Source organism: Ochlerotatus camptorhynchus, unplaced genomic scaffold, assembly GCF_037179485.1.
Source record: "Ochlerotatus camptorhynchus isolate MF236.1 unplaced genomic scaffold, CSIRO-AGI_Acam_v1.1 ptg000429l, whole genome shotgun sequence".
Lineage (NCBI taxonomy): Eukaryota > Metazoa > Arthropoda > Insecta > Diptera > Culicidae > Ochlerotatus > Ochlerotatus camptorhynchus.
This window is the reverse complement of record NW_027040915.1, coordinates 182,000-246,460: the sequence shown is the minus strand read 5'-3', so window position 1 is coordinate 246,460 and position 64,461 is coordinate 182,000. Positions and strand designations below refer to the sequence as shown.

General features: G+C 40.1%; 1 protein-coding gene across 1 annotated transcript; it reads left to right on the top strand.

Annotated features, from left to right (window-relative positions):
- The first annotated feature begins 34,943 nt into the window (after positions 1 to 34,943).
- Positions 34,944 to 63,997, top strand: PXo (P[[i]]-sensitive XPR1 orthologue). Its single transcript, XM_065234076.1, has 6 exons — positions 34,944 to 35,093; positions 35,622 to 35,775; positions 49,006 to 50,414; positions 62,637 to 62,879; positions 63,136 to 63,269; positions 63,599 to 63,997. Exons 1-6 carry the CDS (start codon positions 35,025 to 35,027, stop codon positions 63,636 to 63,638), a joined length of 2,049 nt encoding a protein of 682 aa, XP_065090148.1. The 5' UTR covers positions 34,944 to 35,024; the 3' UTR covers positions 63,639 to 63,997.
- The last annotated feature ends 464 nt before the right edge of the window (positions 63,998 to 64,461 follow it).

Genomic DNA, 64,461 nt, shown 5'->3' with positions numbered 1-64,461 from the left:
GGCCTTATGGCAATTCTTCGTTCCATGCCCGAACAGCAGGCAGTTCGAACATTGGGTGACTCCACGGCTAACTGGCTTGTACCGCTCCCACTTCACCATGATGTTGAACAGGACGCGGATGCCCTGTAGGTCCTTCAGACTTGTTGAGTTCTTTTCAAGATGGACCAGGTATAGCTGGTCACCGTACTTGACGGCCTTGTTGTGGTGGGCCATCTTGTGAATTTGGACCATCTTCAGTCAATTAGCCACCAGCTCTTCCAAGAGGACGCTTGTGCCCATGTTGTATACTGCCGCTCTTTGCATAGTCGTTTTTGTCAAAACTGAGCTTTCATTGCAAATGGTAGCTAATTACACATATTTTCATAATACTGGATGAACTCAACAACTTTGTTTTGGAATAGTTTGGAAAGACAGTCAAATTGGTTGTCCCGTCACATAAGAAGCAATGGTACGAAGTTAACTTAAAACGCGATTTTCTTGGCTTGCTGATTTCCGCTATGGGACGGCCATGCAAAGAGCGGCCTCGATGTAGTGAGAGAAGTACTCCACCTGTGCTTGGTCCAGCATGGTCTGAACCGCGTTGTGCACCGGACGCCCTTCGTGATGTAGAAGTTTATTTTTTCCCGCAGTCCGGGAGGGAAGCCTTTCACGTAGAAGGACGGCATTGTGTCCTTTTCGGGTGTTCCTGTTGTTACCGTCACCGGATCTGCACCGTCTTTCAGAACGGAGAACCGAGGGTTGTCAAGCAGCTTCTTCGATATTGTCTTCAGGTCTAGACCGGTTCGCGGTCAGCAAGAGCATCACGACTTAACGCGAGACTAAACGGAATAACGCGATCGAACGAACGAAGCGAGTAAGAGAAAATCGTCGACATTACTGCTCAACAGTCTTGCAGCGAATTAGACGAAGAAAACTTTTTTGACTTTAAATGATCTTTATTTCTTGTTCTTGTGTGGTTTACATGTATGAATTTTCAAGTGACACAGATGCGTCTTTTCAACTTTAGTACATTTGAGATTTTACTTATTATTTACAGTTCCTAGTTCCTGTTTTAAAGTATGACCACCTTGTTGGGATTGGTTTGTTTTAAATCTGAAAAAGGAGACTACTTATAACTAGTATTTACAACTACTACTAACCTACAACTACTATATACACCTAACCTACTATACACAAATTGCTTATCAAAGCATTTTCTGATGTATTGCATTTCTGCACAAACCTTGTCTTAATGTCATCAATTTTGAAATCTAATTTAGAAATGTTCGCTTCTAGGTGGAGGTCTGAAATTTTTTTGTCCAAGGGACGATCAAGGATCATCCTAAGCACTCTGTTCTGAGCGACGTGGATTTTGTTCTTGTGAGTCTGTGCACATGATTCCCACACTGAAGCTGCGTAGAGGATCGCTGGTGCTATAATTTGTTTGTAGACAGCCAGTTTGTTCACCTTTGAAAGGCGGGATCTGCGGTAAATCAGCGGATACAGACACCTAACCAAGGCGGAACACTTGACTACGGTCAAAGCTTTTCGTCAAACAACATCCCGAGATAGGTTACTTCGGCGGACCACTCAACCCTTGTGCTATCCATGATTACAGTACAAGAGGGAGCCGGTTATAGTTTGAAAGAATGCCGATGGAGGAAGACGAAGAAAACGATTTGCCAAGCGTTTTTATTACCGCTGCTTTTCTACTCCCTTCCTTTGATTGGTGAAATGGTGAGCGGTCAACCGAGCATTGAGCTCGCTCATGTGAACATGCGCAATGTGTCGTGTGTTCGATTTGCGCTCTACCACTACGTCCGTGTTTGGGATGTTTCGTTACATGTCTGAATTTTGATTTTTTTTAATGTGACCCCCAGTATAGAAATTAAAGACGTAGTCCTACGCCAAAATAATCACCAGGATCTTTAAAGATTTTAGTTGAAAGTAGCAACAAGTTGTTATCTGTCAGTGATAAATTATCCAAGAATGAAAAGAATAATAAATTTTATTGTTATACTCTAGATGCTAAAAAAATCACACACTAGCGAATCAATCTTCGAAAAATCTTCAATCATTTCTTGCATCTACTTCGCGTATCATATTTTCACAGGAAATCTTCAGAATCGTCATCAATCTACTATCTACTCAGCATGCGCGCAGCTAGAGTATAGATAGATAGAGGCCAACATTAGCTGAACAAACCCATTTTCCTCCATTCAAGCCGTTCTGCTACTAAAATTATTAATTAGGTGAACCATGACACTATATGCAGTACAAATTGTAACCTCAGCTCGTTATAATATTCCGCTGTGTAATTAGTTGATGATACGATATTCCAAATTTTATTGATGAAGTGAAGCAAATATTCTAAACTTAAGAGATAATTTCAATTATGGGCCCTATTATGTAAGTCGAATCGATCGTCACTTATGGTCACTAGTCTACTCAAGAAACATTGCAAGTTTTATATAAGTTTTATAGCATTCTACAAGTCTGAATCGTGGTCTACAGAACCCTCATAGAACCAAAATTGTTATTTGGGTATTTGGTATTATTTCTGTGATACCAAAATAGACCAGTGCCCAGAAGTGAAGCTCTACTCGACTAACATAATAGGATCCTATGTTAATATATGGTGTTATTATTTTTTTTTAGTGGCAAATTCGTTTCAATCAAATATGGGAATAGGGATGATGGAATGAATCACATGGGTTCACCAAATTTAAAAAAAACATAAAGAGTTTCACGCTCAATTGGAGTCTTCAGTATTAACAAGACGATCTATTAGCGCCTAATAGATTTTTGTGTAATAGATTAACCACATAAACCAATCCACCAATGCCTTTATGTTAATGTTAATATTAAAGTTATCACAAGTAAGATTTATAAGATCAAAGTTCTGAACTGGATGACCATTCCATGAAATAAATGAATAAGCAAGCTTAAGTGTCTGGTTTTAACTTCTTCTACCGCCGATATACATACTTTGAAACTAATGGATGAAGTTTTGAGCATCCTCGATAGTCAATCAAAAATCATTACCAGTCTTCATTTTGAGTGACGTTCATTGTGCTATCTGGGATTGAATGTATCAGCAATCAAGATCTTCATATTGAAATTTTGACTTATTTCCGACTTTTTGTTCTTCACTCTTGATTGATAATTGGATTTCAAGGCACCCATCAACTGTTCCTTTTGATGCACAGATTTTTGGTTCTTTAAAATTTTTGGCTTAAGCGTAGTATACAGTTCAAAGCGAAGTGAAATTTGAAGCAAGTGATAAACCATGAAATTTCGATAGCGAAAAAGGTTGTGAAAAAATGGTTGTGGATCATATTCCAATTTCCTCTTTTCGTAGTTCACAGTTCACGTGAAACGAAATCAATCAGTTTACACCTCTGGTGAAGTGAAAATCTGACAGATACGATCTTTCTTGAAACGTCATCTTTTCGCTTAGCTGTTTTTTCACGAGCAGCTGCATGCGTTAAAAAAGTAAACATAAGAGAAAAAGATGCGATCCACAAAATTCGATTTCACTGCATCGCATATGTTTGCAGTTCCAAGCGAAGTGAAATTTTTGTCAAATACCTTTTTCACGCTGGTGAAAAATCGAGTATTTTAGATGGGAATTTCACTTAGCTTCGATCTCTAAAAGAGTTGCCTCATTTAAGAGCAGATGTATTTTGATTATTCATTCGTAGTATCAGTTTGTTATTCGTTTGCAAGATACTTTAAGCATGACAACACAGATCAGGTTGCTGAGTTCCTGCACATATTGAACATTGAGCAGCACGAGTAACTCTGAGTTACTCGATATTTACTCAAAAATCAAAAGCTGTCTTACTCTTAGATTTGAACATTTCAAGCATAACTTTTCAAAAGGACGTATGTAACATTTTATAGCAAATTAGAAACATTGGATAGCAATATCCATATGAGATTATTAAATCCTATTAAAAAGTTAATGCTTTTTTTTCTAACTGTTTCTGCTATTAGTTTGATAAAGGCATGACGTTTAAGAGTATTATCAGTTTTCGCAAACACGGACAAGACTTTTGAGAAAAAAAGAATAAGAAACCCTCGGAAAAGTTCTAATTGGAATGTTCGATTGGCTCAGATTTTGACAGTTCATTTGGCTCAAAACTTTCTCTCCGCCCATCTCTCCCTCTGAGTATTTCTAATACACAGGACAGGATTTTGTTTTGCATTTAAGGTACGTCGGCGGTACATGCGTGTTGAATGGGTGCGATATCCTACGCAGGTGTGGAAGCTGCCTTCCTGCACATTCGATTGGCGTCAATGGATGGCAATCGATGTCCGTCGGTGATTGACACTAGATTGCGGAACAGAGACCAACGTTAAATAAAAGAAAGAAAAATAAGATGATCAAGAAGAAGAAAAAGATACGTCAGTAACTCGGAAAGTATTGAGCATACTGCGTGTTGCGCTGGGGACATGTGCAGAAACAAACTGTTATGACGCTGGGAGGCTGCATCTAAAACAAATCTTTATGATTTTTATGTTTAGCAGTAGCTGAATCCCGCTTAAATCCATTATGTGTCTACTTAGAAACAACTTGACGCATCTGCTGATTGAAAATGATTCTATTTTTTACATACATGACGTGAGCGTAGCTGCCGTTTTTGTGTTATCATCAAACTTTGACAGTTAAGTCATGTTGACAATAAAAGAAGACCACATAGGGCGTTCATTAAATATATTTTCCATAATTCATTAAAATTTCAAACGTTTTCAGCAACTCGTAGAATAAGCATGTATTTTACACACTTAGAATTTTATACAGAAATCTGTAAAGATGTATAGATAGATTTTAGGGACCCAATTGTCCCCGGTTTACCACCGCACGGTTGATAACATTATAGTTACTCAAATTCCCACTGCGGGATGTCAAATGACATCTTCATCTTGATTTTGTTCCGTTTGATTGAGGTTTTGCTTTGTTTTGTTTTGATGATAGAGCTTTTGTTATTGCTGTTCATCGGCGATCGCATTTTTGTGGAACCACCAGCAGCGCTGTCTCAGGAAAGAAAGTTTTCCAATTTCCTGCCAGGTGAAGAACTCATCGGTCATCCGAAGTAGGTGCACCGCTCGCTCGACTTGCTTGGAGTCAAATCGAGCTTCCGCTCGGAGCATTTCCAGCTCAAATCGTTAAAAAAAATGTCAATTTTATCTCGACCCCTTCTGATTTGAATGAAACATTGCTCACGTGTTCGCTGCTACTAATGGTTGTATTTTTCATTTAAATATGATTTTTTCCTCCAGAGTAACTTTTGAAAAGGGTGTATAAAAAAATTGAAAACTATTGATCTGAACAAAATGGAATATGAAAAGAAGTTTTAGGTAGTTAAATTATCTTTGCGGAAAAAATACACTGAAAGAAAAACTTAGTAAATTAGTATTTAAAAAACGTAAAACGATGATTATCTCAAAACACCCCCCATTCGATCTTTATAAATTTTTTTTCCAGAAAACTGAAAAATTGCCCTAATATTTGGTGAAGAGTGTATGCTGGTAACTTTCTTAAAAAAAATCTATAATTTTTTTTTTCGTTGGTTTTTACAAGTTGGTGAAATTGCAGATTTTTTAGTAAAATAATAATTTATTTGATTTCTACGCATAATTTTCAAAAACTTTGAATATATAAACTTTTTTCCTAAGTCCAGCCGTTCTCAAGTTAATGCGAATTAAAAAAATATAATTATAACAATTTTCAACATTTTAGGCCATTTTCAAATGTTCGTCGAGATGTCCAGCAACGAGATTTTTTTTCATGATTGTATATTAAAAAACAAACAATTCATTCTCAGATAAAGTAGCTGTCAGACTTACCCGTTTCTATCTAGAGGCAGCGGAAGAGAAGCACGTTGATGTGGTCAAATGAAATATTTGTTGAGATAAGAAACAGTATATATTTATTATTTTATTTTACAACTCATATTATTTGAATACATTGAATAATTTGGGTGCATCGTTTGAATAAGAGAACATTTTTACTGCAATTTGGTTGTTTGAAACTGGAATATAGCAATGATATTTTCGAGTTCCAGGAATTGGTTTCACTTTCTTAAAAATTGGATCAAATTCCGTGTCAGCCTTTTTGTATTCTTCCGTAGAAACATAACAAAATGACATTTTTGTTTGAAAATCTTCTTTACGACTATTTGCCCAGTCGTACAGTTGTTTAGGGTTTGTTATAGGGTGCTCGTGTTGCTTAGCTAAACTTGCTCTGGTTGCCATTCTCTTAAGGGTACCGCCAATCGCATCACAAGGACCTTTGCCGTGTGAAGTTGCAAAAAAATGCCATTCAATTTCTACATTATGCTTATCTTAATAAATCCACAAAGGCTAGCAAATTTTTTTATGTTTTTGTATTGTGATGCTGCTCCATCTGACATAAAAATACACTTTTGGACTGTTATTTGCGACTTTAAAAATTCTAATAATTTTGAGATAAACAACTGAACTGCTACTGTGTGAAATGTCCGAAATAACCACAAAACTTAAATGGTTTAGTGTACCATTATCATTAAAATAAACGACAAATGGATGAATTGTACATTGAGAATTATTCCAATGATAGCTTTGAACCTCATCTTGCAGAACAAATGTGTAGTTTTCAGAAAAGTCGCAAATAACAACGACTTCGCCATCTTCTAGTGTTTGTTTTTTTGTTTTTAAGAATTCTGCCTGCTTATTTTTTATAAAATCGTGATATATTAATTTGTCTAACTTTTCCGTAAAGAAAAATGAAAAATCTTCGGAAGGCAAAGTTTTCAACTCAATATTACACCTATCTGTCGTAGTCCACTGTTCAAATGACACTTCTAATATTTGTTTCTCTTCCAATATTTCTAATAATTTTGTTTCGGATAATGACGTATCGTAACAATTCATGCACGTTCGAAGATGGCAAAAGTCTGTTTTAGATTGTAAATCGCAAAGAAGTTGTTCCATATAGATAGTGCGATCACACAATATGCGATCTTTTTTCAGGCTGTTCAACATTAGATTAACATTTTCGTGAATCGTACATACACAAACATTATGAGATCCTGATTTACTAAGAAGTTTACAATTTTTTGGCAGTAAGGCTGCAAATGAGCTAAAGCTAATATTGATATCTTTATGGGTTTCCGTAAAATGCAAGTATGTTTCTTTGAGCGACATTGTTAGTAGACGTTTTTGTATTACCTGGCGTACACCACCCGTCACTACAGAGACATAATCTATTTGGCCCGGCATAACTCTGCTTATATCGTCATCTTCGTAGAATTTCACAACTGTATCTACTAGCTCTGCTCTCAGTCCATGTCCTGCTTTGGAACGAGGGGAACATAATATTCCATCTTCGGCGACCAAATTTTTTACCTGGGAAGAAAGAAAATGAAAATTATTTTTAATTTTTCCTTTATGGTGTTTAAAAAATATATAAATCTTACCTGTGCTGCAGTATATCTGTTGACACCGAATTCATCCATGATTCTTTGTACAGGCCAAGATTTCGGTAATACGGATAATACTTGTGTCTTTTCTTCTCGAGTGCATTCCGGATCTGCGTATTTTTCCTTTAGTTGGCTCATCATTTCATCGTAATCCTTAGCCTTGGCGTTGAGGATTCCTTGGTCATCATCTTCCGAAAGATCGAATATGTGTCGCTTAACCCCATCCATGATTTCTTTGGTTTTCTGTTGAGGATAACACGCGCTTCTCAGCCTCTTTGTCGTAATCGGTGATACATGGATACTAGAGTGATGCAAAATTTGAAATTTTCGCTCCACAATACTTAAACGATTCCAAATCTAATCCTGACTAACCTCATAAAATTTGAACCCATTTGGTGAGAAACTGAGATGGCACAAACCATTTGAAGTTTGTATGGGAATTACTATGGTAAAACCAAGATTTTTGTTCATGTCTATCTAATAATTCACCATATCGGTCTGCTTCAAAAACTTTCAACGGTACTTGTAGGAAGTTTTCCCAGCAACAACTTTGCTCAAGACCACTTTTTGATGAAATGCAAGGATCGAAAGTTATCAATGGTTCAATGCGCTGATGTCTTATGATCATGCTCAATCAACTGTTCAGCAGGCAACATTGGTGTTTCTGGGGCGTTGAATAGGACACAAAAATCATGGCTACTATGTCACACTGCAAAATACAGTGTTGCCTACAGAGCAGCTGCTTGATCATGTCATAAGTTTACCAATCTCTTAAATAATTAATAACTTTTTCCTGTCTCGTTTTACATAGAAATGATCTTGAGCAAAGTTGTAGCTGAGAAAATTTTCTATAAGAATGGCTATCGAACTGTTTCGCAGCTCAATATGGCAAAAGACTAGAAGGCAATGAAAAAAAAATTGAGATTTCCCATAGTAATTTACATGTAAACTTCAAATGGTTTGTGCGAAGTCTGTTTCTAACCGAATGAGTTGTAACTTTTGGAGGCTAATCAGGACCCGATTTGAAACCATTTAAGCACTGTGGAGCGAAAAAGTCAAATTTTGCATCAGTCTAATGGATACCCATGATGCCTTGGTTGAATGTCTCAATATTATGGGACAAACTGATTCTATTAACAACAGAATCTGCTGAAGTCGATGAAGCCAGAGACGTAACCGATGGGATGATATTCACAATGGATTCACTCTCGATATCTATGGGTGCTGTTGAGCGTACACCACTGGTAGAAGGTTGTTCCAGATCTTGCTGCATTCCGTCATTCGAAGGCGTTTTGTTTGATGGCAAACGGTAAATTTGAAGACAACATCTACTACACATTTTCAAAGAACTATCCAGAGGTATTTTACAGCCAAAACATTTTAATTTTTCTATTACTCCATCTGACAAGTTTCTTGTATCTGAACAACACTTTTTTGATTTAGGTAGAGGTTTACAACACTTGAAATTGTTATCCATCGTAAAAAACTACTTGCTTTTTAACTTGAAACGCTAAGAGAGATGAACTGAATGGAACAGGTGAAGAACGTCCCAATGGACATCACGACTAACATTTGAAAATGGCCCAAAATGTAGAAAATTATTATAATTATTTTTTTTAAATTGCATTAACTTGAGAACGGCTGGACTTAGGAAAAAAGTTTATATATTCAAAGTTTTTGAAAATTATGCGTAGAAATCAAATAAATTATTATTTTACTAAAAAATCTGCAATTTCACCAACTTGTAAAAACCAACGAAAAAAAAAATTATAGATTTTTTTTAAGAAAGTTACCAGCATACACTCTTCACCAAATATTAGGGCAATTTTTCAGTTTTCTGGAAAAAAAATTTATAAAGATCGAATGGGGGGTGTTTTGAGATAATCATCGTTTTACGTTTTTTAAATACTAATTTACTAAGTTTTTCTTTCAGTGTATTTTTTCCGCAAAGATAATTTAACTACCTAAAACTTCTTTTCATATTCCATTTTGTTCAGATCAATAGTTTTCAATTTTTTTATACACCCTTTTCAAAAGTTACTCTGGAGGAAAAAATCATATTTAAATGAAAAATGCAACCATTAGTAGCAGCGAACACTTGAGAAATGTTTCATTCAAATCGGAAACACTCATGTCCAACCGGTTTGCGTTTTGGGCTGGAAATGCTCCTCGGCAATCGGGAAAGGACACTTCTCTAAATCCGATTGGTTTATATGGAACAATGAACTGTGGAGTAGTTAGGATCGAAACGATTTACGACTTTCATGTTAGTCGGACGGTTTTATAGTAGAAGACTGATTCTGAAAGAGAATCTATTGACTGATCCCGAAAGGGAATCCAATGATGGATCTCGGTATGGAATTCAGTTACGGATCCCGATGAAAAATTCGGAGACAGGTCCCAATGGAAATCCGAAGACGAATACCGATAGGGAATCCGAATACGGATCCCGATGGGGAATCCGATCACGGATCCCGATGGGGAATCCGATGACAGGTGTGTCTTTAAAATAAGCTGTATTCATTGTAACAAACCAAGAGAACTTCAGCAACTACACACTACCAAAAAGTCATGTCGGTTCCCTGAGACCGACACATTTAAGCGGCCCTTTTGACATAAGAATCAGTTGAGAGAAACGAGCAAATCAATTCAATAAAACTTTCTCTTCGTCGAGTTGCTTATGTTTCGGTTTGAGAACACTTAATTTTACATGAAATGTTTGTTTACCTTTCATGGTTTACGTCTAATATGAATTTCGTCTCATATAAAAGTAGTTATTTCTAAAGTGCGAATATTTAAAGAAAATATAGCGGAAGTTAATAAGGACACATAGCAAGAGGAAAAAGGCCTAACGTATGATTTCAAATCGAAGGTTGCAGAACATATCTTCACCGAGGACCACCAATTGACGACGGAGGACATCACAATTTTACGAATCGTAACCACACCATGGCAATTGGATGATACAGAGAGCCTCGAGATCAACAAATAACTGGATTCAACTTTACTCAACAGATTCAGATTACCTAGCTTCTAAATGAAAATGTACCTTGGTTATCGGTAAGTTTCAATGGTTTGTTCAGTCAAGTAAGACACTGAAGAAGTCTGAAAATTGTACATGAAATACGCGTATCTGTTAAGGGTAAGCAAATTAGGTAGTGGAATTAAATGGAATTTACTAATCCTTCTCTCTTTCTTTATATCGTTTGTATAGTTCCAGATAGCTCCGGTTAGATGGCGCTAGGACTATCTTTTGATAGAAGCATCGGTGCAAAACAATGTCTTTGGTAAAGTTGTTTGTTTCAAATTTTTTGCCAAATCTTCCCAAGTGGTCAAAATTCCACATGACTCAGAATGAGATATTCAGACATTTTGGTCAATTCCGCGTACCATAAATCAAAAAGCGGCAAAATACAACAGCTCATTTACAGTTTACATGTTTTTCAATGCTTACCAATGACTATGCTGAAAAGAACTACATTGGGCATAACAAGACTTTTTGTTGCACTATGTAGAAAATAGCAGAAAACCACATCATAAAACAAGTTGCGTGCATGCATACAATCCTAAACATATACAAAATAAAGCTGTCCAAAAGTAGCGAGTCATAGTTGTCTTAGGAATGACTTTTAGATTTAAATGTTGGTACTGTAAAAGCACAAAAAATCATGACAAACGTATCCGGGAAGCACTCTTTTTTCCTGATGGAGCAGAAAGTGATATTTCATGACGATTTTCTAGAAATATTCAGATGTAGGTATCCGAGGAAATAGGAAACATGACTGTTCACACTGCATAACAACGGTTGGTTCCATTGCAAACAGCACAAAGCTGCGACAGAAAGATGCAGCAGCTTGGTTTTGACTTTAAAAAGTCATATAAAAAGTGACTGAACTGTGTTGCAAAAAGTGTGCTTCTAGGGATTTTTTCTCGCCTTGATTTGCAATTCCTACGACACTGCATGGTACAAGCAAAACAAATTACAAATTATTTATAACTTACATCCAATGTAAGGTTGGATTTATTACATTCTCTGCATATGTTTCATGCGACATATATGTGCATATTGTTTTTAATAAAATATGCGCGAGATGATTTTATAAAAATGTAAGCTATCATAAAAATTACAACATTATTTTGAAAACTTTCCGGAGATCACATTACAGCAAGGTTACAAATACTCATTTCAGCTAAAACAATGTTTTTTTTTTTAAGTTATGAAATAATTAGATGCTATGATCATATTTTGAATTGGTACGATACAAGAAGAGGTTTCAAAGAATCTGTTTGAAATATTAAACCTGTTTATTTCACTTCATGAGAGTCACAATCAGCGATTTTCCACACACTCACTCACTCACTCAGCGATCAGCAAACCATAGAAAGCAAAATTTACAGGTTTTATGTTTCAAATGCATACTCTGTAACCTCTTCTTGTAGGTTACAAGTAAAGCATGTCATCATACCATCTTTTGGTTTTATTACTCCGAAAAACATTATTTTAGCTGAAATGAGTATTTGCAAGTTGCAACCACGCATTACAGAATCTGTTCATGTCACTAAACATTACAAATTTGACATACTTTTCATGTAAATCTTTAAAATAATCTTACTTTTCCCGGAGAGGTGTACTTCCTCTGCTAGGTGAGATTTAAAGGATTTGAACATGTACCTCACCGTAGGAGGATTAATTTTTGGTTTTAAATGATAAAATAGTGGGTCCTTGAACAGTGACATTATTCGCTTTAAAAAAAAAATGCGTGTGCCAGAGTGGTGCCTCTTTTTTTTTCTTTGATTTCTAGTCAATCTTGTTTTCCGTACTGAGTACTAATGCAACCGACGTCAGGGAGGCAGCAGCTCTCACACCTGGACCCTACCTCTCTCGACCGATTACTTCCCTTCCGAAGAAAGGCGTGATCAGAGATTTTACGCCTGACTGGGATTGAACCCAGGCCCTTTGGAGTGAGAGGCAGTCACGCCAACCACTACGGCACCGGCGCCACTAGAGAGTTTCTCGGAGAAATACCATGCAGGCATATTTTCTAGAAATAGGTAACAGCATGTTTGTTGGTACCATGAAGACTAACGAAAGAGTCACCGAAGCTTAGATTCTCTTGATCTTGAGTTGTACAAACAAAAACGTGCGCTGAATATTTAACCTACACAGATTCTCCCTCTCCCTGTCGGTGGATTACATTTAAAGAGCTTGATGATGACCTTCCAGCAGTTCATGTTGTGTGGAGCGTTTGATAAACCACAGCAAGAGGAGAACATTGCAGTAGGTAGGTGTACGACATACCTACAAACAGTAAATGGAAGCATTGCATTGTGTTGCTCTTATGGCGACTTGATTAATGGATTTCAAGTCAGGTAACTTTTTCACCTTTTTCTAGGTGTATCGAAAAATAAATTGGTTTAGAGAAAAGATGAATACCTTGAACGAAAAGGGTACTACGTGTCGCCGTGAGGGTTTTTTTTTCTATTGATATTTTAATACTCGACATTTTGAGATTTACAGTAATATCATAGACAAACAGTCATAACACTCATCATCACATTCTTCGCAAACAAGGTTTTAGTTGGGAATGTGCTTGCATTTGTCATGGTGGCGCCACTGAAGCGTTAAGCAAGCCACTACATTTCGAACTTATTAGTGATGCCAGTTCTTTTTCAGGTCGATTTAGTATATGTCAGCTCTTGATAATGATAAAGGGACTAAGGCATTCAACTGGAGGTATATACAGTAATGACCCGATTTTGACAGCCCCTTTTTTTGAAAATCTTTTCTAATATTCTACGAAGACCATGCGCGTTTTCAGTGGTCTTATTGGACCAAAGTATACTTCAAATTTTATGAAATTATTTAATGATAAAAGTCTAATGCGTGGAGGGGTTGACAAAATCGGGTCATTACTGTACCTCATACTAATCCGACGAATTCAAAAAAAAAATGTTGAATATTACACCCAAACAGTCGATTGGTCATTCGGCTTGTTGTGTAATATTACGCTGTACGATGTACACAGAATTTGCGAACAAATAATTTTAATGAGTTTAATATTGTATCCACTTTTAGTAACTGGTGTTTAATACATCATTAATAACTAGGGGCATCCCACTCTAAACTTTGTATTTCCCGCATTATACTCAGAAAGTTCTTACTAATATCTAAGATACCTGCAAATACTTAAAAATACTTAAGAAATATTGTCATTTTTTTTCGATTGTTTACCCGGTGTCATCTTGGAATTTGTGTGTGCGTATTTAGAAAAATCAACTATTATTCTTTAATTTATTCCTTTTTTGTAGGAATCGAGGAGGAAACCATTTTGATTTTAGGAATATTACATTGCCAAACCGATTCACCTGTCATTCAAAGGAAGAATAAGGAACTATTTGGAAAGATACTGTGGAAGATACTGCGTGTGGAAGCAAATTCCCTGAGCAAATGTTCGTATTCCAAAACCATGTCTCCATAAAGATGGATTTTTCGTCCATTAGGTTCTTGACTGTTGGACGATAACTTTAGGCCTTTACGCTGATTGAAGCTGAATAAGAAGTTGTGAAAGCTTTCTGCACCATCCGCAAAGCCACATCTCCTAGATTGCCGTCGAATGAGAAGAGAATCACATTTCCTCGGATTTGGAACCTTCGATGCTCTCCTACTTAAGGCTTATTAGGGTAGGAGCTACTTCAGCCTAATCGCCCATTTTGGGCCTATTTAGCAGAAAACATCAAATCAAACCATGATTACGGCGTTAACAAGTCAATTATGCGCTTGGTACGATACTTCTGTTCCAAATCAACCGAACGAAGTCAATAAGAAAATGTGATATGAATGTTTGCACCCATTATTCTCAAAAAACAAAAAAAAAAATGAATTCAATTGCGTTTGAATGGCGTTTCAATGCGTTAGGCCGAGTTTAGAATCCAAAGGCCAAGTTTAGGGTCAAGAATTAGTGTTAGATTTTTAAAAATATCTCAACAATGTGTTACTCTTCATCAAATCTTACGATACGTACGGAAAGTTCAATAAAATTGGAAGGCATCTGTAGTTAGAACATCCCATTTTGAAAAATAATCGTTATAAAAATAGAGGTGGGTTGTGCTTACTAGGCCCAAAATAAGCTCTAAGCCGTATTAAGGCTGGACATAATCAAACCAACATATTTGGAACAGTTCTCTAATTGATTCTATCATTCATCAGAAACGGCTATGTGTTAAAACTTTAATTTGGACTATTTGGGGAATGGTTTGAAATAAATTCATACATTTTAACTTAGGATTATTTTACTTGAAATTGTTACAAATAAGTAACGTTTTGGAACTAAATCGTTTTATTTGGTATATCAATGGTTTGATATAAATTATAATTTCAGAACAGATTAATATTTTTCTTATCCTTACTTACTGGAAAAAGTGAGAAATCCATGTTGATTTCACATAAAGCCTTCGGTTGCAAGCCTTCGGTTATAACATTTAATGATATATATATTGTTAGATTTTTACACATTAAAGTGATGGGCGGTGGTAGAAAGGGCACTCATTAGTGATGCATTACCACGTTTAAAACCTTGTTTCCACCAAAAAAAACCACACTTCACAATCAAACCAAATCCCTAAAAAAGACTAAGCTTCTGTGAATTTCTCCTACGGATCCGTATTTCTGCAAAATTCAATCAATTCTATAGAGCTATACGGAAAATTTTGTAGAACCGACATCACTGACTTCCATCTGTTTTGTTTTATTCAACACAGCTGACGCGTTGACAGCACGAGGGAAAAGCAACTAGTGAAAAGATTGCATGAACGAGGGATGCTTCGGGGTTGCAAAACAATGCTTTGGAATGTGCATAATAGAGGGTGCTAGTGTGCATGCAAAATATACTTTACGATATTTTTTGATGAATTTTCTTCTAACAGTTATGTCTGTTTTTCTGTGGTAGTATGGTTGTATGCTACTTCATCGCAATCGCTTATTTCCGTTCCATTGAGTAGAAAACATCAATAATATAAATTATTTCACCGTGCACAAATCAAGATCAACAATTGAAAAGGCCCCATCTGCTTTGTTAACAAAACTTATGGCGGCCTTTTCTTGTGAATCGGAGCTCATCTACGCATACCAACAGCACTTTTGAATAGTGTACTGAGTTTGCATAGGTGAGCTCCAATTGACGAGAAAACCCCGGCAAAAGGATTTGTTTACAAAGCTGATGAGGCCTTTTCAATTTTTGATCTTGAAATCATTAATACGCTTGTTCCGATAAGTTAGTTGAAAAGCTACAACACAAAACCTATTAGAGCGTAAAGTATGAATAGGCTAAACGTTCGCTAGCTGAAAGGGACTTTTGGGTTTTTGTAAAAGAACAACTGTTTGCAGCCCTGTTTTCGTAAATTTCGAAAATAACTTGCTGGCTGACCAATTTTTGACGGTGGTTAACATTTGGCTGTCATAAGTTGAAACTTTAAATATATTCAAATAGTACCTTCAATTAGCAAACGTTTAGGTATTTACACACATTATTCTCAAAAACAAAAACAGCGAACCCTTTTTTTTGCCTTCATTCGTATGACGAAGAAAACTCAATTCGTTTGGACGGAAATGACAATCTTAGGTTGAACTTGGAGACAAGAAGCAGTGTTATATTTTTAGCAAAATACAAACAAATGGAAATGCTTTATCAAATTTAACGGTATTTATGGAAAGAGTAATACATTTAGAAGTCATCTGTTTTGAAAACATTCAATTTTTGTATTAATATCCATTAGAACGTACTTAGGCTGTGTTCCATTTGGTGAATTTTCACTTAAATTTGACAGATGGAAAATTTTCAAATAAACCTGCTATTGTACCAGACTTATTTCTGACCGACCAGGAATCAATTTAGACAAACACCTTCTCGAAAATCGAACGGTCAACAACCATTGGGTAGATGACAGTCAAATACGAACAATCGTCGCCTACCTTGCCTAACTGGTTCCAACAAAGCCATAAGCAACGATGGTTGGTCGATGTTTGGAACCAAATTCACATATGAAAAAGCAATGAGCGTAAACAGGTGAGTCCTAGTAAATTTGTCGTTTCTTTCGATCCCCGGCTTATTAAATAGATGACGGAGTTTGACGTTACACTCTTCCAACCGTACAGCTGGAGAATGAAAGAGATGACAAATTCACTGAGTTTTACATATTTTCGTCTTATTGATGGATTTTCAGTAGGCCGATTTGACAGCAAATCAACAACAAAGGGATTTTCAATATTGTAGGCAATGAAAACAACAAATGCAAAATCTCGCGCTTGACGTTGGTTTTAAAATCTAGGCTTGAGGTAGTTTTTGAAATCTAGGCCTCAGCACAAGTTTGAAACAGTTAATAACACATAATATATAATAAAGATAATTTAAAAATTACGAGCTAAGGAGATATTGAACAGTTGCCAGGAATTCAATCTAGCGGAACAACATTAATAACTCCAAAACGAGGAATTTTAGCGATTATGTATCTAGTGCTATAAACATATATTGGCACCATCTTTTGGTACACAAATGAATTGTACTAAAATGCTATTCAAAATGTAACTTTTCAATAATTCATTTTGGAGAGTCAGTGTCCAAAGTTGTTTATTGGTCAAAAATATAAAACTCTACCAAGACGTCAAAATCGCAGCAGCCGTGGTTAAAAAGATAATTACTTGGTTAAAAAAGGTTGAGAAATATGTTATTTACACTAAAATATGATTTACACCTTGAGAAGTAGTAGTTTTTATATTTTTTTTTTGAAAATGTAATTAAACAATAATTGAAATTTTGCTGAAGATACCGCAAGCTGTTTTGATGCTTCAGTTTAAAGATAATGAATGAAAACCATTACATTTGAAATCTAAAAAGTTATATCTACGTAATTACTCTCTTTCTGTACGTTAAATATAACATCGGATGTAGTGCGCTGTATAGCGCATCATCGTGTAAATACAGCGCACTTTGTCCTAAGCTATGTTTAACGTACAGAACTATGAGATATACCGAGTTACGGTCCAATGCAAGAAAATTGGAGATCGAAAAATGTAGAGTGTATAAGTGAGGGAAATTAATGATGACGAAAACAAGGTTGTCAACTGGGCTCGAACCACGAACGTTGTGATTATCAGACCTGTATTTCTTGGAGAGAGCCATGCTTCGGAACATGGATAGGCTGAAAGCGAATAAGAAGCGGTAACAGTACGATAATTTGATTTCGCATACTTTTTCTACTGAACGGGAATTGGAAAGCATCGAAGCAAGTGTTTGCGTCGTTCTACAATGTAATACATAAAAAGCTTGATATTATAGTCGAAAGCGATGACAGAACACTAAATAAAACAGATAACAATCATTGCATCATCTGCATGGCCAACTTATATCATTCTCTGTGGAGGATGATAGAAAATCCAACTAAAATTATATGTAATACATTTTTAGTTTGCGTGTAAATGCACTTCCAAAGTTGTTAATTTAGAGCTTCCCGAGTCTGTACCATTTTTGAAGGAGTTTAGTCATAGTATAGGAAGTCAAGACATTTTTCAACCAGAAAAATTCTTAGACCGAACTGGGGATAGAACCCAGCCACCTCCAGCATGGTCTTGATTTATTGCTGCGCCTTTCCCGACTGAACTAAGCGAGGCCCCTAACTAAGCTAAAGCGTTTGGGTTGTCTGGAAATTTTAGAGTCCGGCCATTTGATAAAATGCCGTTTGGCCGAGAGATTTGATGAATTTATGAACACGACTAGATTCTCAAATGGCAGCCCTGTGCACTTTTATTTTAATTTCCAGAATTCTGGTTTTTTGACAATTTGGGATTTTTTGGTAAACTGTATATTGCATAAAACTGAAATTTTATATTGTCGATGTATTCATTATAATTTTAAAGATAAGCTTTTAGTTCTGTAATTGCTATTTTTTAGCCTCTATTTTTAACAAGAACCGTTCTTTGGAGTTTTGATGATCTTATTTTTGTTAGCAAAGTAAACGCAGCTTGTCATAAAGTTACGAAAAATCAAAGTTCTTAAAACATAGGAGATTTTCCTTCTTTCAAACATGAGCAGTTCTATGTTTTAATGTTCTTATTGTTTTTTGCCCCGCAAATGCGGCTTTTTTATTTTAACAATTTCAAGAGATTTTTCCTTCGGCCAAATGACCCGGAACCGAAATTTTATATATTTATATTATGGGTGGTTGGGGTGATTATTTTTTCCCTCCGATAATTTTGTGTGGTTGAACTTCAACAGAAAGGCGTTTGGGGTGTCATTATAAATTTTCTGTTTTTTTTTTGATGAACTCAAATCAACATAAAGGGTGTCCCAAATCAAATTGCATCACGGCAAAAACGCATTCTTTTCATTTCGGTATTTTCTCTTGAAAATTTGGGTAGAAGTAGTGTAGAGTGTATTGTTTACACCTCATTCCGTCTCGCACGCTGAGCCGGTCAAGTCGCATCGGTCTCGTTGTACGACACTAGTATTTGAGTTTTTGAGTTTTTCCCCACGAGAGGGTTTTTTCTCGCCAAGTTAGTTGGCATAGTGTTAATACAACTAGTGCGCGAGTGAGGAAGCCGTTAACCATACGCCGAGCGCTTTGATTACGGTCCAGCTTTAATCATCATCATCGCATCATCACATCATCCCATTGATAGCAACAACGAAAGCACGTTAAATTGCCTACCGAGGCGACCGAGGCATACCAGCTATCAGGTTATCGACCCAACAGCCGTTGGGGCAAACAATAGCCTCGCACCAGTCATCTGCCGCCTCAGTGTAATAGGTATACCGTGTCGCTTTGTTTTCACCAGTATCGCATCTCCCCGCATGGTCCAATATTAGATTAGGTTGGGTCATAATTAGGGTGATCCAAAAATTTTGTAAATAGTATATATCTATAATATTTTTTTTTCTTGGTTTTTTTTTCTCGTACTATTTTTAAATAGAGCATAGTTAAGGTGATCAAAAAAAAATTTTTTTTGCTATATATTTTTTTTTTCTTTTTTTGGTTTTTTTTTTCTTTCTTTCGTATTACTCTTTATTAGAGTAAAACTATATCAATTTTTCTTCTATTTTTTAATTTTCTTATTTTTTTTGTATTTTTTTTATATTTTTGATACTATTTGAAATTACATTAATTATTTGTAAAATATTTATTAAAAACACCATTGCGGCGATATTTAACCGCAATGGATGAAAATGATAAAGGAGGGGGATGGTCGCTTTCCATCTCAGACGACGAAACTCTTAATTCCACCTCACACGAAAGTCTCGAGGAAGTTGTGGAAATGGAAACCCTTGACGTCCCAGTTGACTCGCTCTCCAGCAAAAATACTGGAGCATATCCCAAGAAAAGGTATCCCCCACAACCCTCACCCCCACCATCTCCTCCTCGTCCACCTGCACCCCCCACACCATTGCCCCCGAAAACCTCTGCGCTCCCCCGCCTAAAGGCTTACCCAGAAGCCTCGAAAGGCCCATGGGTTGTTTTTTTTCCGGCCCAAACAAAAACCTTTGAACATTCCGAGGATCTCTAAGGATCTAACAACACATTTTTCGGCCGTAACCGATATTTTCAAGGTAACACCAATAAAACTGCGCGTTACCGTTGATGACCGGAAGCAGGCTAACCAAATTGTTGCGTGCGAGCTTTTTTCATTGGAATACCGAGTCTACATCCCCAGTAGTGAGGTAGAAATTGAAGGAGTGGTCACCGAAGCGAGTTTGACTAGCGATGATTTCTTGGGTCCCGATTCCTTCGGAATCTTTAAAAACCGTGCTCTGCCGAAGGTGAAGATATTGGACTGCCTTCAAATGCAGTCAGTATCCGTAGTAGGCTCCAAAAAAACTTATTCCTTGTCAAACTCGTTTCGTGTGACCTTTACGGGTTCAGCGTTACCGCACTACGTCGCTATTGGCAAGGTTCGGTTGCCTGTACGTCTGTTTGTACCTCGGGTAATGAACTGCTCTAAATGTAAACAACTTGGTCATACATCGGACTACTGCTCGAACAAACCACGCTGCGATCAGTGTGGCGAGCAACATCAAGAGGGCCCTTGCGGTGCTCCTCAAAAATGCGTGTACTGCTAGGAAAGCCTACATACCCTGACTGACTGCCCGAGGTATAAACAGCAGGGAGAAAAACTTAAGCGGTCTCTGCAAGCTCGCTCCAAGAGAACACTAGCAGAACTCTTGAAGAATACTGCTTCATCTTCTCAGACCACACCAAAAAGCAGTAACACGTTCTCCATTTTGCCAGTTGATGATCTAGACTCTGACTCAGAGGTCGGTGAGGGTAGTCCGTTTGTCTTTAAAGGCAATACGAGAAAACGAGCAAAAAAACACACCACCGAAAAGCCTCGTAAGGCCACTCGTACGGACCACCCTCCCACCTTGGAAAAATCAAGAGGTAACGGAAATGCACCGAAACCCATTCCACCGGGTTTTCAACCTTGTAATTATGACAAGAACTTTCCGTCACTTCCAGGATCCTTAATAAAGATATAAAAAAAAAAAAAAAAAAAAAAAAAAAAAAAAAAAAAAAAAAAATCCAGGATCATCTAAAACCCCAGATGTTACAGTTTTTCGGCCAGAAAAGCAGCTGAATAATCAGCAAGAACATGCCCCCATGTTCACTTTTCCTGGTATTGTGGATAGCTTCTTCAGTATATTCAATGTCTCTGACTCAACGAGGAGCATTATTAATTTAGTGCTGCCAATGGTGAAAACTCTTTTGAAGCAACTAGCTTCTAGGTGGTCTTTCCTTGCATCGATCATATCCTTCGATGAATAATTCTCCGAATGAGGTCGGGGATATGATCTCTGTTCTTCAGTGGAACTGTAGAAGTCTTATGCCAAAACTTGACACATTTAAATTTTTAGTTAACAATTTACTTTCAGATGCATTTGCCCTTTGTGAAACATGGCTCTCTTCAGACAACGATCTTGCTTTCCACGATTTCAACATTATTCGCCTTGATCGGGCAGATTCGTATGGAGGGGTGCTTCTGGGGATCAACAAGCTCCATTCCTTCTACAGAATCGATCTGCCTTCGGTGACAGGCATTGAAGTTGTTGCATGTCAGGTTAATATTCGAGGTAAATGCCTCAGTATTGCCTCAGTATATCTTCCACCGCGAACTGCGATTTCTCGTCAAAGTTTCTCGGATATCTGCACGGCTATGCCGGAGCCACGGTTGATCTTGGGAGATTTTAACTCTCACGGTACAGGCTGGAGGGAACTGTACGACAACAACCGCTCAACCTTGATATACGACATGTGCGACTTCTTCAAAATGACAATTCTGAACACCGGGGAAGCAACACGAGTAGCCAAACCTCCAGCAAAAATAAGCAGATTAGACCTCTCACTTTGCTCGAGTTCACTATCGTTGGATTGCTCGTGGAAAGTAATCCAAGATCCCTACGGTAGTGACCATTTGCCAATCAAAATTTCTATTACCAATGGTTCATCTTCTACTCGCTCGGTCGACATCGCGTACGATCTTACGAAAAACATTGACTGGCGAAAATTCGCGACCGCGGTTCTTGATGCCAGTCAATCGGTTGACGTACTTCCTCCGCTGGACGAGTACTCCTTTCTCGCGCGTGTCATCATCGATTCTGCGCTGCAAGCACAGACGAAACGTGTTCCGGGTGTTTCCGTCCGCAAGCGACCTCCCACCCCGTGGTGGGATAAGGATTGCACCGACGCGAACAGCGAGAAGTCCGCCGCGTTTAAACGCTTCCGCAAACACGGCAAGGTCGGGGATTTCGAGCGGTACACCGACCTCGAGAAAACTTTTAAGGACTTAATTAAAGCAAAAAAACGCGGTTACTGGCGTCGGTTCGTCGATGGTTTGTCGCGAGAGACTTCCATGAGAACACTCTGGAATGTCGGCAGGAGAATGCGAAACGCGTCTACACCGATTAACGAAGACAAGGAGTACTCGGACAAATGGATTTTCAGCTTCGCGCGGAAAGTTTGCCCGGATTCGGTGTCGGTTCAAACCAACGTTCGTGATCGTCCGTCGGGTAATAACGAAATAGATTCCCCGTTTTCGATGGTGGAATTCTCACTTGCTCTCCTTTCATGTAACAATTCAGCTCCAGGAATGGATAGAATCAAGTTCAACTTGCTCAAAAATCTCCCAGACGTCGCGAAGAGACGCTTGTTGAACTTATTCAATCAATTTCTGGAGCACAACATTGTTCCGGATGATTGGAGGCAAGTAAGAGTTATCGCCATTCGAAAACCCGGTAAACCCGCGTCGGATTATAACTCGTACCGTCCCATCGCGATGCTGTCCTGTATACGGAAATTGTTGGAGAAAATGATTCTTTTTCGTCTAGACAAATGGGTCGAGTCGAATGGTTTACTTTCAGATACGCAATTTGGATTTCGGAGAGGCAAAGGAACGAGCGACTGTCTTGCATTGCTTTCAACTGAAATTCAACTGGCCTATGCGCAAAAACAGCAAATGGGTTCAGTTTTCTTGGATATTAAGGAGGCTTTTGACTCTGTTTGTATCGATGTCCTTTCGGATAAACTCCACGATAGTGGGCTTTCACCAATTATGAACAACTATTTGAACAACTTGTTGTCTGAGAAATATATGAGCTTTTCTCATGGAAACTCGACAACTTCACGAATTAGTTACATGGGTCTCCCCCAGGGCTCATGTTTAAGCCCCCTTCTTTATAATTTTTATGTAAAAGACATTGATGGTTGTCTTGATGAAAATTGCTCGCTAAGGCAGCTTGCAGATGACGGGGTTGTGTCCGTTATAGGGCCAAGTGCACCGGACCTGCAAGGACCATTGCAAGATACCTTAGACAATTTGTCTACTTGGGCTATGAAGCTGGGTATCGAATTCTCTCCGGAGAAAACTGAGTTGGTTGTTTTTTCTAGGAAGCATCATCCTGCACAGTTACAGCTTCAACTAAAGGGTAGAACAATCACTCAAAGTATATCTTTCAAGTATTTAGGTGTCTTGTTCGATTCCAAAAGCACGTGGGGAAAACATATTGCGTATGTGAAACAAAAATGCCAACAAAGAATCAATTTTCTTCGTACAATTACTGGAACTTGGTGGGGAGCACACCAGGAAGATCTGATCAGGTTGTATCGAACAACCATCTTGTCGGTTCTAGAGTACGGTAGCTTCTGTTTTCAATCCGCGGCGAAAACACATATCCTGAAGCTGCAACGGGTTCAATACCGTTGCCTCCGAATCGCGCTTGGCTGTATGCACTCGACGCATACGATGAGCCTCGAAGTACTCGCGGGTGTTCTCCCACTGACAGATCGTTTCGCGGAACTGTCCTTCCGGTTTCTTATCCGTTGTGAAGTAATGAACCCATTGGTAATAGAAAATTTTGAGAAGCTGCTCGACAGAAATCCTCAAACAAGATTCATGAGTCTCTATTACGAATACATGACGCTGGAGATTGGCCCTTCTTTATTCAATTCCTCTCGTGTTTGCCTCCAAGACTTTTATAGTTCCTCTGTAAATTTTGATCTGACCATGTTGCAAGAAATCCGTGGAATACCAGATCACCATCGGTCGATGGTTGTTTCCTTAATTTTTGCAAACAAGTACCACCATGTTAGTAACAATAAGAGTTTTTTCACAGATGGGTCAACTATAAACGCTTCCACTGGATTTGGAGTATTCAACGAATTTCATTGCGCCTCATATCAACTGCAAAAACCCTGTTCCGTATACGTTGCGGAACTATTTAGCAGCCATATTTTACGCAGTAGAGCAAATTGCCTCACTACCATCTGATAACTATTTTATTTTTACAGATAGCCTTAGCTCGTTGGAGGCTATTCGATCAATGAGGCCGATGAAGCACTCCTCGTATTTCCTGACCGAAATCCGAGCTAAATTGAGTACTTTATCTAACTGCTCCTATACTATCACCTTAGTTTGGGTCCCATCTCATTGCTCAATTCCGGGTAATGAGAAAGCGGACTCGCTAGCTAAGGTGGGCGCTATGGAAGGCGATATTTTTGATCGACAAATCGCCTTTGCGGAATTTTTCTCAATTACCCGTCAGCACGTCCTCACCAACTGGCAACAAAAATGGAATGAGAGTGATCTGGGAAGATGGTTACATTCTATTCTCCCACAGGTATCGAACAAGCCATGGTTCAAAGGATTGGACATGAGCCGTGACTTTATACGTGTCATATCAAGGGTCATGTCCAATCACTACTCGTTAGACTCGCATTTCTTCCGAATCGGGCTCGCAGGCAGCAATTTGTGCGCTTGTGGTAGTGGCTATCACGATATCGACCACGTGCTTTGGTCATGCACCAACCATTGTGTTGCTAGATCCAAGTTATCCGCATCCCTCAGGGCCCGAGGAAAACAACCCATCTTGGCGAGCCGAGATCTCGATTATTGCAATTTAATTTATGTGTTTTTAAAACGGATAGCTCTCAGGATTTAGTAGTTAGTGTTATCTTGTGTTCCCCCAAGTTGTTAGCTGCCCATCGGTGTACCCCCATGTTTGTCTTTTCATCAGTTGGTCGCTTAGTTCGAGATCAAGAGCACATTGCTCTCTAAACCTTGTGTTCACAATCCCTACCCTGCCATCCATTTGTTACAATTTGTTACCCCTAACCTCGAGATAGCCGCGAGTAATCGGCCCCCGCTAAACTAACGTTAGTTTTAAGAAATTTTGTAACCTAAACAATGAATATCGGCTCCGCAAAGCTACGGCAAATGAGCCTGGAAAAATAAACGCATTTATAAAAAAAAAACTTGCATCAATTGTTTACACTGTATTTTTATCGCTGTCAGTTTTTCGAAAATTGGGAAAACTGTCAATACGTCACCCGAAAAGCAACGTCGCGAATTGATTTTGCGCAAGCACCTGGAAAATCCTCAACTCTCTCATCGGGAAATCGGAAAACAACTCGGAATCGTGCAGTCAACGGTGAGTCGGTGAGATTAATCGTTATTACGAAACTCTGAACATCGAACGGAAGGAGAAATGCGGTCAGAATGGATGTTCTATTAGTGATCAGGATCACAAGCGTGTCGTGAAAGCGTTTAAGCGGAATCCCAATGCTCAATGGTCAGAGATGTGGCCAAAAAGTTGAATCTGTCCAAATCTTTCGTCAATATACGGTGGGAAAGTCACGGGTCCGGAAACTGTACACCCAGATGCTGACGAAGCCTCATTGTCTCATCATGGATGATGAGACTTACGTCAAGCTGGACTTCCGGCAGCTTCCGGGGCTACTGTTCTTCACTGCTCAGCACAAGTTTGATGTTCCGAAAGAATTAAGGAAGCATAAACTTTCAAAGTTTGCCGAGAAATACATGATTTGGCAAGCGATCTTCTCATGTGGCAAACGGAGTGCACCATTCGTGACTACCGGGACTGTAAACGGGGAGATCTACCTCAAGGAGTGTCTACAGAAGCGTCTGCTTTCTCTGTTGATGCAACACGAGAGCCCTACAATCTTCTGGCCGGATCTAGCTTCAAACCACTATTCAAATGTTGTCGTGGAGTGGTAAAAAGCCAACGGGGTCACTTTCGTACCCAAGGACATGCATGAGATTTGTCTTTTTGAGTTTTTTCGAACACTGTTTGGATGACTTCAAAGGATCATATGGGCATTAATGTTTGGATAACGAATTGATTTCTTCTGATAATTTTGCGTGGTTAATCTTCAACAAGAATGGCGTTTGAGGTGTCTATTGAAATTATGTTTATTTAGGTGACTTCAAAGCAACGCAAGGGCGTTTGGAGTGATTGTTGATTTCCTTTCAAATTTTGGATGTCCTGATCTCCTCCTGTGATCACTGCATATTTACAATTATGACTAACAAAAGTTAAAATCAATATGTATGACGTATAATGCGAACATTCAGTTTAGTTCGGTGTATAGAAGCCGCTTATTTTTATCATCATCAATATTATCAGTTGGAGCTGGATATCTACGTTTCTGAATAATATGAGGACGGTCGATTCAAATGTCATACTTTTTTGGCACACGTGTAACTCTTCAAATCGATATAAATATCACATAATCGCGTTTCGTGGAAAAAACTAGACCGTATCAACATCATCACCGATGGAACGACTCAAGGTTGCCGCCACGGACCGTCAATCGAAGATACCGCGGATGGATACCTGCGTTCGTGAAATTCCCATCGCCTGTCGATTCCGCCGGTAATCAATGTCAATGCAGCTTGACGTGCTTTCGTTGATGGAATTTTATTGGCATACTCAAATTTGCATTGCTTGAACATTGTCATTATCATGCACGTAGGAGTTGGGATTATGCTATGTTTTGGGAATTATTTTACCAATGACACAGAGGGAAAGTAGGCGATAACGGATAGCTATACCTACATATCTACAGTTCAACGTTCAGGCGTTCAGAAGCTCAAAGGCGTACAAGGTAATTTATGTGCGAGGTGTATGACACGAATTTTAATTGCAATACAATAATGGAGGTTTCGTTTGGAAGCGCCATCATGAAGTGGGAAGATTGTTTGCGGTTTTACTTGCTTGATGTTACTCTCTCTATCTCGAGGGATGTAAGCAGAATGGAGAATTCTCTATCCGGGCTAATTGTTTGAAATAATTACATGATGGCAGAACAATAGCAGAATAAATATGCATATTTGATTAGTATAAAATGGAGCAATTAGGTGATAGCGATTAGTGATTACCCTATGGTTAGTATAACGCATGGTTTAAATTCATTACTAAGTACCCTAGTGCACCAAATGCCAGATGGTTTTTAAATCCAGACATTCAGTTTTTAATTTAATTTTACAACTAATTTGTAGCGTAGTATTTATGTTAGATAAACATGGGCCATACAATAGGATCATCATAAAATTTACGTTACAATTTGAGCATATTTGGCTCTAATAATTAACGTTTAACAGTATCCGGAATTATGGACATCTATAATTGAACATCTAATATGGCGGCCAAATTAAATATGGCCGCCAATTTTTTTAAATCACGCCAAATGAAAGCACTGACTTCCTCTTTTCAATGATATTTAAACATTAAGGGGCTTCTTGAGAATTTTTAAAGATACACAACAATCTCGAGAACTGATTAAGCCCCTAGTTACCGAGGGGTCCATCAATTTGACCTTAACTGATTGTTTTTTCTCGTTTCATAACTAGAACTTCTGAATGGGTGCAAAACAGTTGGTTTTTGAGAGCCTCGTGCAATAAGTGGGTCAGATTCAGCAAGGATTGATCACTGTTAACCAAGATATATAATGTATCTCAAAATTAAGCGTACAGATGTCATTAAATTTTAGAAAAAAAAACAATTGTGAAAGCCCAATTTAAAGAAATACGTTTCTGAATTTTTGGCTGCTGTATCATCATATGTACTTTTATCAATTATTGGTACAGTATTGGGCTTCCCAACAAACATTGAATGTTGAATAAGAGCTTATTCAGGCAAGAACAAGCTTCTACAGTTAAAAAATAGATTTTTCAGCTGTTGATCCACTCAAATTGTTTGTTGGGTTATTTGGTTGCGTTTATTAAATGCAAGAGCTATTTGAGAAAAATGCTTATTCTTGAAATAACTTAATATGATGAAACGTGGTTCCGATCAAAGCGTTGTAAATTGGATCAATGATATGTTATCAAAAAGAGAAATATCAGCAAACCTTGGAAGATCACTCATCAGTGTAAGAGCAGCCAAAGGATGCCCGCAAGGAGGCGTAATATTACCTCTATTGTGGTCTTTCATAGTTGATGATATTCTCAAAAATTTAATAACTGAACATAAATCCTTCTAAAACTACTATTGTGCCATTTACGCGAAGTATGACATTTTCGTTAGACAACATAAGATTGAAAGGGACACTTTTAGAACTTTCTAATGCTGTCAAATATCTTGGAGTAATCCTTGATCGTAAACTTAATTGGAACATGCATCTAGAGCAGGCAATAAACAAAGCTACTAATGATCTATGGATATGCAAAAGTACATTCGGTAAACAGTGGGGACTGAAACCGAAAATGATGCATTGGATTTACTTGGCAATTGTGAAACCCAGGGTTACTTATGGTGCATTGGTCTGGTGGCCAAAAACAAAAGAGAGTGTTGCTCAGAGAAAGTTAGAAAATCTCCAAAGGCTAGCAACTCTCTCAGTAACAGGTGCAATGCGAAGTACACCATCGAAGGCTTTGCTTTATATGCTACCATTGCATCAAATTTGTACAAGTAGAAGCCGAAAAGTGTGCTCTAAGGATGTGCAACTCTTTAAAGGACATCTTAGGATTCTTAAAACTGTTGGTATCAACTCTCTAGTAAAGAACAACGAAGACTGGATGGAGAAAAGATACAATTTCAATCGGCTTTTTCAAGAATTTGACCCTGGGCGTAATTTTTGGCAATTTGGTGGTCCAATTCTTCGTCCAGGATCGATTGTTTTCTATACAGATGGTTCAAGCTTGAACAATAAAGTGGGAGCAGAAGTAACTGGCCCAGGGATAGACAAATCGGTTCCTATGGATGACCAACTGTGTTCCAAGCTGATATCCAAGCAATTTTAGAGTGTCCTATTATATGTTTGCGTAGAAACTATAAGAGTTCAAATATATGCATAATGTCCGACAGTCAAGCTGTTCTAAATGCTTTAAAATCAGCGACATGTACATCAAAACTTTTCTGGGAGTGTGCTCAATAGACTGAAGCAAAATTTGAAATTGTGTGTTCAAACGATTCCAATTTGGTTCCTGATTAGCCTTCCAAAATTTGAAGTTATTTAGTACGAAACTGACTTGCCACAAACCATTTGAAGTTTACATGGAAATTACTATGGTAAAACCAAATTTTGTATTTATATCTATCTAACAATTAACCCTATTACTCTGCTGTAAAAATTGACAACTGTACTTGTAGCTACAACTTTGTTCTTCGCAGCTACAACTTTGTTTAAGGCTATTTTTCGATAAAATGTAAGGATCAAAAGTTATTAATGATTCAAGTCACTATTGTCTTATGATTATGCTCAATCAACTGCTCAACAGGCAACACTGGTGTTTCTGGCGCGTAGAATAGAGTACAAACATCATGGCTACAATGTCACACTGCAGAATACAGTGTTGCCAACAAAACAGTTTTTTGATCATGCCATAAGCTTATCAATCTCTTAAACAATTAATAACTTAAATGTACTTAATTATATTTGACCAATTTTTGACCGTTCCACCTGTAGAGTCCAGAGTCCTGGTGTTGTCGTCCACTTGCTTGCGTTCGCCTTCCCGGGTTGCCGGTTACTCCACGAATCCTCGTTAATCACGACTTTCTACTCAACCACGTCCGTGCGTCTATCTTTCACCAATACCATAATAATATCCATGTCCAGGGACGTATTCAGTACACCAACATATAAACCCTACTCTACACCACCCTTTATGCTTAAGTGGTTCAGTATGTATGGTTGACGCCTGTGAGTCGCTGGTTCGAATCCCGGAATGCAAAGATAATTTTGAGACTTATAATAACAATATAAATATGTGAGTTAGCACCTTTTTTAATGGACGGCACACCTACGCGATCTACATTGTCACTGCCATTTGATCTATCGCGAGCAGGACACAATGGAATATCAGCAACGACCTGCATGGTAGTGACCATTACCCGATCCGCATACAGCTTTCCGGTTGAACGTAGTTCTGTTTGAAGCAGTAGAATAAAGTTTAAGCTTGTGATAGGTACGTAGAAAAATGTAGATTTTAATTCTAGTAATAAACTGTATTTATTTTTGCGTTGTGAAAATGAAGTGGGAAATCCTCGCTGCACATCTCGGACTTTAAGTGTAAAAATTCATTGGTGTTGATTCAAATGTTAAAATTTACCTACTCTTTGCATATCTATAGTAAGATATGATCCAAATCTATCAATTACTTCAAATAAAATCAATTTTCAATAACTGAGTGAAAAGTTATTAACAAATGAGCAGTTGGTGTTTACAACTGTGCATGCCAAGCATGGCTACGACAGCGATATCGTCCAGCGCGTCAAACCTTCCAAAGGCAGCATTCACGACTTGCGAATTCCACCCGATGTTTCTGCACTCCAGATAAACGAAGCTCTTACCTTCCGGGAGCTTCAGGTTGCCCTTGGAGATTGGATACCCGGTGTTAAAAAACCTCTCCCTCGACGGAAAAACGAGGCTACTCTCCCTCTTCAACGATCTATGGCTTACTAACTCGTATCCGGACCTCTGGAAACAAAGCTTGGTAGTGCCCATTCCGAAGAACAACACGGCGAGTGAAGAAGTCTCCTCCTTTAGGCCGATTGCGCTCACTTGCTGCGCGGCAAAAGTGATAGAGAGAATGGTAAATCGTCGTCTTAGGCAGTTCCTGGAGTCAAAAGGCCTCCTTGACCAACGGCAGCATGTGTTCCGGCAAGGACACGGCTCCTCCACTTACTTTGCAGCCCTCGGGAGAGTACTTAAGGAAGCCCAGGACAACGGTCACCATGCGGAGTTAGTCTCCCTTGATATTTCAAAGGCCTTCAACAAGACATGGACACCTGGTGTCATCAGGCAGCTCATTGGCTGGGGCCTGGAAGGTCACATCACATATTTGGGACGGAATTTCCATCTTGATCATACCTTCCAGGTGACTGTCGGGAACACTCGCTCGGATCCATTCCCCGAGGAAACTGGAGTGCCCCAGGGATCCGTCATACCGGTAACGCTATTCCTGGTGGCAGTGAACGGGGTATTCAGGCGATTGCCCAAGAACGTGCACGTAATCGGTTATGCCGACGACATACTCATCGTCGTAACGGAACGAACAACTAAGCGGACCAGGATCTTAGCTCAAGCAGCAGTCTCCGTCGTCAGCAGGTGGGCGCTTTCGATTGGTTTCCAGCTCTCCGCACCGAAGAGTGTACGATGCCATATCTGTCACTCAGTCCATCTGATTCGAGGACCACCGATCACCATCCAAGATCATCCGATTCTGCTCAAGAAAACAGTGCGTATTCTGGGGGTAGTACTGGATCGCACCCTAAGCTTCAACCAGCACTTCAGGATGGTGAATAAAAACTGTCGTAGCCGCATCAACATAGCCAGGACAATCTCCTGCCCGCATCGCTTTTGCAACCGTGAGATCCGCCTTCGTGTCGCTCGGGCTGTTATCGACAGTCGACTTTTCTACGGCCACCGAGAAGCTCAACCACATCCTCGCTCCGGTATACAATACCTACGTACGTATCTGGCCTTCTCCCATCCACGCCTGCAGACGCCGCATTCTCCCATCCACGCCTTCCTTTCCGCTATCGATCTGCTGCAGCCATTGCTACGAAAGCCGCTGCCCTGACTGCTAAGACATCCGGGAACGAAAGGGTCTTAACGAAGGGAACAGAGGCCTCCGCACTGCAGCCAACGGTGACCTCCCCCCGGTGGCCAGGGTCTACTGGCATGGAGAGTTGGCGATCAAACGTCGTCAAAATAGATAAGCGGATTAAGAGTGGATTTTAAGCTGGATATAGCTCTGTAGTTTTGAGACGTTCTGTTGTAGAGCTTCTAGGGTCGGTTTATCCGGGGTTACGTTCATCGCTTTACGGACGGATCGCGGTCGCGGGCTGGAGTTGGACTAGGAGTGGCAGAACCGAACACTGCAACGAGTCAACGTCTACCGGAGAAGTGCTCCGTCTTTTCCGCTGAAGTCGCAGCTATTCTAGATGCAGCCATCACTCCAGCAGATCAACCGATCCTCGTGTTAACTGACTCACACAGTGTCATCCAAGCGCTCGAAGCCGAAGCCCCGAGCCACCCCTGGATACAAGCCATTACACGGTACAACCCACCTTCAACCGTCTTTACGTGGATCCCCGGACACTGCGGTGTTCCCGGAAACGAGGCTGCAGACAGACTGGCAGGATCTGGTACATCCCGTCCCCGCTACACCAGGAACGTACCCCTCCTAGACGTCAGGCATTGTATTGTGAATACTATTATTTAAGTCTGGTAGCAGGAATGGTTCCAGTCGCGGACCACTTTCCTGAGGAAGATCAAGGAAACCGTACGCTCCTGGCTGGGCAGCCAAAAGTACAAGAACCAGCGGATCATCTCAAGACTCTGGACCAGTCATGCGAGGATTTCCTGTAATTTCGGTGGGACACCTTTCCGCAAGGTTTGTTAAATTTGCAGCATCTCCGCCTCGGTGGCGCACGTGTTGTGTGTCTACTCGGAGTTCCAGAAGCTACGCGAACAACATGGACCCCCGGAGAACGTCAGTAATCTGCTTGGTTACGACTCCTCAACATTGGCTGCGCTGATCGCCTTTCTGAAGGACGCCCACTTGTATAATCAAATCTAGCCCCCCGTCGGTGGCTGCACTGATCGTGTTTTCCTCACCTTTCTATTTTTTCTGCCGTCGCGGTTTCTCCGCCTGACGGGGCACTGTCTCCTACGGTGGAGCTCTACCTTGTTCGCACACCTAGTCCTCACCACAGCCCCGATGCAATCCTAACTTTACATTAAGTTTTCAAAATGTTGTCTGTCTCATTCGTTGGGTAATCCTCGGGGTAATCAGAGCCAGTTATACGTTACGTTAATGTCAAATTGAAACGTATGTTTTTTTAGGCAGGATCTAGCCTGACTATCTGCTGTATAACGTGATGAACTAGTCTACGGCTAAAAATCACAGCAATATAGAAAAAAAAGTCAGCAACAACAACAACAACAACAACAACAACAACAACAACAACAACAACAACAACAAAAACAACAAGGTAAAAGCAATCCCATAAAAAATACAAGATATGAAGCGGTCTTCCGTTATTTTATTTTTTTAAATAAAACTAGAAGGCTGAACAAGGGTTGGAAAAGACTACTATTTAATGCCTTAAAAAGCTTATAATTTACATTACTGCTAAGCTTTCGGCTGATTAAAATCACAAAATTCAGATGTTTAAAAGCTGAACAAAGGTTAAAGTGGTCTATGTACAACAATTATTCAAACTAAAGCTGAATAAAAATCGTTAAAATAACACTTGTTAAGCATCACATTTGTGACATTTTTTAGTCACACACGAAGCACGAATAGAATCAGTACAAAAGCAATTTTTATTGTTTGCTCAGAAAAATCCCACCGACCTCGGCTGGGATTGAACCCAGACCCATTGGGATGAGAAATCAGTCACGCTTACCACTACACCACCGGTGCCGGCACATGCACTGGGATCAACGGCTTTAGTTCTGTACTTTGGTCAAGAATATCTAGTGCATCTTCCATATAGTTTTCATAAGTTCATATTTTAGGTTTCAGTCACATTAAACCATAGTTGCTATTGAGTAAGATTTTTTATATTACATCCCTGTAACTAAACATATTTCTAGCGTAAAGACACTGGTTTCAACTACACGTTCACCTATCCAACTTTGAAAAATCTCAAGCGTTTTATGTTGATGGAACATCATTAGGAGATCTCAATATCACAGCCCTTGCCAAGTTCCGCACTTACATACAAGCAGATATGCCTACAGAGATACATGAAACACATGATTATCCTTATGCACCCTCTCTCTCTTTCTATATTTTTCGCTGCAACAATGTCAAGGTCATTGCCATCATCAAAGTGACACATGTTCCGAGGCGCGCGTTCACTGGCTTTGGTCCTTGCGCTTTAGTTGATGCCATAAATTATGATAATGATATCCATTCATGCGACACTTCCTAAACAGAAAAAAAAATCACTTTCCTCATGTCATCCGTAATATAGGTTGCAAGTTGCGGACATCAAATGCCCTTCATCTAACTGTTAATCCATGTTGTCGTTTCGTATACCGGACGTGATTAGACTCACATTTCACGATAATAATTAAACTTCAAACGTGCAATTCTATACCTCTCCTTTTGACATGCTTTTGACCTGCATTTTCATCAAACATTTATTTGACACTTTATCGCATCGACGGATCGCACGACATTTTTGGACGGAGTAGTCGCGAGTAAAATCCACGCGCCCCGCAAACCATGTACGAACCGGCGAGTGCCTGTAAACAAACTGGCCGATTAGTGGTGGGAAATCGTATTTGTTACGACTTCCAAGTGGCGACGAAACACTGCTGTCGCGTGACGGTGGGTGGCATCTGTTGCATGGGTGGTGTGACACAGCATCATCGGTAACAGCGGCAACCAGGCGGTTGGTAGGTGCTGCTATCTTTCGGTGAATTCCATGTCGGTTTGTTGGCATGCAATGAATTTATACGGTAGACGAAGAAAATGTAACGGATTGGTCTTGTAAATCGGAAAAATTATTGATGCGACCCAATACCTCTTAAGGCACAATCACCAATTTCAAATGTTAGCGCTACACCTCATTGCCATCTGTCGTTCGATCGCTAGACAATCCTGATACACTTTTCACGAGAAAACACCTTCCCCATCCAAGCGCTTTCCATTTTCCCCTCGATTTTCCATCGGTTCTCTGCACAAAACGCCATCGCGCGAGTGTTGTTCGGTTCTGACGCTGTCAAAATGTGTTGATTTTCCCTAAATTTCCAGTGTTGCACCGAAGCTAGCCGCCCGAAATGAAGTTTGCCGAGCATCTGGCAGCCCACATTACGCCGGAATGGCGGAAGCAGTACATCATGTACGAGGTAAGCAGCCGCAATTAGGGATTTTCATCGTCCAAACAACCTGGCATTGTTTGACCCATCGTGACCTACAGAACTAGGGAGCTCTCGTGCGAACTTGAACTACACACTTCTGCTGTGTATTAAGTGCGATCGATCCCCGCTGCGCATGTGCGTCATTTGTGACCGATCGATTTTCCCACGCCGACGCAGTTCGGCTTGTTTACATTTGGCAAGCGTGATTTATTGTTTACAAACGAACAGCTGAAACGCGAAGACGCCGTAGCAATGGTAACGGACCGGTTGTAACCGCTTCCAGGTACGGTCGAGCACGTGTTTTTACCGAACTGAGGGGAAATGCCGGTCACGTTTCGCTCATTGCATTGTCCGCGGAATGTTTGCAAACATTGTCTACGTAAATAACGACAGCAACCTGTGGCATGTAAACATTAGTAATGTGGATCGCAATGTGTCGGCTGTCTATTTCGGAGATGCACACGGAATTTGGTAGGTGATTGACATGCAATGTATATCGTTGTATTCTTGTTGTAGGAGATGAAAGCTCAACTGTACGCAGCGGTTGAGCAATCGCCATCGGCAGAGCTAGTTGATCCGGAGGTGCTGACGAGGTACTTTGCCAAGTTCGATGAGCAGTTTTTTCACTATTGCGACAGTGAGCTAGCTAAGATTAATACATTCTATTCAGGTGAGTGGTTTGTTTTTAAGTAACTATTTTTTTACAGTATTGCAAAAAAAAGAAAAGTTGCTTGGTTCAGAATTATGGAATGGTTTTACAAGTATATCATAGATGTTAACAGTGTGATCCACTATTACAGTGAGCTGGTGAATCGGTTGCATAGCGATGAGAACGCCTATGTGGCGGAGAAGGCTAGTGTGATGATGATAGCTTTTCAATGTGGTTCAACGACCTGGTCTACGATCGAACAATGCCGTAGACCAGTGCTGCGATTTGTCATTGTCATTGACAGACTTTCGCCCGATATTGACAAAAATGTTTTTCACATTGTCACTCACAAACTTGATCCTTAAAAAACTACATGGGGTTGAACGCAATGGTGACATAGGACTACGTGTTCTTATATAATAAATGTTATTTTTAACTGCAGCAGGAGCTTGTGTTTTGAGCATGGTGCTCTCTGTTTATACTCTTTTGTATGACTATGATTGCCCTGAAAAGAACCTTTTGATATGAATTTTAGTTAAGGAATGTTCAGAAATTTAACTATTTTCGAAAGTCTTGGTGGCCCTGAAAAGGACAGGCTTAAAGCCTTTGAAAGATGATGGTGACGTGTAGGCAGCTGGATCAGCGAATCAGACCGGACAATCCCATATTATTCGGTTCAATGTTTGGGCACTCGCAACTCTTGGCCCGTCTGCTGCTGGACAAGGGTTGAACTGGTGTCTGCCTTAGGTTGGAAGACCGCAGAATATCAGTATCACCCAGCTAAAGCTCCTCCCCTTTTTAGTTTTTCCCGTTAAACTCCTTCTTTCAACATATTGGTCAATATTAGCCTTTAGCAGAAAGACGCTTAACACTTATTTCGGCGAATTTATGATCCTGTTTCATCAGATAAATTAGAACTTTTATTTATTTTCTCTACAGCGCTAAATCAAAGGAGTCGAAATAATTAGGGAGTCGGTTGAATATTTACGCAATCTTTACGATTAATCGTTAATCGAATAATTGGACTTTTAGGCATCCCTAGAAAATAGTGTAATTCCGTGTTTTTTGGTGGTCATTCGAAAATGTCGAACAGCAGAATTGCAACCAGCAAATGTAACCCAAGAACCAAAAGCAGTGCGATGCAAGTTTTCATTTCTATGACGATGACTGAATTAAGGGGCTTAGAAGCAGAACAACAAACGTATCAATGAATGTGGTTGCCGTCGAGTTATGAACGAAACAGAAAGTCGATGAAGAGAATCGATCAAAATAACTTGCACCCCTACTTCGAAGTTTGATTACAAGATTACAACTCTGGAGAGCATTTTATGAGATCGTTGGAGGCGTGTGGTTCTGAATATGGCAATGAGTGTACAAAATGTTACGCAATTGCGTCCTCTCTATTCGCACACGTCCGAAGAGCGGAAGCGAATGCCACTTCGACGTGTTTCGTCTACTAACGATTCTCTGGGGAAGCAGCAATGCTACATCGACATGTTTCGCCTAGATACGATTCTCTGATGACTGTGTTGGGGAAGCAGCATATGCATGTACGTAATTGGTGGATTTGTTAGTTATTTCGATGCTTCTGGACAATGCTTGACATTTACCAATTTTTAATAGTTTATTGTTGAAAATCAACAGTAGATGTTATCGATGCGTAGAAATATTTCTGATCGATTGGTGATAAAATTTTAGAAATTGGTTCAAGAGCAGCTGAGTTATTAACGTTCAATATCTTTCATAATTTTGTGACTTGTACCATTTTTGGTTTTCACAGAGTGTACCCCCATATAGAAATCACAGAAGTATTTCTACGTCAAATACCTTCGTCAAAATCTCATTCATTTTTTCGTTAATGACAAAGATTCACCTGGCAACAAAAATGTAATTTCGTGCATTCTGTGTCACATTATTGATATCCAAACAGTTCAGCACGTAGATGCTTGTTCACTTTAACGACTCCATGTAATTGTGTTGCTCAAGTCATTTAATTGCGTTACAAATTTAGCTAATAAAAAAACTCTACACATGTTCGTCACTGCAGCATTGTCATTGACAATTGACATGGTTTGCCTTGACGATGACTGTTAGCTCAAATGAGTGATCAAAGCAGAATTGTCAATATTATCGTGTATTGTAGAAATTTTGCAGCACTGCGGTAGACCATGTGGTGGCCGGCGCCGGTGGTGTAGTGGTAAGCGTGACTGCTTTCTCACACCCCAATGGGTCTGGGTTCAATCTCAGCCGAGGTCGGTGGGATTTTTCTGAGGCATAAAAATCTCCGTTGGTCCTGGCCCGTGTGTGTGAATGGGTGCGAAATCCTACGCAGGTGTGGAAGCTGCCTTCATTGCACATTCGATTGCCGTCAATGGATGGCAATCGATGTCCATCGGTGATTGGCACTAGATTGCGGAACAGAGAACGACGTTAAATAAAGGAACAAGAAGAAGAGAACACTGTCCGATGCCACAGAGTATTTCCAGCGATCCGTAGTGGATGGGAAAGTCGTCTCCATTCCACTCGATTCATAGTTGCACGTCGCCAGCCTGTCAAAGCTCCGTAGGTCGCCTTCCACGAGGCCGGTCCACCTTGCCTGCTGCACGTATCTTAATCTGGTTCCATTCGAGTCGTTATCGAGCACGATTTTCACCTGGCTGTCACGCGACATTCCTATGATGTAATCAGCCCACCGTAGTTGCCATAACCATCATCATTGTCAGCGTTATACCCCGTTCACATTACAGCCTATATCACGTAATATAGGCTGTCTTGCAATGAGCACTCATACATAGGATTTCCAGTGAAAACTAGATGTATGAGTGTTCATTGCAAGATAGCGTATATCACGTGATATACGCTGTAATGTGAACGTGGTATTAACGTCTGCAATGCAAATTCTCATTGCAAACGTTAACGCAGACGCTATCGGCAGTGATCGATTAACAACCCTGGAGTGGACGATGAGTGAATCTCCCAGCAGGTTCATTCGCCACCGCAGTGCTGTCGTGGTAAATTTTGAGCTGGTTACTTAGCTGGTTACGCACTAATTTTAATTTCGGAATGTTCACACAATTTAGTTCTCTCTAATTAGGGTACGGGCAAGCTGGTCTGTTATCTGCTCGCCATAAAACTTAAACAAACTAAATTTATCGGATATTTGCTGGTGGATCAGAACGCTTGGCTGTTTTATGTCCAACGTTTCGGTCTTTGGACTTGGCCTTCTTCAGAGGATATAAAGTTGTACCATCTTTCGTTCAGCTCAAAACCTTTACAATCTCAAACTAAAACTAACTCATAGTGATCGATTGTGGATGATGACAAAACTGTAAAACTTTTTCTTGATGACTTAACGTCGAAACAAAATGACTAATTCTTCAAGATCTTTAAACTTCCCAGAAATCTTAGCCTTTTCTGAAGTTTTCGGAGCTTCCCTGGAGTAATTGAAACTTCCCTAAGCTGCATATTTTGGGGCTGAAACTCACGGTCCGCTAGTGTTGGTGAGTTGTTTGTCGTTAATCTTCATGAAAAGTTTACTATTTTGCCATAAACAGTGCCAACACAAAACAGTTTACGTTCGGATTTGGACTGATTTGGACCTGGTTCATATGACCGGAAGGTGAAGGCTGGTCGCAAATGCCTTGATGTGAATTTCCTGAATAAACACGAGGAGTGTTGATTATAGCAAAACTTGCAATATACAATCGTCAGAGTTCATTTTAGTAAACAAACTAACATTTCTTCCTTCGGTGACACCTTTGATTATCCGCCTTGCTCTCCGACGATGATTCTCTGATGGATCTTTCTGCTTCTGAGGCGATGAATATCTGGGACGGGACTTGACAATCGGGTAGCGATTTTGAGCCAATTTGCTGTCAAATCCGAGCCAGTTTCTGATTGGTCGATTTGACAGTAGCAATCGTGGAATAAAAAGGACAAAGGGATCGCATCAATCTCACTGGCAGTGATGCCGGAATCAATTTTGGCGTCAGTGGCGTTGTTAATTGTTTATATTTGCGAAAGGAAAGAAATTATGAAAATGATGTACAAGCTTGAGCTTGAGCTTGATTGACCGCCTACGGTTGCTACTCTGTTATTGCCAGATCAGCTGTAATTACACAGAGGACCAATAGACGATGCTTGGGACTAGCAATCATCCTCAATGTGTAAAAACTGGTGATCTTAAATTAGGCAATACCAGCGCCGGGCGCGCCCGAACACAGGTCAAGAAAGGAATGGGAAGGATTGTGTTGACATGACACTCGCTTTGAAGGAAGCCGAGAACACCTCTGCACTTCCACGAGGAATCACTGGGATGTTGGATAAGAGGGTTGGGTTTGCAGCAAGGTTCGTTTTGGTAAACGATAAGCTGAATTGATGTCCTAACGATCATATTACGTGAAGGAACTTAGGACTAAACCCATGGTCTTCTGCTCAGTAAGCAAAAACGTTTGCCACTAGGCAGACGAGCACCTTTTTAATCACCGAGTTGCTGTTATTACCATGTAGTCATATTAACAAATAAAACGATTGACGAATCTTGAATGTGGATGGGCCTGAGATTAGACTCACGATGTTCTGCTCAGTAAGCAAAAACGGTTGCTCTAAGGCCACCGAGTCCCTCATATCACATAATACCGTTGCTCAAATTTTTGTATCCATTCAAACCCGGAACCAACGACAACAACGAGTTTCGCAAAATACACGATACACAAGCGATTTTACCATAAATCTCTTTGATATGTAAGGACCTGGGACCGCGTTTTTCTGCTCAGTAAGCAGGCCACTGTCACGTCACGCGACGTTCAATGTTTCAATTTGCTCTTTACGTATTGTTGAGGCTATAAATAGGCCCTTTTCAAAAGTTACACAAGAAATACGCACAATCATCGCCTACCTCGCAAAATTGGTTCCAAACGACAACAAAGGCATAAGCAACGATTGATTGTTGAACTTTGCTGGCTCCGGTGGTGTAGTGCACAGCAAAAAATAATGTAATATCGATCAACGTAATTCAAGCTGATGTATGAAATAATGATGTAATTGTAATTTTGTAATTTATCAGCACACACCCTGATCGACCACTGTAAACCAATCTGCCGTTAAGCGAGTGTGTACCTACTGAAACCTGGCCGGAGGCCTATGCTAGACCGTATAGCATAACGACCTTCTTCGACTAGCAGGCTTGTTTCTGTTTGCACAGACAGTCCCACTAGTTTCCGATACATTTATAGGGGATAGTAGGAGATTAAAAGAATGGAGAAGAGTTATAGAGGTTTTTCTGGGTTGTTTTGCTGAAAAGAGAGAAACAGAACTATACGAAATTACACCTGCTGAAAAAAGATAAGTCTATTATTTTGGTTAGTGATCGTTTGGATTTGGGTCACCCCACGTTGTGTTTAGGTTAGTATAAATAAATAATACTATTTAGTCATATAAATCACCACAGCTCATTATCTTCAGCGTTATCGGTTTTCGTTTCTGGATTTTTAGTTGCCTCTGTGATATACTTACTTGCGGCATACTATTTTGGGAGTGTATATGAGCGTGTACCATGTACGGTAGCTCATCTCTCATCGTGATGGTGGGACATAGTAGACAAATTAGAGAGAAAACAAGGAGGTATTAGTATTAGTTATATGTAAACAAACAAAACAAAAGAAGAGAAGAGGAAAGAAGAGCAGAAAAATAAAAAGGGGATAAAGTAGATAACAAAAAAAAAAACGAAACGTAGGCAGATTATTAGAAAAGGCATTATCCGAGACCTCAATCAAATGTCACTCCCACCGAGATCTCAGCGAAACCCTCCCCGCCGAGACCCGCACAGCCAAGCTCGGTAGAAAAAACTAAGTGTGTAGATAGATTAGTAGGAAAATTAATAAAACTACTTTATGACTCAAAGTGCAATGAATGAGCGTTAGTTTCGGAATCATTTCAGTGTTAGATTTATGTTAGTTTTGATCCGTAATCAGCCCTACCGACCCCTCCAACATTAGTTGCAGGCAGTGGTTGTTAGATAATGCGGCACTGTAACTACTACTATTTTAGAGGAATGATTCGTCAAGTTTATACAACTCAATGTTTCAATTGGGTTAAACTATCTATCTTACAATTACAAAAGCAAACCTAAAGTTACAATTATATGCAAATGCAAAATGAAACTTGACAAATCATCGTCAATCCCCTTATTCCAGGGCAGGGCCTGACGATTTGAATCTAATTTTGATCAGTGAACGGGCACCATATGGTACATTTTCTCACCATGGACCTATCATTTCCAGCCTATCTGAACTATTTAATAAATGGAAGCCATAACATGGGTTACGCTCCCCCTAAGCGGGCCCTCCGCATCCTGTCTCTGTCTTATCTCAAATACAAAATGCCAATAGTATGAATGTATCTATATATAACTTGGAAATGACGTACAATCAAATAAACCCGTAACCCACTCACTTGGTCAGGCTTCAGAATCGTCCAGTGGGCAGTGGGCAAATTTACCGCAAGTTTGATATTTTACCCATTGAGTGTTGATTAGTCACAATGAAACATTGTGACAGAAGTTGAGGTTACTAGTGTATTAAATAATCTAGGTCCTATTTAGGATTATATCTGAAAAATCCAAATCTGGCCAACGCCCACCCTAAACCTAAACCTGTTCTAATCCACCTGAAATGACTAACGAATGGAAGACTCTGAGTACCCAGCCATGCAATAGTCTCATTCCGTGCCTTATGGCAACTTGATGATTCTATTACGCTCATCTTCTGGCACCACCCAGGGGAGACTTGGTCCTGTACCCAATGCTTAACTTATCTCCATTCCACTCAGCTACTCGCAATTTCTTGTGATATAGTGGGCGGAATATTATTATATGAGACAATTCAATGCAGACGTCTTTCCAAATTTGGCAGATCGACAGGTAATCGGTGATTTACCACGATAGTTGCTATTCAACAACTCGACAACGTCCCATCTCCACAGCTCCCTTCTGCAACAGTTCCTCTAGTGACCCCTACTCCACCCGTTCCCCCGAGAACATCACCTGCCCCCCGATCTAAGACTTACCCAGAAGCCTCGAGAGGTTCGTGGGTTGTCTTTTTCTATCGCAAACAAAAGGCTTTGGATGTTCATTCAGCTGATTGTGCCCGCGAGTTTGATGGTGAGGCAAAATAAACTGCGGGTTACCGTTGCCGAACGCGGGCAGGCATACAAGATTGTTGCCTTTGAGCTATTTTCTGGAATATCGAGTGTATATTCCAAGTCACGAGGTTGAAATCGAGGGATTTTTTTTTTACCGAAGCGAGTATGATTCGCGATGATTTCGATTTGTGTGGTTGGTGTCTTCAAGAAACCTCACCTCCCCAAAATTAAATACTTAACTAGAGTACATTCAAATGCGTACAGTGTCCCTCGTTGGAACGAAGAAGATCTGCACGTTTCGTGAGACCTTCATCGGGTCAATAATATCGACTACGTCGCGATTAGGATGATCCAACTGCACTGGTTTGTATCAAAGGTAATGAACTGTACAAAAGGGAGCGACTAGGGCAGACTGCGGCCTTCTGTGGCAACAAGCCACGCTGTGATCTAGGTAGGGAGAAACATACGGAGAGTTCTTGTCGTGCCACTCCTAAATGTCTATATTGTTTGGAAATTCTGCATGCTCTCGCTGATTGTCCAAAGTACAAACAGCAAGGAGAAAAACTCCAGGGGTCTTTGAAAGCTCGCGCACAGCGTTCCTTCACGGAAATCCTAAGATCAGTTATTCCGTCTTTCCGAGTTCCCCCGTGTAGTAACCCCTTGACCTTCTCTCAGTTGATGACCAGGGCTCTGACCAGTCTGACCCTAATGTCAGCGAGGGAAGTCATTTTGTTTTCAAAGTCCCACCTAGTAAGCGATCCAAAATTGTCATGTGAGAGGCCTCTCGTATTGAACCTCAAGTCATCTTGAAGAAAGCAGGAAGTAGTGATAATGTTTCGAAAGCACATCCACCGGGTTTCAAATCATTTGCGTCGTGACCATGTTACATTCGCTCATCTGTCAGTTTAATTCGAATGGTCGTACACTTGATTTGGCGAGTGTAAACGAACCAAACCTTGTTGAGCTAATTGAACCTCCGTCATCGCTCCTCATAACCGACAGCCATCATAAGGTGTTTGTTCTTTGCATCTATGTGAACGACTCCTACATGCAACTTGCCAGTGACTCAAACATCGTCAATGATATTGATTTTCGACGTTGCAACTTTCCAGAATTAAACAACGCTATCATAAACGTCGATTGGATTGAAATATTTCGTGCAACAAATACGGATGAAACGGTACGTATGTTTTATGAGATATTGTACAACATTCTGGAGGAACTTGTTCCACTTAGACGAAGTAGACCTTATTCGTTTAAGGGTCCGTGGTGGACATCTGAGTTACAGAATCTCCGTAACGTCCTGCGTAAAGCTAGAAAACGCTATTTTAGAGCTCGAACTGCTGAGAACCGACGTTCTACTACCAGAACGTTCGTAGGCTGCATAGCAAAATCGAGGACTTCTTGACTGCCGTCTCTGCTTCTCCATACGACGTTGTAGTTCTGACCGAAACTTGGCTCGACGATGTTATTCCGTCCCGGATACTGTTTGGTGACAACTTCGTGGTATACCGAGGTGACCGCACTGCACTTACTAGCAACAAGAAACGGTCCGGTGGAGCCCTCATCGCGGTTAGAAAAAAACATCCCGTCGTCGGTTTTCCCGGTAAATGAGCATCAAATGGAGTATGCCTGGGTCAGTGTTTGTGCAGAAAATTGCAAGATAATTGTTGGTGCCGTATACATACCCCCGGACAAATCTAGCGATGTGCAAGTTGTTAAGCGTCACACTGCCTGTTTGGACTATGTTACATCTACACTGAACACGGATGTATAATCTTTGTTTTCGGTGACTATAACATGCCAGGACTAAAATGGAGCAATTTGGCAGAGGCGTTTCTCACGGTTGACGTTAACAAATCGTGCATCACTCGATCAGGTGCAGCGTTGCTCGACGGTATAAACTCCAGTAATATGCGGCAAATAAATGGCTTTGCTAATCGCCACGGCAACATATTGGACCTATCGTTTGTCAGTGAAACACTTGACGGTGCCTTTTCCATTGACAGTGTAGACGACCCGCTCGTTGCTATCGATGTTTGCCATCCCCCGTTCGTAGTCACCTTGAATGACACCTTTTCCATGCGTTTCGAAAATGACGACTTCGACTACCAGGCCTACAACTTTGCTAAAGCTGACTTCCTACGATTGTTGACGTTATTGAGTGAGGTTGATTGGTCGCCTGTCAGGAGCTGTTTGGATATCGACACAGCCGTTCACTTTTTTGCCGTTTCTGTCCGCCAAGCAATAGATCAATGTGTACCGCTACATCGCCCACCAATGATGCCCCCGTGGTCAAACAAGGAACTGAAAAGAAGGAAAAAGCATTGCAAACTCACACACAGGACTTACCGCAGATCTCGTTCTCTATCAGACAAACTAGTCTTCCATACAGCTAGTCGGCGATACAGGAGTTTGAATGGCAAACTCTACCGCAAATACGCCAGTGGAATCGAAAGGAACATCAAGCGAAATCCTAAATGTTTCTGGAATTTTGTTAATTCAAAGCGAAAGGAAACTGGTCTTTCAACTTCTATGTCCTTAGATCAGAAAGTGGCACACACTAGCTCGGAAAAGTGTGGACTTTTTGCGGAGTTTTTCCGTTCCGTTTTTGAAGGCACGCCTGTGAATGAGGATGCTGCTGATCCCCTTGACTTCGCTCCAACTGACGTGATTGAGCTGGATACCTTTGAGATTTCAGCAGAAGATTTCATCAAGGCTGTCAAAAAACTGAAGTCGTCGAACAATCCTGGCCCTGATGGAATTTCTGCATGTGTCATAAAAAAATGCTCCGTTCAACTACTGGAACCACTGCTGTGCATCTTCAACCTGTCCATGAGCGTGGCCAAGTTTCCAACAGACTGGAAGTCGTCCTTTATATTTCCTGTTCATAAGAAGGGTAGCAAAACTGATGTCAGCTGTTACCGTGGAATAACGTCCCTCTGTGCTTGCTCAAAATTGCTCGAAATTATCGTCTCCAACTATATGTTCAACAGAACAAAAAGCCACATATCTACGAATCAGCATGGGTTTTTCCCCGGAAGAAGTGTAAACACAAACGTCACTGAGTTCACTTCGATCTGTCTTCGAAATATTGGGCAGGGAAAGCAAGTAGATACAATATACACTGACTTGAAAGCTGCATTTGACCGGGTCAACCACTCCATTCTTCTGGCTAAACTACGCAAGATGGGCTCATCTGCCAATTTCGTTCAATGGCTCGAATCATATCTCTGCAACAGGACTCTTGCAGTAAAGATTGGATCTTCAACTTCTGACTGGTTCTGCAATACCTCCGGTGTACCTCAAGGAAGTAACTTGGGACCGTTGCTATTTTCGCTATACATCAATGACGCAACTGTGCTTCTGGAAAATGGATGTTACTTTATTTATGCTGATGATGCAAAAATCTATGTGATCGTTGAAAACGAAGACGACTGTCTGCGACTCCAGGAGGCACTGGACAAGTTTGCATTGTGGTGTCGTGCCAACAATATGACCCTCAGCGTACCTAAATGCCACGTTATTAGCTTCCACCGCAAGAAAAATTTCCTTCAATATGAATATGTCATCGACTGAACCACCCTATCACGCGTGCAGACAGTGCGTGATCTTGGAATTACATTGGACTCAAGTCTCACGTTCAGGAACCACCACGAAGATGTTATTGCGAAGGCACGACGGCAGCTTGGTTTCATTGGAAAGGTGACAAAGTAGTTTCAAGATCCTTACACATTGAAATCGCTGTATGTTAGTCTTGTTCGTCCAATTCTCGAGACAGGCTGTATTATATGGGATCCGTTTCATATCACCGTGATCGATCGCATAGAGGCCGTTCAGCGCAAATTTGTGCGATACGCTCTTCGCAACTTACCGTGGAATGACCCGGTTAATCTGCCACCCTACGAGAATAGATGCCAACTACTGGGATTGGAAACGCTGGAACAAAGGAGGAAGAACGCGAAAATTGTATTTGTAGCGAAACTACTGAACGCCGAACTTGATGCACCGAATCTTCTTGCTCTCATCGACATTAACATTCCCGGCTATGCACTCAGGAATACCGTATTTCTCTGCTTACCACGCTGGCGACAGGACTACGACGGTAACGAACCAGTACGTGCAGTCATGCGCAATTTCGATGTTTATAATTTGTTCGACTTCAATGAAAACTCTGTTCAATTTCGCTCAAGGCTAAGAAGAATGAATTGATGTTGATGCTAAGAGTTATTCATTAAGACAACAAATTGTCGGATGAAGATATCAAAGTAATAAATAATAAATAAAAAAAAATCTACATTCGCTCGAAACAGATTACAGCGATTACCGGACTGCTGCATTCCGTAGCTACATCAGACGTATGGAGCTGACCGCGAAGCAAGACCGGTCATCCTTTTGGTCTTTGATACGTAGCCGTAAGCAATCCAATCGTATTCCTGCCGAGATGACTTTCCAGAAGTCCTCTGCTGATTCACCGCATGAGCTAGCTAATATTTTTGCCGAATTCTTCGAGAATGTGCACAGTACAACATCGCCGATATTCTCTCCTGACAGTGTAAGGACCTGCTCTGCATACAATCTGAACTGTTCACCTCTAGCTGTGAGCCAGAACGAAATATTTTTAGCTTTGAAAAAGTTTGACGTTTCGAAAGGACCTGGCACTGACAACATACCGCCGTTGTTTTTAATAGGTCACCCAGTGAAAGTACTTTTCCCGAAGCGTGGAAGTTAGCCTCGATCACCCCGATCTTCAAAACTGGTAACAAACATTCTGTTGAAAATTACAGAGGTGTTTCGATTTTATGCTGTCTAGCTAAAGTGTTCGAACAATTGGTTCACAAAGCTCTGTATGTAGCCTCCCGACCGCTGATATCGGACTTTCAACATGGATTTGTTTAGAAGCGATCTACCACGACAAACATGATGTCCTACGTAAGCTTCCTGTCTTCAGAAATCAAGAATCGGCACCAAGTTGATGCCATATACTTCGATTTATCGAAGGCGTTTGAAAAGGTTCCTGATTGGCTTTCCTAATTGGATTACCGAATGGCTGTGCTCTTACCTATCCGGTCGGAGGGCATTCGTCAAATTAAACGGTACTCGCTTCCGCGATATTTCCATCACGTCCAGGAAGCAATCTGGGACCACTGCTTTTTATATTGTCCGTGAATGATTTGTGCTTTCGGCTGAAATCGAGCCTATTGCTTTACGATGACATCAAAAAGTGCATTTTGTTTTCTCACCGACAATCTCCAGGCAACGCTGATCCCCAGTTTGAATACTCCATCATCTCAGAGACTATAGAACGTGTTCAAGCAATACGTGGGGGTCACTGTGGACAGTTGACTCCGGTTCAACGGGATTTATTCGTTGCAATACAAGTGGCTTCACCGATATATATGCTCTCAAGGCACTGTACTGTTCAATTGTTCGCAACATGACGGAATGTATTTTCAATCTCGCCGTTAAGTAAACAATTCTCTGTATAGTTTTGTAAAATTTGATCAATTTTCCGTCTGTGTACTAGGTACTAGGTAGATAGTGATGAAGCTTCGCTAGAACTATTCCAAAGTCGCAGACAGTATATGAGCACACTTTCTTTGCCTGTAGATTTTTCAAGTCTCCTCATCCATTAGGTAAAGAAGTGTGCGTTTGACTAGTACTGTCGCATTAAGGTTCAATTTACTTTGATGCTTTTTGGAAAATTTCAAAAGCAGTTTTTTCCGACGCATTATTTCAGATTGCAAAAAGCTCGCAATCGATTCCTTTTGATATTTTACACGCGAGCTTTTTGCAATCTAAAATAATGCGTCGAAAAAAACTGCTTTTTATTCAAAAAAAAAATGCATCAAAGTAAATAGAACCTTAATGGCCCTTCGCTTATTTTCAACTTCTGTTCAATTTTCACACTGCCGTACTCTAGCGGAACTATCAACCTACCCTCTTCAGACCTTCTCTAGCTAATAAATTATCACACTAAAGTTTCATGTTAGATAGCAACTCTGAAAATCGTAAACTTCACGTATGAAGTAACATAAAACACTTTGAATGCATTCCTAATTGTTTAAAATTCTACCCATATCAATAACCCTCATTTCATATTCCTTCTAGAAAAGCTTGCTGAAGCGACCAGAAAGTTTGCCAACCTCCGATCGGAGCTGAGTGAAACCCTCGAGCTCGAAGAATCGACCAAAAAGAAAAAGGACAATCTCCATCGGGTGAAGAAGAATCTTCTCCGTAAGAAAAATGTATCCGTTCGCAAGATACAAGAACTGAAACTCGCCTTCAGCGAGTTCTATTTGAGTTTAATTCTGCTGCAGAACTATCAAACCTTGAACTTCACCGGCTTTCGGAAGATACTCAAGAAGCACGACAAGCTATTGAATGTGGATTTCGGCGCACGTTGGCGAGCCGAACACGTGGAATCGGCTCACTTCTACACGAACAAAGACATCGATCGGCTGATTCATGAAACGGAGAACATTGTGACCAACGAGATCGAAGCCGGTGATCGGCAACGGGCCATGAAGCGTCTCCGAGTGCCACCTTTGGGAGAGCAACAGAGTCCGTGGACAACTTTCAAGGTTGGACTGTTTTCTGGATCGCTATTGGTTCTGTGCGTGGCGGTGCTACTGTCGGCCATGTTTTACGATTACAGAGATGACTGGATTGTTGCTTTCCGGTTGTACAGGGGTCCTCTCTTGATGGTGGAATTTTTATTCCTATGGGGAATCAATGTCTACGGTTGGCGATCATCTGGTGTAAATCATGTTCTGATATTCGAGTTGGACCCTCGAAACCATCTCTCCGAGCAACATCTGATGGAGCTGGCAGCAATCTTCGGTGTCATGTGGACACTGAGTGTCCTAGGCTATCTGTATGCTGAGTCTTTGAGTATACCGGCCTATTTGAGCCCCCTGGTGCTGTATCTGCTGATGACGGCTTTCCTGTTCAATCCAACGAAAACATTTCGCCATGAGGCACGCTTCTGGACAATCAGAATAGTTAGTCGAATAGTATTAGCTCCATTTTTCTTCGTTAATTTCGCTGATTTCTGGCTGGCGGATCAGCTCAACAGTATCGTACCCGCATTTCTGGACGTGCAATACTTGATCTGTTTCTACTCTACCATTACCAATTGGAACCATGCTGAGAATCCAAATAAATGCATCGAAAACTCGCTGTGGATTCGAACGATCGTGGCCATGCTACCGGCCTGGTTCCGTATGGCGCAGTGTTTAAGGCGATTTCGCGATTCTCGGGATGCCCATCCACATCTGGCGAATGCTGCCAAGTACTCGACGTCATTCTTCGTGGTGGCATTTTCATCGCTGACGCAGGCTACCCGAGATCAGTACGAGAAGAACACTGACAATCCGTGGTTTTATTTGTGGATCATTGCCTCGATTGTGTCGTCCTGCTATGCGTACACATGGGACATCAAGATGGATTGGGGATTGTTCGAAGCAAAGGCAAATGATAACAAGTTCCTGCGGGATGAGGTGGTCTACAGTTCGAATGTAAGTATGAGAATGGTGTCTTCTCAGGTTATATGTACGAATGCATAGGGTTGCGGTACGTTATTGGGTCTCCATGCACAACTACAGGAACCTAACGCTTCTAACGTACCGGAACTATAGGAGCGTTTACTCTATATGATTACTGTTGGGACGGCTTTATTTGGATTGTACTACGGGCTACTTTCAACGCAATATTTGATAGAATAAGTAAAGTGGATTCATAAATGCATTGAATGTTTACTCACAACCGCTGACTGAGCCTGTCCAATTATATACAATCATCCTTATTCTTGTTTACGGCCGTATCGAACTTTCGTACACTATTGTCATTGTGAACTACCCAGAAGTCATTGGAAAAGTTCATTAAGCGAGTTTGACAAAAATAGAATTTTCCAATACTTTTGATTGATAAAATCCAAATTCCATTCTCAACAGTAAAAAAAATCATACTACCAGTGAGTAGTGCAAATTTAAAGGAAAAACATAAAAAAGATCTAAGAAAAGACAAAAGAGTCAAAAGAACGTATTAGTTGTACAGAATAGTGATGTGCAACAAAAAAATTTGACTGATGAATTTGATGAATTGACTATGAATTTTGAATAATTTATTTTTATTTTGGATGACTTTTGACAAATCATTTTCTCAAAAGTCCAAAGTAGCCCGTCCATCGGAATTACTGGATGTGTTTAAATGAACATTTTTGATACTATTTTTGGAACTATTTTTTGAGATATCAAACTAAATTCAGTACCTACGGTATGAAAAAGTTAAAATTGTAGTTAATCAGCCTTCAACTAAAGTATGTATGTTGAGCTGGTACACGAGCACTGGTGCGTAACCAGTGCAGTCATGGTTAAATTTAGAGCTGGTTACTCATTGATTTTTTAGATGTACGCGCTACGTCCACCTCAAATCCATGGGCTCCTTTCAAAAACGCCCATAATTCTGATTTAGGAATGTATAGAAGTAGCATAGAGGTAACTCTAAGACCAGAAGGTCCCGAAGAAACGTGCTCAACTTTTTGTCTCAGCTCTAGTACTCTCTTCGGTCCCAAGCTAATCGACGATGATGCACCCCTCGAAAGATAGGCAAATCCACGCACCCCTCATTTTATCTGTCAAACTTTCATAGCGAATCAAAACAAACATAGTTTAGTACTAGAATTTCGACTAGAATTTCGACTAGAATAGGGTACGCTTATAGATGTACTTGGGACCAGTGTTGGAAAAGTTCACCAAAACTCACTATGACTCGCGAACTTTTCCTTTGGTGAACTTTGTGAAATATCGCGATTTTTTTTCCAACGCTGCTTGGGACCAATAGGCTAGTCAAGTAGTGAGCCAATTTAAAATCGTTAGTTTCCACCGGTTGGTAGTAAGCTGGGACACGGATATATGAAAAAAATATATAAATCTTGTTTCAGTATGGTTTCCGGGGATCCTACAGTAACTGTTTAAAGTTTCAGGTCGGTTGGTGTAACTATATTTTAGCGCCAGCGGTTTTTATTTTAGATAGGATTTTCTATGGGAAAACTTATTTTTTAAATAAAAACCTGTCGAAGTCACCCTTGAATTGACCTCTAAAAATAAATCAATACAACTACTCCACAGGAAATTTTACAAGGAAACTTTTCTTGCTATACTGCAAAACGATCCGACGCTTGTGGAAAAAGTTATTTAGCTATTACTGATTGCTAAACAAACAACCTGCTCATTATTCCTTTTTTCTAGCATCACTGCCAGCTCCGTCTGCTGCTGTCTGTGCGAGACAGTCACGTTGTGTGGGGGTTCACTCAGCATGGAGGAAAGCCGATATTTTGCACAGGGTCATTTGGAAACAAGCGTAATTTTTCACAATGGTGTATTTGTTTTTGCACACACTTTATTCAAATAATTCTACTTGGAAATGCTTCGAGTGCAGAGCAAAACCGGCTAGGAAAACAAGAATGTAGGCTGAACATTAGGCTTTACGAAAAAGATGTGTAGCTACCATCTTCACATTTTCGTCGATTTCAAGTTTTGAATCGAAAAAAGCAAGGGTCACGTTCCATTCAGAAAAGTACCATAGATGATTTGGAAGGCTTTCATGGCAATCAAAGTGTAATGTTGGTCGTGAAAGTTGTGGTATCTTCCCAAAATTCCTGATCCACTCGAGGGGCCAAAACAGAACTACTTGGACGATATCAATATCGAATGAAGCATTGCGATAGAAATAGAGCCAAAGATGTGTCATGCTTCCAAAGAGACTGATCATCTTAGTTTTCGCTGCACATCCACGATTTCAAAAGGTGGCCCATCCACCTCGTACGACTGAGGCTAGCTCTCTTGTGGAATCTTAATGCTTTTGTAGGAACTCCACCTAAAAACATTACGACCAATTCGAGCAGCTTTCGTAATCCGATCGTTGTTGTTTAATCAACAGCTGGTCGTTACAAAACGCGATGATTCCGTCCCTCCACAGTCCATTTAAGGTCCAGATTATCCATAACGGTCCGTAATTTCCGGTTGCTCCGATTTTGGTTGAATTCATTGAAAGAATCGAGATTGTTGGTTGCGATGTGATGGCGGTATGCCAATGGTCGCAAGTTGCTTTTCAGTAGAACTGGAAGACGGGTTATAATACCATTTTTTACGCCATAGTTAACACTAATTGTATCAAAGCTCATTCCAACTATTCTTTACTGCAGACCCATCTCGTTGATTGTCTCACTTATCGAAGCTGTTTAAGCATCCACCATTCCACATGATAGGGAAGGTACCGAAAGATGTTTAGACATCCCTGGAAGAATGGGAAGCTGATCAACGCGCTTTCTGATGATGTAAGGTAGAATATTTTCATCCCAGTGTACTATAAAAGTTACATCAGTTTCAAAGCTTTGCTTCAGCTGGTAAATTTTTAATCAAAATAAACAAAATGAAAATAATTTTAGCTATGCAAAAAAAAAAAATAAAAAAAAAATCTTAACAAAGAGTTTAAAAATTAAAGAATTTATGAATTAAGGAATTTAATAATTTAAAAAATATTGAGCTAAAAATTTTAGAATTTTTGGGTCATAGAATTTTGAAATTTTGTGTGTTTTAGAATTTAAGAATTTAAAAAGTTTGGAATCTTAGAACAAAAAAAAAGCATACTGCTTTCGCCAGTGCTTCACGATGTTTCATTCGGGAACGACAAATGGTCTGATAATTTAAAGCGTAATCAGATGTGTTGGACGACTTCGTGTGATTGCCTTCTATAATTCCTTCCAAAATCATTTCTATTAGATATTCCAGTTCTTTCAAATGCTGCTGCAATATCCGGAGATGTGATGTCCATTTTTTAACTGGAGTAACCGTAAGTACAGAAAAAAGGGAGAACCAACCCGGAAAAACCGTAAAAGTGTTAAATTTATGAAATTGTTCCAAGAGCTTTGCGGTGTTTTCGAAAGCACTTCTGAATTCGAACTTGTGATCGGAAAATGAACACTGGATTCCACTGAGTAACCTTCCGGACTATTCGGATAGACATGAAATGACATAGACATTAATGTGGATAGACCAATCCAGTGTACAGAAATTAACGGAGTCTAGGATCCCGAAAGGGCGTCAATAATCGATTTCCGGCCTTAAACGTCGTCCCCGTTCTTGAAATGCCCATATTGTGGAGTATTTGACCCTTTTTATCTTGGATTCCAAAATGGCGTCAATCATCGGTTTCTGATCTCTAGCCATCGTCCCCGTACATTTTTAGCGGTAATTAACACTTTTTCACAAACCGGAGGCCATCTTTGATTCCAAGATAGCGTCAATAATCGATTTCTAGCCTCTACAGGTGCTACGCCTTCCAAAAATACCCATATTTAGGAGTATTTTACACTTTTTAACATACCGGAAGTCGCCATCCTCCGAAAGTTTGCCCCATGATCACTAGGGTTCTTTTTCAGGTCACAAGTCCGAATTATTTGTATTGCGTCCTTTAAATGTGCCGTCAATTTATCCAGCGGGACAAGTTTAATGAATTTCAAAGATTATACGTGTTTTGGAATGTAGCAATAGCGTACCATAGCGTAACTTCAAGGATTTTGAACCTATCTCAAAGCGTACAGGAAAACCCGTGTACCGCTGGATAGACATACGATTTCAGCAATGACCAAGTCGATCGACCAGATTTCTACGGAAATGTGACGTACCAGATGCGTAATTTACGAATATGTAATTCATTTTTAACGTACCTCTCATTTTCACTTCAATGTTGATATTAAACTTTTTTAAATCGGTTTATATGTGAATTCTGGGCACGGAATTGGATTTCTAGAAAAAATTTAGCCCGATTTCATTTAAAAAACATTTTACTTAAGTGCATTCTAGCCAATTTGAAGACCATAAACTCACAAAAATATACTAATTTTGAACAAAAACGTTAATTTCATGAATAATTATGGAGACGCGCGGTGCTGCTTGGAAAACTCCATCATGAGAAATGGCTTGATAACTCCCCGCCACCACTGGGACACCCCTCACCATCCCTCTCCAAAGGGGGAGTTTGGTAAAGAGAGATGAAAAAACCGATTTGTACCTTCCTTAAAAGTTGTCCTAGCTCGCTATTCTACTATCTACATGCAATTTTCACAATGCCGTACTCTAACGGAACTATCAACTCTATGCTTTCATCTACTCCATATATCGTATAAAAATTACCACTACAGTCTGTTATTTGAAATTAGCATCTTCAAACTATGTAGATCGTTGACTTCTCGCAGAAGTAATACTAAAACATATAGGCAAAGTTGAAAATTTTGTCAAATACCCGTAATATGGGTATTTTTGGTATCGTGGTGACGTATAAGAACTGAAAACCCATGTCTGCCACAATTTTGAAATCTAAGATCGAACTTGCTGTGAATCTGCAGAATTATACTATTTTCAGTGATATTAGCGACCATCTTCCTGTTATTTTGTCTCTCCCCCTGAGTAATGAAAAGAGGTAACAAGAACTGAGAATGAACATTATCGATCGTGTTAAGCTCCAACATTAATTTTCTATGTTTTTTAATGATCTTGAAATTACTGATGATGTTGAAGCTTCTCTAAATATTCTGATTGCAACCTATAATAAACTATTAATTGAGTGCACCAGATCATTCACTAAAATTGTCAGAGTAGAAGGTGAGCAATGTCCTTGGATGACCTATAGCATTTGGCGGCTGATCCAAATAAAAAATAATTACCTCGAAAAATCAAAAGCAATCCTAATGATGTGCATGTTCGTGAAATGCTGGTTCATGTTTCAAAAAAAGTGAAAATTGCTAAGCAACGGTGCAAAAAAGAATATTATGAAAACATACTCAATAGCTCTAGTCATTCCAATGTGTGGAAAAAGCTGAATGAAATTTTTGGACGCAATAAAGATAGTGAACAAATAAAATTACGAGCTGATGGGATAATCTTGGACTCAGATCACGATGTTGCTGAAGTTTTCAACAGCTTTTTTTCTGGCATTGGCAACAGTTTGGCCGAAAAACTTCTAAAGAACAATTTCGATTTTTTGAAACCTGTAAAGTGTGTTAATAATTCTATTTTTCTGAGACCCGCTAGCGCGATTGAAGTTAGCATTTTAATAAGTCAGCTTGATGTTAGAAAAAGCAGAGGGTATGATAATCTTCCGGCAGATTTGATGAAAGCTAACATTGGTCCACTCTCTAAGATTATTGCCAAGCTCTTCAATAGCATAATAGTAACTGGATCTTATCATAATGTTTTAAAAATCGTTAAAGTCACGCCAGTGTTTGAATCCGGCGACAATCATGACCCTTCTAACTATCGACCAATTTCAACCCTGTCAGTTCTTAATAAAATTTTGGGAAAACTTGTAACTAGCCGGCTTCTAAACTTTTTGTGTTCTAATAATGTTCCGTATAAATTCCAGTACGGCTTTCGGGAAGGCTGTGGAAAAATAACTGCTATTACCGAGCTTATTGATGCGTTGATCTGTGATGTTGACCGAAAAAAGATTGTTGGGGGCTTATTCATCGATCTAAAAAAAGCATTTGATACCATTAACCACGAAATTCTTCTGAAGAAACTTGATCGATACGGGATTAGAGGAGTTGAAAAAGATTTGATAAAAAGCTATCTCTCAGATCGAAAACAATTTGTAGCAATAAATGGTGTTTGTAGTAGCTTACGCCCGGTTTTTTTTTTCAGTTAGTTTAAAGGGTGTCCACGATGAAATTGCCACACTATGAAATTGCTCTAACTTTTTAACCGTTGGGTAGAATTTAATGAAAATTTGGGTGGATTTAGTTCATAGTGCATTATTTACATCCTGCAAGTTTTAAAGTCCTGTGATCAAAACTCGCGGAAATGGAGTTGAAAGAACAGCTCGTGCGTGATAAAATCTTGCGCATTCATCACGAGAACAAGGATCTCTCGCATCGTTCCATCGCTAAAACGTTGGGAATCGCAAATTCCACGGTGTCGTGAGTGATTAAGCGGTTCGAGGAACGGTTGACCACCGATCGGAAGCCCAGAAGTGAAGGAAAAAGTATTCCGTACAACACCAAAAATCACAACCGCGTAGTTGGGGCCTTCAACCGAAATCCGAACGCCTCCGTTAGGGATGTGGCTAAGAAGCTGCACATAAGCCGAAGTTTTGTCCAGAAGGCCAAAACTAAGGCTGGGCTTCGAACGTTCAAGGTACAAAAGGCCCCTAATCGCGACGAGAAGCAGAACAAGTCCGCCAAAACCCGTGCCAGGAAGTTGTACCTCAACATGCTGACGAAAGTTGAATGCTGCATCATGGACGACGAAACATATGTGAAGGCCGACTTCAAACAGATCCCCGGCAACCTGTTTTTCATGGCCAAGGATAAGTTCAGCGTTCCGGAGCATGTCCGCACTCAGAAGATGTCCAAATTTGCGAAGAAATTCCTGGTTTGGCAAGCCATCTGCACGTGCGGGAAGCGGAGTGCACCTTTCGTGACCCAGGACACGATGAACGGACAGGTGTACATAAAAGAGTGCCTCCAGAAGCGGCTGCTTCCTCTCCTGAAGGCCCACAACGTCCCAACAATCTTCTGGCCGGATTTGGCCTCATTCCACTACTCCAAGGACGTGCTGAAGTGGTATGCGGACAATAAGGTCAATTTCGTGCCGAAAATGTTCAACCCTCCCAACACTCCGGAGCTCCGCCCCATCGAGAAGTACTGGGCGATTATGAAGCAGCACCTTCTTAAACGACCTAAGGTAGTGAAGACAGTCGAGGAACTGAAGAAAGTATGGGTTTACATGCAAAAAACGGTTGATTCACAGGTTGTGCAGAATCTTATGGCCGGGGTTAAGGCCAAGGTGCGGGCATTTGCGTATGGACTGTAAATAAAATACGAGTAAAATGGTAAAATGAAGTTTAATACTTATTTCTCAATCCCTGAAAATTTGATGGCAATCGGATGAAAACTCGAATTTTGCGAATCAATTTTGTGTGTGGCAATTTCATCGTGGACACCCTTTATTTGGCAGGCTCAAATGTTATAAAAATAACTTAGCGGAGCCGAGTAACATAGAATACCAATTTTGGTACTCAAAATACAAAAAAAAAAAAAAATATATATATATACAAACATATTTTATCATATGATTTTTCTTGGTGGCGATCGAAGCGGCAACAAAGCGGTCTTCTCCCGTGCACGCAACTTCTTTCTTTCCCGAATTTGTTCCTCATTTTCATTGAACCCGAATCGTGATCGCTGCTGCTGCTTCTGAACATCGTTTCCCGTTGCATGCTCTCCGCTACTCTCGTCGGTCGTCGGGGTCGTCACGTCCATTTCGTTTTCTTCATTCAACATCTCCAACCCCGTGTCCGTTTCCTGATCGCTAATGACAAACGACGCACCTTCCACCACTACACCAGCATACGTACTGCTGCTGTTTTGTTTTCTTTCACTTTGCTTTCCTTTTTCCTTCAGTTGCTTCTCCGGTTCCTTCCGAGCCTTCCGCTTGGGACAGGAAAGCTTCCGGTGTCCGTCCGCCTTGCACAGAAAACATTTATCTTTGTTGCCATCATAAAAAATATTTCCTTTGCGATTGAAGAAATGCAATGACGTGGGGATTTCCTTTTTCACATCCATATATATACCGCGTATCCCTGTATATACCTCAAAACACAGATCAGTTGGAAATTTCTCCCGGATGATGCGTTTAATTTTCCCATATTTCCCCAGCACTTTATCCAGCTCGTTGTCGGGTACCTCTGGTGGCAAGTCATACACACGCACATATTGAATGAATTCACCAGCATGCGACATGCGTACCTTTGCCGTCGTTCCATTCGCATAGTGGAAGATTAAATCCTCCGAATTGAATGTCAGAGCATGGAGCATCGCTTCCTCTGATTTGAACTTCATGAAGACTCCCCTTTCCTCACCAATGCGATAAACAGCTTCCATTTCAGCCGGATCCGCGTCGAGTGCTTTGGCGAAATTTACTATCTCTCCGATGTTTGGTTTAGCATCACAATGGCTGAAGCTAAACTTGATGGTGTTTTTTACTTCACACATCTTGCCCTTACGCCCGGTTAATATTGGAGTTCCTCAAGGAAGTAACATAGGTTCTTTGCTGTTTTATCATTATTTTATATATCAACGATTTGGGAAATTTAAAACTTCTTGAAACACCAAGACTTTTTGCAGACGACACGGCTTTATTCTGTCCTCGTTCTTGTATACAATCCATTGTTAATGACATCGAATCAGATCTGGTGAGTCTTATAGAATATTTTAACGGCAATCGTCTTTCTCTGAATCTGACGAAAACAAAGTACATGGTTTTCCACTCGTCACGGAAACAAATCTCGCAATACCCCGATCCATGTGTCGGAAATTTGTGCATTGAAAAAGTTGAATCGTTTAAATACTTAGGGTTGCACTTAGATTCTTGTCTTTTATGGGACACTCACTTAAAGCATGTATCTAGCTAAGTTTCATCTTTATGTGGCCTCATGAAAAGAGTACGCTGTTTTGTGCCCAATGAATCATTGCTGTGATTTTATTACGCGTGTATTCATTCCATACTTCAATACCTAATCAGCGTTTGGGGTCATGCTGCTAAATCAAAGCTTAAAAAATTCAAACGTTGCATAATAGATGTGAGAAAGTTATCTTTAATTTACCTCCCTTATTCTCAACAGTTTTGCTTTATACTAGTTCATGCCACAGAATTATCCCCATTCTAGGTTTGCGCGATTCTCAAACAATTTTGTATGTGCACAAAACGTTACATAACCGTAATTTCCATCACAACATTGTTTTTTCGACTAGAGTTAACATTCAAAGAACTAGACATGCAAATGAGTTACTGAGAAGCAGAGCATGCACGAACTTGGGTCTACGTCGCATCACAAACTGCGGTCCATTAAAGTTCAATATACTTCCCATCGACTTGAAAGCAATAATGAACAAATTTCTCTTTAAAAGCAAGCTGAAGTAGTATGTAATTATGAACGTAAATGAATATATTCTCTAAAAGTGTCTACCATTTGCATATGTGGGTTTTTTCTGGCTCCTGCTATTTTTTTCCTGCATCATTAATTATAGTATAGTTTAATAAGTTCATTTTGTTATGTTAAGCCACAAAGGTTATCACTCTTTAAATTATTTAGAATTTTCTGTTGAGTAAGTGAATCCCTTCAAAGGAACTATGTTCCATCGGGATTTACATTGTTTTTAATTGTAGTTTTTTCTCCGCGTTTTCTTTGTTTTTTTTAGTAAGTGTCCATTACCAGGGGGCTCTCTGTGCGAACTCCTCGGTGTGGGGGTTAGTGGAGGGTAATACTGTCAAATACCCCACAATATGGGTATATTTGGAATCGTGGTGATGTATAAAGAAAATAGAAAAATACTGCTAAATAATCCACAATATGTGTATCTTTGGAATCGGAGTGATTTGTAGGGACCAGAAATCCATGTTTGACGCCATTTTGAAATCCTGTGAAATCCGGGTGTCAAATACCTCACAATATGATAATTTGTGTAATCGCAGTGACGTGCTATAACCATAAAACCCTGTATGAAATCATGGCGCCTTCTGGTTACAGACAAACATTTAAATACTGCCAAATGACATTGATTTCAAGTCCATACAGGTCAGCCCGATTCCAAAAAAACCCATATTGTGGGGAATTTCCAAGCTTTTCTCTAACCGGAAGTGGCCATCTTGTATTTCAAAATGGCTTCAAACATCGATTTCTGGTATCTACACGTCACGCCGATTTCAAAAAATACCCATGTTGTGGGGTATTTATCAAAATTTTCAAGCATTTGTAAAACCGGAAGCCACCATATCGGATTTAAAAATGGCGTCATATATCGTTTCCGGTCCCTGCACACAACTCAGATTCCAAAAATTGTTGGGTATTTGACAGTATTTCCCAGTTTTTCTTAAACCTGAAGCCTGTGGGGTATCTCACAGTATTTCCCAGAGTATGAGTGTATTCAATCTAACCCACACTGGCCGGCAATGCTATTATGGAAGAAAGCCATTTGCAATTTCCCGTTTGCGGTAATTGCAGACAGTTTTAGTCCGGAAGTTGGAAGGTGATAGCTTTATTGCAGATCCAGCAACGGGCTGCTCATAAACTACGTAGACAGTTTAGGGGGGGTGGGGGGTGGAGGTTGACAATTATCCACGACCCATACAATTTTCAAAATTTTTGTATGGACAATTGTCTACGCAGGGGGAGGGGGGGAGGTCAAGAATAAAAAAAAAACTGTATTCGTAGTTTATGAACAGCCCCCAACCTATTTCAGAATGTCTGGAGAGTCAGCCAAAGGTTTTTTTCTTCCTCTGTTCGGGACCTAACACCACTGTGACCAGTAATTTGATCTATTGTAGTATATCCCGTGTCCTTAATTTAGTGCCTGTCGTATTAATCCATCACCATTGAGAAATGATGAAGTATTCGATTTTTTATATAACGCAAGGGAATTATGTGCGCCACAAGTGACGGTTCTACCAACTAAATTGACAGTTAAAAGCGATTTTGATGGACATTTTAAGAGTGTAATGTCTGCTTGTCTGTGATCATACCTTCACTATCGCAACTTTGGGTAATCCGTACTTATATTTTTCTCAGGCACTTTTGATCTAACTGCAATCACTCTCTCATACTCGAAATGTGCCACGACCAAATTGGCACAACGGCGCCCTATACGCGCTCTCTGACCAAAGCGCAGGGTGTCATGTTGATATTTAATTTGGTTTTAAATTACCAGCTGTTAAAGTTTCAGAGGGGCCTCTTATCGACGCCGGTGGTGTAGTGATAAGCGTGACTGCTTCTCACCCCAGTGTGTTCGGGTTAAATCCCAGTCGAGGTCGGTGGGATTTTCCTGAGGCATAGCAATCTCTGGTCACGTCTACCTTCGGAAGGGAAGTAAAGCCGTTGGTCTCGGCCCTTGTGGTTGATGGGTGCGATATCTACGCAGGTGTGGTTTCGATAGCCGTCAATCGATGACAATCGATGTTCATCGGTGATTGGCACTCGATTGCTGAACAGAGACTGATGTTAAATAAAGGAATTATTATTATTATTTATTTATTTTTTTTATTATAGTCACTTTAACGCTCTTGGGTCATTCGTGACTTGTCCGGGGGTGAGATTTGAACTCGTGACTTTGGCGTGAGAAGTATGGATGCTAACCACTACACCGGGTTCGCCCCCCAATAAAGGAATTAACTAGAATAATAACAGGGGCGTTTCAGCTAGTCTCGTCATTAAAGGCACGGTACTAATGCCGCAGACGGGCGGGTTCAATTTCAGGCCGGTCGAGGAAATTTTCTCGACTTCCCTGGACATAGAGTATCATTGTTCTTGCCACACAATATGCAAATTCATGCATTGGTGCTGGAAGTGCATCTAGAACAGGGTTGTTAATCGAACCCGGCGATAACGTCTGCATCGCAAATTCATCAGAGCACTCGTTACCGCTGACGTTATCTAACTATCGATTAACAACCCTGAACAAGAAGAATAAGCTGAAAGCTGAATAAGAAGAAGAAAAATAACGAGAAGAAGAAGATATCGATGAAGAATAATTCATGAATCTTAGAATAAGACGAATTGAACACGAAATGAATGTCAGATCTAGTAAACAACAATATCTCATCATGTGCCCCATGAACAATGAAAATGAAAACACTGCTTATTATGCATGGAATTAAATTACGTTATTTTTCTTCTCGCATTCGCAGTGGTTCTACTATTTTGCCATCGTGGAGGACCTGATCCTGCGGTTCGGTTGGACACTGTCAATGAGCCTCATCGAGATGGGCTACGTTGACCGGGAGATAATCGTGTCAATTCTCAGCCCGCTGGAGGTTTTCCGGCGGTTTATCTGGAACTATTTCCGGTTGGAGAACGAGCATTTAAACAACTGCGGTAATTTCCGTGCCGTGCGCGATATTTCCGTTGCTCCGATGGATTGTTCAGACCAGGTGAGTGTTGCGGGTTTGAGCTTCCGTGTGAAGGCGTGCAATCAAGATAATTCTGGGATGTTCCATGTCTCGTTAGACAATATACGTAGTATATAGTAAACTGAAATTAGATTCTGTTGGTGATTGCGATTTTGTTCAGAACATTGTGAATTTCATAAAATCTCGATTCGACATGGAATGCTCTTAATTCAAAATCCGGAGGCGTGCAATCAAGATATGTATATTCATTGAGTAACATAATCTCATTCACTTTCAGACAACGATTTTGCGTATGATGGATGAAGAGGATGGTGTACGGAACCCGCGAACGGTGAAGAAAATGAACGCCAAGAAGAAAACCGAGCAGCGGCTGCTCCTACGAGAGGCAGAATCAACGGAGGATTTGGAAATGTAAAGACATAGTCTTCAGTTTTATGATAAAGGCAAACACGTAGTATTCTACATATCTGACGTAGGCGTGCTGCCGTTCTTACTCATCATTCTCTACGCTACGCATCATGCCAACTTTCGAGTTCGTGTCACGCAAAGTTGTACGACTCGTGACGGGACTAGAAATGCATTTTCCATCGTCTCTTACTTAAGAGACCAGATTTAGTCAACCTTCACATCTCTGCTAGCACTATCGTGTAGCGATTTAGCATCATCGGTGTCATCCGAAGATAGCAGTTTAGAGATAAGTGCTATAATTGCCCTTCCCATTTTCCTTGTCTTTTCCACAGGAATTCGAATCAAAACAGGAAGGTCCAGTGGGAAATATAGGCCATGGACAATCACACAATTGGGAACAACCTGCTATAAATCCAAACCGAATCAAACCAAACCAAGCCCGATCCTCTGACCTAGATTTCCCCCTGAGCGAGAATCACGTTCGAAACCCACAAATCCTGATGAACACTGCACTGAACCACCACCCTCCCACCACCACCGTTGTTGTTGTCGTAGTCGTTTCATCACGTAATGGATAATTGGAAAATATACGTTTATCGAAATTGTTGTTGGACCAGTTGCGAAACCAAATATCCCCGATAGAGTGATGTATTTATTTACAGCGAAGTAAATAAGCTATAGGAGAATTTTCAACGCCTAGCCTGAGATGGATAATATTTTTAGTTTGGTAAAAGAGTATGAAAGTTAAAAGAAAACAAAAATATGGAAACTGATAGAATAAATAAAATATGAATGATTTATTTTATAAACGCTGCACACGCTGTTTTCATTACAGTTTAACGAAATTCCATAAATTGAACGGGATCATTTGCTTTTTGCTTCAATTAATCAAGCATGATTTCTTCCATCGAGCACCAGCTGAAAAAGTGGGTTATTTGCAATGTTTCATGATTTTCAATGTTGCAATCAACAACATCCTAGATGAGTGGAATTGAAATTATATCCGAGTGGGTTCTTTGACATTTGAGTTAAAAATTTCAAAAGTTTTTGTGTTGTTGTAGGTTACAGTTTATAATTATAGTTAGTTGAAGACTTTATTTTAAGAGATATTAATTGAGGCATTTAATATCTGGACACACTGTTTATTTTACAGCAGTGCTCCTAGCGGTTGGATCTGAAATTCTTTGACAGTAGC

Bases quoted from the DNA above. Each gene is read 5' to 3' on its own strand.
- PXo (XM_065234076.1), top strand. From the start codon at position 35,025: ATGAAGTTTGCCGAGCATCTGGCAGCCCACATTACGCCGGAATGGCGG. The intron at 62,880-63,135 runs GTGAGTGTTGCG...ATTCACTTTCAG, and splicing joins CGATGGATTGTTCAGACCAG to ACAACGATTTTGCGTATGAT. The intron at 63,270-63,598 runs GTAAAGACATAG...TCTTTTCCACAG, and splicing joins TCAACGGAGGATTTGGAAAT to GAATTCGAATCAAAACAGGA.